The sequence below is a fragment of the Terrapene carolina genome, unplaced genomic scaffold (genome assembly GCF_002925995.2).
Source record: "Terrapene carolina triunguis isolate 2854851 unplaced genomic scaffold, T_m_triunguis-2.0 Scaffold131, whole genome shotgun sequence".
NCBI lineage: Eukaryota > Metazoa > Chordata > Testudines > Emydidae > Terrapene > Terrapene triunguis.
In genome coordinates this window covers 34,366,066-34,438,154 of record NW_020664482.1, presented here as the reverse complement: position 1 = coordinate 34,438,154, position 72,089 = coordinate 34,366,066, and positions in this window count along the sequence as shown.

The window sequence follows — 72,089 nt, the reverse complement described above, 5'->3', positions numbered from 1 at the left end:
GTGTAGTGGGGGCCCAAAACTGGATGCAATACTCCAGATGTGGCCTCACCAGTGCCAAATAGAGGGGAATAATCACTTCCCTCAATCTGCTGGCAATGCTCCTACTAATGCAGCTCAATATGCAGTTCTTTTTTTGGCAACAAGGGCACACTGTTGACTCATATCCAGCTTCTCATCCACTGTAATCCCCAGGTCTTTTTCTGCAGAACTGCCGCTTAGCTAGTCAGTCCCTAGCCTGTAGCAGTGCATGGGATTCTTCTGTCCTAAGTGCAAGACTCTGCACTTGTCCTTGTTGAACCTCATCAGATTTCTTTTGGCCCAATCCTCCAATTTGTCTAGGTTACTGTGGACCCTATCCCTACGCTCCAGCATACCTACCTCTCCTCGCATTTTAGTGTCATCCGTGAACTTGCTGAGGGTGCAATCCATCCCATCATCCAGATCATTAATGAAGATGTTGAACAAAACCAGCCCCAGGACTGACCGACCCCTGGGGTACTCTGCTTGATACCGGCTGCCAACTAGACATCAAGCTGTTGATCACTACCTGTTAAGCCCAACGATCTAGCAAGCTTTCTATCCACTTTATAGTCCATTCATCCATTCTATACTTTTTTAACATGGTGGCAAGAATACTGTGGAAGACTGTATCAAAAACTTTGCTAACGTCAAGTATTATAACATTGTAAATCTGTCCCTAGTAACTGAACTTTTTTGCGTCCACTTCAAGTGAATATTTTATCACCATTACAAATGGTCAAAATCTGTTTTGGTTGTGTTTTGAATTTACAACCTATAGGAATATGCTGTATTTCAGTGATTAGTGTAGAAAAGGATTGTTTGCTTTGTTCTCAAGCAAGGGAAACTAAATATTGCCTCTATTTTACTACAATTCTTTAAACAAGGTTATGATTATTTTTAAGAGAAAACATATTGCTTTTGAACTGTCAGTGAAATATAAAAATGCCTTCCCTTGCTCACTTGTGGCTCATTTCTCCAAATCACAATAATTTTATCTCTCTGTGCTTTTACCTTAAATCACAATTCCAGTGAATCTCTGTTTCAAACTGAATTCTCCTCCAGTTGTGACACCAAAAAGGAAATTCAATTATAAAATACTCATATAACAAATTCAGCTTTGTTGGCTCTTCAAAATAGTAAGAGAAAAAGACTAAATGAAAAGGATGTGCTATAGCTACATGCTAGGGTTCCTTTTGGGGATAGGTGGTGTCCGTGGCCTAGTTATATCTCTGGCACTTGCTGGACATACCATCTGAGTTACCATGAGCAGCAGAAGCAGAACCTCCTAGCTCTTACATATGTCTTCTCCATAGCTCTTGATGTCAGCTACCTGACCAGGTATCAGTTTGCCATGATCACGGAGAAAGCAGTAACCTACTTTCGTCCCAATCCTGAAATTTTTGGCAGATATTCCTTTAGGATTGCGGCAATAGTGTCAGTGCATTGGAGGGTTTTGACTCCTGGAATGTCCAGATAATTGGGTGCTGGAAATCTGATTGCTATAGGATCTTTGTTCACCCTACCAATGGGTCACTGTGGCACACCCTGGAGGAGGGTTGATGTCTAGATCCTCAGGCACTGTATTGCACAGTGGGCCCATAAGCGGGCAGCCAGGTCAGAAGGTGGATCACAACAGAAGGTGGATTTCACGCCTGAAGCCATTGGCCTTTGAAGGAATCTATCTGTATAAATTATGAATTCTGTGTGTGATTATGAACTCTGTATATATTTTTATCAAGTTGCAGCTCTTTCCCTTCTCAGTTGTCCTTTTACCTCCATGTTGGGCTGAAATTCCAAGGGATAATGGTCCAGGTCTATCAATAGAGGATCACTATATCTCGATGGTCCCCTATTAAAAACACCTTGAGGCAATAAGCTGGCTCCTACCCAAGATAATTGGTATCATCAGGGAAGAAGTCATATGGCAAAAAAGTCACCTGGTAGGGGTCTGTGAGCACCTGAGAAGGCTGATCAGAGCGTCACCTGACAGGAGACTGGGAGGTAATAAAGGGAAAGGAACTGCTATACTCTGGGTCTTTAGCCATTTTTCACCAGCTCAGGGTGAGAAGAGCTGCTGCAGGAACCTGTGAGGAGAAGGTATTGCCATCTACCTCAACACAGATGTCTCGGGACTCCCAAGGGAAGGGTGAGCTAGAGTGAGGGGCACTGGGTTCAGAATGCTTGATGTTTTCTAAATAATCTGTGCGCTCTTGTGCTTTATCTCTTTACTAAAAAATAATGGTGTTTAGAGTTGTGTGCAAGATCTATGCATCTGGCTTTCACTGTCACATACCCCTCTAGAGGTAAACTGTAAACCACTGCAAGAAGTCGTAAACCTTTGGTTGGATTCTGAGGAATAAGCAAGAGCTCCCGGAGAGGTTCAGGGGAGATGGCATGAGTTTCAGAGCCTGGACAATTGGCTTTGCCAGGGGGCTCCCCATTGCCAAGAGGAGTGTCAGGTATGAGCTCTGCCCCTGGAGTGGGTGCTTAGAGGCCTAATGCCAGGGACAGTACCTAAACTCTGTCCAGCCCCAAGCAAGCAAAGAGCATGTGGGATTCCTCATTGGGATCCTGTCACAACACTCTGTTGAGGTTCTGTCAAAAGGAACTCAACTAGATTTGTGGTATAGCAGAAGGGGCATGTTGTGGGATCAGCTTATGCCTCTTCTATATTCACGCATGACTGAACTACAGTGATCTGATGTCCTGCTTATTCCACTTGGTTAAAATGATGCTGGGGCTTGCACCAGAGTAAATTTGAGAAATAAACTTGAGAGGAACATAGAGTTGATTGGGGGTTATGGCCACGCACAAGATGGTTTGGTCCAAGATGCTCACAAGTTGAGTTTGGTGGGAAGCTGTTGGGTCAACCTGTCTGGACAGGACCTGGAAGAATGTGAACTGTGAGGGGACAACGTTGCTGGGACAATTTTGAAAGTAGGTGACTCAGTGATCACACAAAGGGACATCCGATGCACTGGGCCTGATCTTAAAAAGGGTGATTGACTCCATCTGTCAGATGGAGGGCCTGACATTTTGCTTGGTGGCCTTAATGGCTAGATCAACCAGGAAATAGCACATTGTGATCTCTCACCACTGGTGATTGGTGTCCATTGAGGATAAAGGCTAACAGGATCAGCTTCCAGAGGTAAATGAGAGCCAGGATTTCACTGGTGGACCTTGTGTCTGTAGCACAGGGGGAGATCTGAAGTCTTTGTGGACCAAGGTCTCTATTGGGAGCCTCTAATCCCCCTGCCTTCACCCCGTGTAGGGGAAGGGTGAAAGGATTCCAAAGAGTAGTATTTTAGGGATATGCTCAGGAGGGGTCCACCCTGAGTTATTGGATATGTGTTTGGGAGCCTTGTAACTGGACCCAGTTAAATGCCTGGTATGTGAGAACAGGGGTGGGTGGTATAAAGTGCCCCTCCACATTGTTAAATCAATAAAGCTGTGGCCTGCTACTTAAAATCTATCCCTTGCATCTCTTGTTCATTCACCAGCATGCCCTGATCAGTTTATCTTCCCCTGCTTTGAACTTGTCCTTGTTCCTGTGAGTGACTGTCAATTTCAAACTGAATTGTTTTCTAGTTGTGACACTCAGAAAGAAAATTGAATTGTACAGTACTCTTAGAACAAATACACGAGTTGGCTCTTCAAATATTAAGGAGAAAAGACTAAATAACTAACTAAATAAATAACTTACAAGGATTGGAACAAGCTCTATTACAGTGATGTGCAAGCCTACCTTTGGGGGTTGGGTGGTGATGTTTTCCCTGGCCTAGCTACAGTTCTGGAACTTGCTAGCCATCACACTATGGTTGTAATGCAGCCATTCAGGAGCAGCAGAAGCACGATCCCCTTCTCTTTACATATGTCTTTTTCCATGGATGTTGGTGTCCTCAGCAAGGCAAGCTTAGCTGAGCTTTGGGAAGGCAGATAGATAAGTAGAGAGTCAAGTTTGGTTACAGCCGGTTCAGTGGTATAAGCCTGAACTGCCAGAAACACTCGTTTTATTTGCTGCTTTCTATCCCTTGTGTAAATTAGAAACTGGCACAATTTCATGCAGCTCCCCTCAGATTCCTGGCCTTTGTTTTCTATGGATTAAAAGGGAAAGATGATCAATTCCCAGGAGGGCTCAGACATCAGCAATGCTTTACTTTGTTTCTTTCCTTTACCTGTATTACAGGAGCAGTGCTGTAAGTGTGAGAGTATGGGGGTGGGAAGCAAACGTGAATCTATTTAGCTCATGAAAGGGCTGATGTGATCAGTCTCTAAATACCTGCCTGGAGAACAGAAATTTGATGATAGGGGGCTATTCAATCCAGTTGACAAATGTAGAACAAGATCCAATAGTAGGATTCTGAAGATAGTCAAATCCAGACTTGAAATAAAGTGTACATTTTTAAGAGGAAGGAGTAATTAAATGTTGGAACTCCATCCCTTCACATTTTTAAATCAAGAATGTATGATTTCTAAAATGTTCTAGTTAACCAGGAATTAACTGAAGGAAGTCCTTTGGCCTGTCCTGTGTAGGAAATCAACTCGGGGATCCCAAAGATCCATTCTGGCATTATACTCTGATTAACATCAAGTTTTTACTTAAACACATGCTTAACTTAAATGTGTGAGGTCCCACATCTTGAACCCAGACCTGAAAGTCCTCAGCCAGTTGCTACATCCTGGCCTCTACCCGACGTCTGTAGAAACCTGGTGGGCTGAGAAGCTAGTAGGACAATAGCCTCAGCCAAGGCTCCAAAAACGGGAGCCCTGACTGGAGGATTGCCTGGCTCCACCCATTTGTCCAACTATGCTACTTAAGCCAAAAGCAGGCACAAGAAGTTTGTCTGAGCAACAAGGTAATTTCCTGTTGTGGCTGCATTGGACCCCGCTTGTGCCTGTCTCCTGCACCTAGTCCTGTTCCTGATTCTTGCTCTGCTCTTGGCTCCTGACTCACCCCGTCTTCTCTCCTGTTCCCACCATGTTCTTGCTCTGTGCTTGATCCTTACCTCTCCTTCTGTTCCTGCCTTTATGCCTTGTCTCCATTACTAGTCCTGGCTCTGACTCCAGCCTCTGACTTTGGCTTGATCCTTGGGTCTAGCATTTGGAATTTGATCTCAGCTTTGACTCATGGTTCTGACTCTGGTTTGAGCCCAGGCTCTGGTAATTGGAAGTTGACTCTGGTGCTAACCTTTGGCTTTGTTCTCCAGTTTGGATGCCTGCTCTGCCCCCTAGATCTGACTACTAGACCAGACTGCCTACATCTCAGTCCATAAGATGGAGGATTCATTAGACTTAGGTTCAGTTTCTCCTCTCGTAATACAGAAGTGAGGAAAACTTTTCTCACCAGCATACATTCCCACTATCACCAAATACTAGCACACGCTAGAGTGTACTAACAGTAAAATCTTCCATAATATAAATTGTGTTGATTTCCCCTTTGCCACACATATCTTCTTTAGGAATTGCAGCTCCACCCCATGATATAATGGGCATTTCTACTCTAACACATTATACATCTGGTCTGAGACTTAGTGAAAAAAGCACTGAGAGACTATATAACTGGCATGCTATGGAAAAGCAGGATGGATGGGGTATTTATTTCCAAGACTTGCGCTATACAGTGTTTCTTTGAATGCAAGGGTAGCCGGGTTAGTCTGTATCCACAAAAACAACGAGGAGTCCGGTGGCACCTTAAAGACTAACAGACTCCTTGTTGTCTTTGAATACAGGCTTTTCTTAAAGTACAGTCCCTCTGTATTATTGTGAGTAATGTTTCCTGAGCTTTAATTTGACTACCAAATTCAGAAGCACTCTATTTATTATGCCACTACTTCTAATAAATTTTCTATTATGTTTTTATGCAAGCAGGAGATATATTGCATTAGTTGTTACAAGTTTAGTGCTTCGACTGCATATGTAAATAGTGTTTAAAAATAAGCCCAACACTGCCTTTACAAAATAATTTTTTTCTATGAGGTCTAAATAGCCATAGAGATAGTGGTCTTATAAAATTTACATCATCAGAAGAGAAGGTATATCATATGAAATGTTAGGAATCATTAAGAGAAATGATTTATGTATAGACGATGCCAATGGAAGAAACGCATCTTTTATAAATAACTCATCAGAAATTGAGTAAATCTCACTGCTAGCTCACTGCTAGCTCTCCAAGTTTAAATTGGCAATAACAGATTCCACTAATATGTAGTGTGCAAAGTACAGTATTTCTGCCTAGATACCAGAGGAAAGCAAACTTTTTGAAATGACAGATTCTATTGAATTTTAGATCTCTTTTTGTGTCATAGCATCCGTTTGAAAATTGGATACAGCTATTCATGCATCAGGAAAAGAAGTAGTGTGTGATTATATTTACATTGTATGTGGTGTGGACTCAAGCCAGTAAATTTAAGGAGGCATTGCAATCATGAAACTATAATGACAGCAAGTGAATTTTGGTCATTTTTTCCAATCTCCCTCTACAATTATCAGAATAAGTAACAATTCCTAGTTCTTGCATAGCACTTTACTTTTTCACAGCAATGCACCAGCATCCTCAAACAATTCTACATACTATAGGTGAGTAGTATTCTCTCTGGTTTACAGGTGGGGAATGTTTTTAACTTGTCCATGGGCCCAATCCTATAAAGACTTATGTATGTGATTAATTCAATGAGGCTGCTTATGTAATCAAGTTAAACACATTCTTCACATAAGTAGCATCACTGAATTAATGACATGCGTAAGTCTTTACAGGAACAGGTCCAAACTTAGTGGCAGAGCTGGAAATGAAATGCAGACACTCTTGGTTTCTGTTCTCTTGCTTAGTATAGGGAGCCATGTTGCCTATTTTGTAGTTTGTTGGTTGTTTAAATTTTTACATATTATACCAAAGCTACTAGAAAACTTCTTTGTAATAACTGGAATCCCCTACAAGTTCATTTGGAAGGTTGAATTCCTGCCTCCAGTGGGAATATCCCACCACTCCTCACAGCAGTCATGTTTCTGCCCCTGGAAGAAAGAATATAAGATTCTTGAGAGGGTTCACATATTGTACAGCTGTGTGAATATCCTCCATCAGTGTTGGCATAAAATGAAACCTGAAATGCAGAATGAGGTTATGGGTTTAATATCATAGTTAATGTTCTTAAAGTTTATAAAAACATTCAAACATCAAAGTGTTTTTAAATGTTGTGAGATAGAGATGGCAGAGTTGTCATTGCCAGACATGAAGGGCCCTTATCCAGCTCTGATCCTATATTACTATAGTAAATGTAATACAAGGAATCACCTTTGTTAGAAACCTCTGTCTAAAGGGATCATCCCAAAGTGTTCCCAAACTTATCATGTACAATTCTGCTCCACATTTATTAGAACAATCGCTTCCGTTAAGCTACCTGAGTTCTCTTGATCCCTTGTTCTGTCTCTAAAGACAGGTTTCACTGTATGTAACTGAGTGAGTTTGTGACTTAGTGTAAATCCTTTGTGCACCTCTACAACTAATTCTTGATTTGATATATTTCATTTTAAAAATGTGTGCTAAGGCTGCACACCTCTGATTTAAAATAGATAGTCAGTATCCAAAGCACTTCAGAATACAGAATATCTTGGTGGATCAAAAGCACCAGAATGAAATATTATATTGAAAATGCCTCAACATTGTGAAATTTGTATATATGTTTAAAAGTTCTTCCATAACTGATCCTACAGGCTGTGGCCAATGTCATCCCAAGTCAGAGAGCCAAAGGAAATGCTGATCCAAGTTCTTGGACTCTCCAGGACTCCTTCAGCTGCCTCTGAGCCCTTCCCGCCCACAACAATAATTCATTGCCAGCTCACTTTCTAATTGGATGTGTCCATTCTTGCCCCTTGTGACAGAAGGTCCTTAAAGCTGTGGATGGGTAAATAGTTCTGGCATGACTATAATTACTCACCACTGAAATTTGCAACATGCTTGTGGCCCTTTCCCCATGGGATCATGCTGTACAATGGGACTGTTCCAAGGTTCTGCTCCTACCATGCCTCATCATGTGTCTCTGGTGTTTTGGGGCTGCATGCATTGCAGCCACTATTCACCACTGTATAAGCTCACCGTCTCCTTTGTCCCAGTACTTGCACCTTTTGCCCACCTGTGCACTGTTTGGCGTTAGACGAATGTGGTTAGTTTACAGTGATAGATTTAAGACCAGAGCTGGAAAAAAAAATTGACAAATCATTTTTTTTTCAATGGAAAATGCTAGTTGATTGCAACTGGAACTTTTTTCAGACATGTATTGGTTTAATGAGACTTCTGTTGTGGAAGTTTCTAAGGGCATGATGGAATTTTTGGTCAAAATGAGAGAGAATTCCCCACCCCTTAACCCAAAATAGCCAATAATCCAGTGTTAGGCCACCCACCTGAGATGTGGGAGATCTAGGCTCAAGTCCCTCCTCCCAGTTAGGCAAAGCAAGGACTTGAACCTGCCACATCCTAGGTGACTGCCCTAACCAACTGAATATTTTAGATGAATATAGTTAGTTTAGAGTGATAGACTTAAGACCAGAGCTGGAAATATTTTAGGGGGGGTGTGACTCTCTCTATTGTTTTTAATGAATATTTGTGAAAGGTCTCAGTTTTGTCCCCGCAGGGAATGAAACCAAATGTTGAAAACTGAACATTTTTCTTGAAACAGAATTTTGTTTTCTCACCAGTCCTACCATTGACAAATAATACAGTACCCTCCACTGGTGCTGAAGGTTAATACACTAGGATGTCATGTGACAGAAATTATTTTTGCCCCAACTATGATAACCTTAAGGGAGGCTGTTTGGAAGGACAAGTAGTATTTCAAGAATTTGCAAATATATTTTATGCCTATATAATTCATTATATTAGATACATAGATGACATTATAGTTATGAAAGGCTAGCAAAAAGCAAAATGACTTTTTTAAAAAAGTCTGCTTACTGACTTAAGTTTGAGTTTCACTTTATGGAAAAGTCAAGTTAATATTGAATATTTAGATTTATTGATAGCTAACAGTCATAACAAATTTTGAAACTAATATACTGCATGAAGAAACCCAACAGGCAGAAATATCAATTTACATGGTTATAGTTTTCATCCAAAATATATTATAAATAATATCCCTCAAAGACAGCTTGTGAGATTAATTCAGAATGGTTCTACAACAGAAGAACTTGCACAGTCTAATTTGTCATCTAGTGGAATTGCAGAATGAGGTAGTATGCATTGTATATGAAAATCAGTTACCAAAATATAGAGATTATACAAAGCATGCACTCTTTCTGGTAAGAATTCCTTGTATGGAATTTTTTGAGCTTTTGTGCCAGCTAAAAGATAGAGGCCTATGTTTTCAAAAGTGACTTGTGACAACAGAGAACTGATCTAGCTCATGTCTGAAGTGTATATATACTGCTGACTGATTTTAGAAATTGAAGTGTTTTGCTTGAAATTTTTTTATTCAAGTACCACTAATGCGATACGTGGGTCATATAATCTTTTTAGTTATATGTTAAAATATTTACTCTCCAGAAGGAAAATATAGTATTACAGGAGCCTTTTGCCATGAAAACTGGTATTATAATTTATTGATCCAATAAAAAGTATTGCATTATCTACTTCAGTCTTATTACTGAAGATAGTTTCACTTTTTGATGGATACAATTTGAAACATTTCAGACCTTTAAGTTAACCAAGCCCTTTAAAGTTCCAATGCTTCAAAGGATTTTACAAAACATTCCACACACTCTTTTTTTTTAATCCCCCTCTATGCTTTTTGTTTTGTCATCAGGAGACAAAGGAATCAGTTACTGTGTGGCTCCAGTGTTTCAGATACAATGCCTTCATCAGACCTTAAAGATTTTATTATTCTACCCAATTTATATTTTTTGAACTTCTGGATTTGACGCATGGATTGAGCTTGCTTCCCTGCTGTGCCAGCTGTCAGCATTTACTATTCTTGGATTTTACAGTAACCATATTTTTCACGTTTCCTTAATTTTTTTTAAAAAATTGAATTTTGATAAACATACATAAAATACAGAAAGTGATATATATATATATAATCTATACATAAGATGAGATGATGCAAATATATCATAAAACAAATCTAAATGTATGTAATAAATGCATTTTATCTCATACACATGAGCCTGCATCCTTTGGAATTGATAGCATACAAATAAGCAATAAAGTAAAGGTAAAATCTTGTTTATGCTGATGTTCAAGCTTTTTATAAAAGAGTTTTTCCTTTTTTCTTGTGCGTTTTGACATGAAGTTAGAAGTTTTAACAAGTATACATCATGCACTGTTTTAGTCGAAAGTATGAATAGATGATGCTTTGTCTGTGGATTTAAGAAGCTTTCTGAGAATGCCATGAAGTACCTTTCTGAGCCTTTTCTTTCAGTTTACTACCAGTTTTTACATGTACCTGAAATTTACATGAAATTTACAAAAATTACCAGGAAATTTACATGTACCTGAAATGGCTGCAACACTGCTTAATTTGATGATGTGTTATAAAATAGAAAATGTCAGGAGGTTTCAAAGAATTGTTCTCATGACAATGATTCACATTGATTTCTGTTCAGCTACTGCCTTCTGTTATGAATGGGAATAAAAGTATCCAGTACCACAAAGTTATATTGCTAGTTATAAGTCTCCCTTTCTGAAAAATAAAAAGAACAAAAAAGGGTAAATTAATCTCGTAAGATTTGGAAATGTCCATTTTTATCAGTTTCTGTTACAAAACTGAAAATCTGCTGCTGATCTCTTCCCTGGAGAATTTCATTTTATTTTTTATTTAAAAGTTTATTTGCTTTCATCGAGCCAACAGTCAGTCTGATATCAGATTTGAAAGGAGATGCACAGAGAATAGCTTTGAACCCTTTTGCCCATGACTACGCTGACATCTATAAATGCCAAATGGAGACTGGTAACCTTTCAATATAACATATATTGATGCTCTGTTTTATTGGGAAGCGAGCATGATGTAGTGGTTAGGGCACTGATCTGAGACTTATGAGATCTGAGTTCTGATCCTGCCACTTACCTGCTGTCTGATCTTGGATGAGTCAACTCACCTTGTTGTGCCTCTCCTATCCTTTATCTGTTTTTTTTTTCTATTTAGATTGTAAGCTCTTTAGGGACTGTCTCTCCCTATATGTTTGTACTGTGCCTACCACAATGGTGTCCTGATCTCAGTTAGGGCCTGTTAGAGGGCATTCCCTTCACCCTCTCCCCTGGTTCTTGTCATGCAGACAGAAAGCAGAAGACCAGAAGTCCGAGGTGCAAGCAATGCGATGTTTATTGAGGTTAGTTTCCAGCAAGCATGTCCATAACTCTGATGCTGCAGATCCTTGTTTCCCAGTGTCCAATTCTCCCCCCTCCTTAGGAGGAATAACTATACCTGAAATGTATAGTCATGCATCCAACGAAGTGGGCATTGACCCACGAAAGCTTATGCTCCAATACATCTGTTAGTCTTAAAGGTGCCACAGGACTCTCTGTTGCTTTTTACAGATCCAGACTAACATGGATACCCCTCTGATACTATACCTGAAATGCACGCCCTTGGTCCCATCCCTTACAATTTATGGTCTTGTTCCGTTTTCGGGCGTCGTGAGTCTGGGGTCTTCATCCCACCTCTTTTGAGTCCCATGGGAGTGTGAGGAGTGAGGTTGTGCTACAGTCAGGGACAGGCATTTCTTTGGCCTTTTAGTGTTTTATACCTTCCCCCAATCCCCCTTTGCCCCTCCCGAGTGGTTGCTTGACTTTGCCTTGAGATAGGAGTTGAGGCACTCTTAAAGTGTTCGCTCGAATATTATACTCCCACCATGTCCAGTAACACTATGACTGTTTTTATCTGTTCCCATTATACTAACAAACCTATCTGGCTAGGCAGAAGCAACATGCACAGTGTCTTTGTCCTTTGTTTATATATTGTGACAGGGTCAGGCCAGATGGCTACAAGAGAGTGGGCGAAGGTAGATACATTAGTTCCAGGTTAAGCAGGTCCCTTTTCCCTGGGTAAGATAACAGGGACTATTCCAGAACACTCAGGAACTTTCTAGAACAAATTAAAGCAGGCAGGCTAATTAGGACACCTGTAGCCAATTGGGAAGCTGCTAGAATTAATTAAGGCTAACCAGGACACCTAGTTTAAAAAGGCTTTCACTCCAGTTAGTGAGGTGTGCGTAAGGAGCTAGGAGTGAGAGGGTGTGCTGCTGGAGGACTGAGGAGTACAAGCATTAACAGACACCAGGAGGAAGGTCCTGTGGTGAGGACAAAGAAGGTGTTGGGAGGAGGCCATGGGGAAGTAGTCCAGGGAATTGTAGCTGTCGCGCAGCTGTTCCAGAAGGCACTCTAGACAGCTGCAGTCCACAGGGCCCTGGGATGGAACCCGGGGTAGAGGGTGGGCCCGGGTTCCCCTCAAACCTCCCAACTCCTGATCCAACACAGGAGGTTCCACCAGAGAGGAAAGTCTCTGGGCTGTTCCCCGACCCACATGGTGGATCAGCAGAAACTGCGGGGATTGTTCTTACTTTTTTTTTCCCATACTGGCCAGTGATGAGGTTATCTGAGTGAACTGCAGATTTGAGCCCCGAAAGTGGCCAAACTGAGAGCTACTGTGAATCTCTGAGGCAAGCAAAATCCGCCAATAAGCGCAGGACCCACCAAGGTAGAGGAGGACCTTTATCACAATATATTATTAAGAATATAAATGTATCAAGAATTAAACAGACAACCAAGACCTAAAATTCTATCTCAGGTGACAATACAGGCCTGAATCCTACATTATCACTAGCACTCCTAACAGGACCTATCAGTGCTACTGTGTAATGATGATCATAATATCTGTAGTGCATGTCTTTCCCAGTCTAATTTATTTTATACTATGTTTGTTATAGCAGGTGGTATAGAAGTGTGTGATTGTCATGTCTACCAGTTTGTTGGTCAAATTATCCCCTCCCAGTTAAAATCAGAAGACCTGTTACTCAAAAATAGTTTCCTACTTATGCCTTCCTTGGGTTGGAGATGGGCTGTTTTGCGTTCCCTGCAGAAAAGTCTGATATATTTCAAGGGATACATGTGGAGGTCCTTTACCACTGTGCAATGCTGACCCCTGCTTTTCTGAAATATCAGTGACTCCCCCTAGTTACAATACCTCTCAGGTTACCACGAGGAAAGAGAGAGGTGAAAAAGTTACTACAGACATGGGCTGTGCAGATGATAACCTCCACAGAGAGTCCTCTGTAGCATAGATGGGTGAGAGGCATGGAGAAAATGCTATAGAGTCACTCAAGCTCCCCTTATTCACATAGTGGGCACCTCCACATGCAGATTTCAGGGGAGATAATTTGACCATACCAATGGCTGAGCAACACGCTGAGGTAATACAAAATACTGTATATCTTTAGCCTGTCCCCACAGAGCAAATGGTGTGGTCCATAATGGGAGATGTAGTCTGTCTAGGTAGCACAGCCAGTTGAAGAGAATTGGGTCATAAGGTACCCTCATTACAACTCCCATGAGGCCATGCAGCCTCACAGGGAAATGAAGTTTGATGTTGAAATGATTCAAAATGAAATGTTTTGGATCAGTTCAGCAAACCAAAATGAAACAGTTCAAATTGGGAATATTGAAATATTTGTTTCAATTGAAAATTCCTAAACAAAGCATTTTACCATTTCCTCATTTTGGGGGATCTTTCATATAATAAAAAAATGATATTTCAACTGGAGGAAGACCAATGTTGATATATTAAAATTTTTCACAAGATGGAAATTACAATTTTCACTCACTTCTTCCAAGAACACTTTGTGCGTGGCTCCTGCTTAGCTCTACAAGGAGGACATCCCTACTTGTATCCCTTCTCTCTTCCTTACATGTGGATTTGGCACAATGTGGCCCCACATATGGAAGTAACATCAAAAGGAGTTTTGCATGTGTGGCACCATCTACATAAAATAGGGATCCAAACTTGTGTCTTGACACAATTCATATCCCCAAATGCCTTCTATAGGTAAATCATGCAGTTAGTAAAATAATAGAAGCTGAGGGAGATAGAAAACAAGTCCAGGAATTAGGACTGTCAATTAATCACAGTTAATGCATTCGATTAATGCAAAACAAATAAACTAGATTAAAAAACCGTGATTAATCACAATGTTAAACAATAATATAATTCCAATTTAAATGTATTATACATATTTTTCGATGTCTTTCTACATTTTCAAACATATTGATTTCAATTACAACACAGAATACAAAGTGTACAATGCTCAGTTTATATTTTTGTTTATAAATATTTGCACTGTAAAATGATAAACAAAAGAAATAGTATTTTTCAATTCACCACATACAAGCAATCTCTTTATTGTGAAAGTGCAACTTACAAATGTAGAATTATTATTAGGGCTGTCGATTAATTGCAGCTAACTCCTGCGATTAACTCAAAAAATTAATCATGATTAAAAAACTTTATCGCAATTAATCACAGCTTTAATCACACTGTTAAACAATAGAATACCAATTGAAATTTATTAAATATTTTTGGATGTTTTTCTACATTTTCAAATATATTGTTTTCAATTACAATACAGAATACGAAGTGTACAGTGCTCACTTTATATTATTATTTTAATTACAAATATTTGCACTATGAAATAAGAAACAAATAAATAATAATTTTCTATCCACCTCATAGAAGTACTATAGATCAATCTCTAAATTGTGAAAGTGCAACTTACAAATGTAGTTTTTTGCTACATAAGTGCACTCAACAACAGAACAATGTAAAACTTTAGCATCTACAAGTCCACTCAGTCCTACTTCAGCCAATCACTAAGACAAACATGTTTGTTTACATTTAGAGGAGATAATACTGCCCGCTTCTTATTTACAATGTCACTTGAAAGTGAGAACAGGTGTTTGCATGGGACTTGTAGCAGGCATTGCACGGTATTTATGTGCCAGATATGCTAAACATTCGTGTGCCCCTTCATGCTTCGGCCACCATTCTACAAGACATGCTTTCATGCTGACGACACTCATTAAAAATGTGTCAATTGAATTTGTGATTCAACTCCTTGGGGGAGACTTGAATGGACACTGCTCTGTTTTACCCACAATCTGCCATATATTTCATGTTATAAAAGTCTTGGATGATGACCCAACACATGCTGTTCGTTTTAAGAACACTTTCACTGCAGATTTGGCGAAATGCAAAGAAGGTACCAATGTGAGATTTCTAAAGATAGCTACAGCACTTGACCCAAGGTTTAAGAAGATGTAGTTCCTTCCAAAACTCAGAAGGATGAGGTGTGGAGCATGCTTTCAGAAGTCTCAAAAGATCATGTCAAGGTGTCACCCCCACTCTGAACTTTAGGGTACAGATGGGGGGACCTGCATGAGATAACCCCTAAGCTTATTTACCAGCTTAGATCTAGTAGCTGCCACCACCAAATAGTTTAAACAAACATTTATGGGAGAGTCATTTGGAAACTCTGTCTTCCCTCCAAATATTTCCCCAGTCTTTCTCCCCCTTTTCCTGGCAGGATTGAGACTGATTCACCTCCCATCAATTCCTGGTGAGCCCAGATCCAAAAAACCCTTGGATCTTAAAACAAGGAAAAATCAATCAGGTCCTTAAAAGAAGACTTTTAATTAAAGAAAAAGGGTGAAAGGAATACCTCTGTGAGTTTAGCATGCAAGCTACTCTCACAGACAACAGATTCAAAACACAGAGGATGTCCTTCTGGGCAAAATCTTAAAGTTACACAAAAGAAACCCAATTTGATTCTCTCTCTTATGCAAAAGAAGGTCACAAAAGAAACTAATCACAATCTCATACATTCCTTCCCTAAACACTTACTACTTTTAAGAAATGTTAGATGGCTGATTCCTGGATCCTTCACTCTGGCACAAACTTACTGAACAGACAAAGGACTTTTTTCCCTCCTCCCTCTTTGAAAAAACCTTGTCCCCCCATTGGTTCCTCTGGTCAGGTGTCAGCTAGGCTATGTGAACTTCTTAACCCCTTACAGGTAAAAGAGGAATTAACCCTTAACTGTATGTTTATGACAAAGCAACACTCCAGTGTGGAAACTACAGAACCCAAACCACCAAAAAAGAAAATCAACCTTCTGCTGATGGCATCTGACTCAGATGATGAAAATGAATATGTGTCAGTCTGCACTGCTTTGGGTTGTTATCGAGCAGAACCCATCATCTGCATGGACACATGTCCTCTGGAATGGTGGTTGAAGCATGAAGGGACATATGAATCTTCAGCGCATCTAACACGTAAATATCTTGTGACGCTGGCTACAAAGTGCCATGCAAATACCTGTTCTCACTTTCAGGTGGCATTATAAACAAGCAGCAGGCAGCATTATCTCCTGCAAATGTAAACAAACTTGTCTGTCTGAGCGATTGTCTGTCTGTCTGAACAAGAAGTAGGACTGAGTGGACTTGTATGCTCTAAAGTTTTACATTGTTTTATTTTTGAATGCAGTTATTTTTTGTACACAATTCTACATTTGTAAGTTCAACTTTCATGATAAAAAGATTGCACTACAGTACTTGTATAAGGTGATTAAAATACCATTTCTTTTGTTTATCTTTTTACAATGCAAATATTTGCAATAAAAATATGAAGTGAGCAATGTACACTTTGTATTTTGTGTTGTAATTGAAATCAATATATTTGAAAAAGTAGAAAACTATCCAAAATATTTATAATACATTTAAATTGGTATTCTATTTTAACAGTGAGATTAAAACTGCAATTAATTGTGACTATTTTTTAAATATTTATTTTTTAAATCTTGTGATTAATTGTGATTATTATTTTTCCTTCTCTGAAAGAGAATTAATGTGGATTATTTTGAAAAGCAGGATTATTTGCCGTGTATGGGTTTGCCTTTGGTGTCTCATTTCAGAAGAACAAATTGTTATAGTAGGGGGGAATGTGCATGAGAAGTAAACCTAGTGAAGTTTACTTCCAATTGCATAAAATTAGAATAAAACAAAAGTACCTAATTTACACAAGGGCGACTGATAAGTAAAATCTTAAGTGGAAGTTGATTCTTGCTTCTCATATTTGAAGTGAGGGGAGAGAGCTAAAAACCAAAGGTTAAAGTTTCTCTGGCAAGTATGTTCCGTATGTAAGTGTGCGTGGGAATCAATTTTATGAATTTGCTGAGATGCAAGTTAGATTTTAAAGCTGCAATCTAACAAACTAGGTTTGCCAATTTGATAAGTGTTTGTAGCCAATATTAGAACTGAGCCTAATTAGAATAAACATTTTGTTGTTGACAGTATTTCTCAAATCATGACACTTAGTGCTCTTAATCAATAGTTTATTAATTCCCCCAGAACCACATAAGTTTACAATCAACACTTCATCAATCAAGTGTAAACACAACCAATGTTCTAGGCATATACTGAGCACAAAAATACAGATTGCAAGCGATTGTCATGTCAGACTAGGGCTGAGGCTCAGTTATACCATATAACAATAAAAATCACACACTCTCTTATTACATTTACTTATGATCATCAATTATTTAGTATATCTAACACACTTATTACACTTCCAGTATTTTTCCAAGGAGTAAGGATTCACTTGTCTTAAATGTACTTTTAAGAATGTGGTCCCTGCTATTTGAATGGTTTGGTATGAGAGGGACAAGTTTAAAATATCAAAAGCAATTGTGTAAGCTTATTGTTTTAAATCTCTTAGACCGGTTTGCTTGGGTTTACAAAGGAGAGCACGCATAGTCAGTAAAAATCAAAAATATGGTTCCTTAAGGTCTCACTAGAAAGAATGTAGACTCAGCAGAACTTTCAGTTATTTATAGAACAGAGGGAGAAATACAATATTTGGAATGAGATCTCACCAGTTGGTCTTAGTTCTGTTAATCCTGGAATAGGAGAGAATCCTTTCCACAGTGTGATGTTGGTAGCACTTCTGGATTCTGCAGCTTCTAAAGATAGCTCTTCTAAACAAAATCCTCATATGTTCTGTAGGGCACTGGGCAACTGAGTGCTAAGATTTCAGCTGTCTCAATTTCTCTGTTGCTTCAGTCAGTATCCAGTAGAGGGCACTGATGTATAACAAATTTCTTCAGTCCTTTTATTAGCAGTTCCTTATATTTGATTCATTTCAAGGATAGAATTTCAGTATTAGGTCAGACTGTCAATTCGATTCCCTCCCCTCCTCTCCTCACATGCTTTTTAAGCAATTTTTTATAATAATTCAAAGTTATAGCCTGGTTAGGTGCTTATATCTTTCAGTATTCTTTTTTGCCTTCTTGTGTCATTTGACTCACACCACTTTTACAGTGCAAAAATCATTTAGAAAGAAAACTAACAAAATTCATTTATAGTCTTCTAAATCTAGTGGACATAGTCCTTACATTCTTTGATTGGATATAAGTATTTCACAGCCTTTAGGGCTTACAACAGAACAAGAGACATTATCCACATATAAAGAGACAGTTTATCTGATTCACACTACTAACAAATATGTAGCTTCTGATTTGGGAGGAACCACTATTGAAGGAACTAAACACACAATGTGTGGTACATTTGTTTAATAAGGCAATCAATTATACAGTTTAAAATATAGGGTCAAAGCATGTAAACTGGACCTCTTGAGGTTTCTGTTTAGTTAGGTTAGTATGGAGAGAGGGGTTTTATCTATATGTAAATTGTGACAGGTGATTAAAAATAGTTTTACTTAGCCATCTTTATTTCTATTTTTGGGGAGTGGAACTGCTAAGCTTAGCTGACTTGTGGGCCCTTAGATAAAGTGTCATCACACAATGTAAATCCTTTTCTTATTCTTTGTACATCCTAGAGTGAGTACAGTACTATTTTGGGGTAAACAGAGGATAGCTTTTTTGATTCAAGGGGCAGAAAGAATTAATTGGTATTAACCAATCCAGGGATATTCTCCTATATCTCTCAAAGTAAGACTTAATCATATTAGTTGTGCTCATGAAGCACAATTAATGAGGTAGTAATATAGGGCCTTTCATTTAAATTTCTCAAATAACTTTATTAGCACTAATTCAATATTACCATGTCCCTATGAGATAAGTATTAGTACACCCATTTTACAGATGGCTGATTTAAGGCCACTCACTTTATCGGTGTCAGATCTAGTAAAAGAACCAAGAAATCTTGCCTCAAATTTCCTTGTAACATGTAGTCTGAACTCTCTATGGTTAATATTGGAGGAGAGTAACACTACATTGTTTCCATAAAAGTTGGTATCTTCTTCACTGTAGAATGTCTATAACATATAAGACTGGATCTATATTTATCAGACTTAGCTTTTTTTGTTTATCAGTGTAAGTTCAACAAGAATACCATAAGATGGCAATATTGCCCTTTAGGAAACAATATCACAGTGAAGTTTGTGAACAAGAAACAAACTTTAGGTGGCTCACAATACTTTTGAATTTAATCTTAAAGTGTTGTATTGCCTAACTAAAATTATACTCCCTTTGTAGCTCTTCAGTTTAATTTCAGAGTAGTCAATTAGTAATATATTTAGTAGCAAAGTAAATATTTTTTTTTCTGTTATGTTGGTGGATTTTGAATCACAACATACGAGATTATGTATGTCTTTTGTGGAAAACAATTTCTTGGCTTATTCACACTAATACATGCACCCAACAATTTCCTGATGATGTTGTAGTAACAGTACTATATTCTATTCTAAAAACAGCATTTTGTGAGAGATTGTGGACTGGCACTTCAGTGCATCAGCACCCCCCTTTGGTGAGATAGGGTTTTGTACAAAATCTGCGCAGAATGGCAGGGTGGCCAGTCCACCGTCATTGTCTGAATCTCTATTGTCCTATTCTGGGGACAAGAATGTTAATGTCTGTCTGTTCTGCTGGGGTCTATGGACTTCCCCTTATGTTTGGTGTGGGTTATCTGATCCTTGTCTTCAAGGGGCCTGGAACCCCCTTAGGTTCTTAATTCTCTTCTAAGGGATAGGTAGGGGAACTCAGGCCCACCCACTGCACTGGGTTATTGCTCAGGTCCCTTAACCCAGGCACGCAGAATCAGTCCACAACAATTGTCCTGATGTGCCCTGAACTCCTTCCTACCTTCTTTAGTTCCATAGACTTCTGCAGCCTGTAGTTCTGGTCGTCCCTTCTCTGGATCATTGTCACTCTGGGGTGGCTTCTCACAATCTTGCCATAAGAACCTTCTTTCTCTAGCCTTTGTGTTTCTCTGGCAGCCAACCCACTCTGCTGCTTCTCAGCAATTTAATTCTTCCAACTGTTGTGAGACTGCCAATCAGCGCTGGATGGCAGTTCCTGCATTAACTCTTGGTTGCCAGGCCCACGTGGGGTCTATAGAACCCATGACAGAGATAAAGAATAAGAAGTGGAAGTTAAATCATGAAAAACTACAACAAAGTGAAGATGATTTGACAGTTGAGGATACAGTGAACTCCTTTGGAAAGTTATTTGGGCCACATTTTCAGAATTTGCACTGACTTGGGATGTCTCAATACCCATGTGTGCGACTTCAAGCACTTCAGGTCTAACTTGCAGAAGTGTTAGGCACCCAAAACTCCGTTTAAAGTCAGTGCTTAGCTGTGGGTGCTCAGACCCCAGGAAGTGAGATCCAAGGTGTCACAAGTTGAGCTGCCCAAAACCAGAGGCCACTGTTAAAAATGTTGGCCAAAATCAATTCTGAAGTCAAAAAAGGTGACAGAATGATAATCTGATAGGAAATGAAGTCCACAGTTCACTCATGAAACATGTGCAGCAACAGTGGTAACTGGTTCTTTAATGTCTCTATCCTGACATGGAGGGACAGTGATTCTAAATGGATGACAGTGTTGAAAAGCATTCATATTACCAATCTCCAGTTCCTAATGTAGAGACTTACCAACAGTTTAAAAGTAATAAAATGTAAATTGAGATTTATCCCCATCACCAATGCAGACAGTCCCAGTAAAACTCCCACGCAACATTCCCAGGTCAATCCGCCCCACTTCCTATTCTGTCACAACATGATATTGGCAGAAATATATAGGAAGAATTTACTATTTTGGATTTTTCTGCATCTCACAACATTACTTACTCATAAATATGAGTTTCTAAGAAGCAGCACCCTTAATTTATGAATTAATAAACAGAGGGCAAACGGTGTTCCTGAGGCCACAAAAGGAGTCTGTTTCAGAGCTCAAATTAGTAATAACAACAATACTTAGTAAGTATATAGCACTTTTCATCCACATGTCTCAAAGTGCTTTATAAAAGTGGGTAAACCTCAGTACTCCCTTTTTGTTGCTTTTATAGATGAAGAAACTATACACAAAGAGAGCTATTTCCTAAATACAAATTCTAAAATATCAAAAAAATGCAATTATAGATCAAATTTGGATATATTTTGTGAATAATCAAGATTTTTTCCCTCCAATATGCATATATATGCCTATTGCAAGTTACGGCAATGGCTATATTTGTAAACTTTTTTTAAGGTGGTTCAGAACAGTAGGAGGATAGTACATGAGTGCACATGATGATACGGGGAAACTATGTATGGTGTAGAACTAATGTTCACTTGAAGATGTTCTTGATGTCATAGGAAACTGGCAGTAAGTATCTGCTGTAGGTGATTCATAGACTCATAGACTTTAAGGTCAGAAGGGACCAATATGGTCATCTAGTCTGACCCCCCGCATGATGCAGGCCACAAAGGCTGACCCCCCCACTTTCCCTTAACTCTGCTGTTGAAGTCTCCAGATCGTGATCTAAAGACTTCAAGTCGCAGAGAATTTTCCAGCTTGCGACCCCTGCCCTATGCTGCGGAGGAAGGCGAAAAACCTCCAGGGCCACTGCCAATCTACCCTGGAGGAAAATTCCTTCCCAACCCCAAATATGGCGATCAGCAGAACCCCGAGCATACAGGCAAGATTCTCTAGCCAGACCCTCATTTTACCAGCGATGGCCGTTATTGCCTAATTGATTAGAATCCCGTAATCCCATCAAACCATTCCCTCCATAAACTTATCTAGCCTAATCTTGAAGCCAGAGAGGTCTTTCGCCCCCACCGTTTCCCTCGGAAGGCTGTTCCAAAATTTCACCCCTCTGACGGTTAGAAACCTTCGTCTAATTTCAAGCCTAAATTTCCCCACGGCCAGTTTGCATCCAGTTCTCCCAAAATTGTTTAAGATAACTAGTTGCAGCAGCTTGTTTGATGTTGCTAATATTACTTGCTATTTTTTGAAATGCAGAAAAGCAAGAGTGCTAGGTATTTTGGGGTCTTTCGTCTACACCACCCCTGAAGGGATTAAAATAGCTCAGAAGGGGCTGCTTGACCCTGTATGTGGCTGTATGTGGGTGAGGTGTAGGCTGGATATACAGCCCTAATAGAACCTGAAGACCAACTGGGCTTGTAAAAAGTGAGAGAGAAGAGGGCTGCTAGGGGAGAGAGTCAGCAGTCACTGTCAGGATTGCGAGAAAGGAGTTGGAAGAAACCTAGGGAAAACAGCAGCAAGGGTGAGACCTCATGGACATTTGCTGATGAATGTAGGATCCCTAGGCTAGATTCCAGTCTAGGGAGTGGGCCTGGGTTCCCCTAACAGCCACTGGCAGAGTGGCATGGACAGGATAGTGGAATTTGAAGACTGCCTGAGGTTGTTCGTCTAGAAAGACTTAGATATCTCAAAAGGAGGAAAACTATGTGACCTGGCCAGAGGGCCCAACCATGAAGAGGAAGCACTGCAGCTAGTGGAGGATATGGTGATGGGTGTACCATTCCCTTTGTAGGCTCCCTGTTGGAGGTCTCATGGTCCTACCACACCCTGCTCCAGAAGAGGACAAGTGAAAGTGGGTCCTCCAGGCCTTCCTAGAAAGGTGCAGGGAAGCAACTAATTAGAGTGAAGCAGGCCCTTTAAAAGGAGCTACAGGGCCTAAGTAGGTTAGTTCCTGATGGGGACCAGAAGGGATAAGACAGAGTTACTCTCCAGGCAAGGAGGTCTGGGGGAGACCCTGTACAGGCAGGGGACAGACAGTGTACCCTGAGGTAAGGGTGAAGCAGAAGGGGATATGAGGGAAGTGGTTCAGGGAATAGCAGTAGTGATTATTGAAGGATTCAGCATGTAGCTGCTATTTATAGGGTCCCTTGGTTGGGACCTGGAGAAGTAGATGGGCCTGTGTCCTCCCCCACCAGCCACTGGCAGGGTGGCCAAAGCCCCAAGAAGGGGACAAGTTTCATTTAGAAGCCCAAGCATAGGGCTGGAATTTAAAGGGCTATATGATGGTGCTGAAGTCCCTGTAGAGGGCCAATCATTTGATGAGTTTTGTTACCACGGAAAGGGTACTGAACTTGAAGGAATAACCTGCCTAGAGAGCTGGGGTGAGAAGTATTGATAAGGCAAAAAGTCTCTGGGGAGAAAGCCCTGAGGACACTGCTCCATACCAGGGCAAGAAAGGACTTAAAGCTAGCACAGAAGGGTCTGAGAACTGAGCCCAGAGACAGGGCTGCAGATACGAACCAGGGCACAGTGATAGCCCCCTGTTGGACTTACCCTGGAAGGGGTTTGTTTGTTCAGATATTCATAGAATCATAGAAGATTAGGTTTGGAAGAAACCTCAGGAGGTCATCTAGTCTGACCCCCTGCTCAAAGCAGGATCAACCCCAACTAAATCATCCCAGCCAGGGCTTTGTCAAGCCAGGCCTTAAAAAACTCTAAGGATAAATATTTCACCACCTCCCTAGGTAACCCATTCCAGTGCTTCACCACCCTCCTAGTGAAATAGTTTTTTCTAATATCCAACCTAGACCTCCCCCACTGCAACTAGAGAGACCATTGCTCCTTGTTCTGTCATCTGCCACAACTGAGAACAGCCTAGCTCTATCCTCTTTGGAGGCCCCCATCAGGTAGTTGAAGGCTGCTATAAAATCCTCCCCTCATAAGTCCCCTCCAGCCCCCTAATCATTTTTGTTGCCCTCTGCTGGACTCTCTCCAGTTTCTCCACATCCTTTCTGTAGTGGGGGGCCCAAAACTGGATGCAATACTCCAGGTGTGGCCTCACCAGTGCCGAATAGAGGGGAATAATCACTTCCCTCGATCTCCTGGCAATGCACCTACTAATGCAGCCCAATATGCTGCTAGCCTTCTTGGCAACAAGGGCACACTGTTGACTCATATCGAACTTCTCATCCACTGTAATCCCCAAGTCCTTTTCTGCAGAACTGCCTCTTAGCCAGTCAGTCCCCAGCCTGTAGCAGTGCATGGGATTCTTCCGGGCTAAGTGCAGGACTCTGCACTTGTCCTTGTTGAACCTCATCTGATTTCTTTTGGCCCAATCCTCCAATTTGTCTAGGTCACTCTGGACCCTATCCCTACTCTCCAGCATATCTACCTCTCCCCGCATTTTTGTGTCATCCACGAACTTGCTGAGGGTGCAATCCATCCCATCATCCAGATCATTAATGAAGATGTTGAACAAAACTGGCCCCAGGACAGACCCCTCGGGAACACCGCTTCATACTGATATTGACTGTGTGTGACCTGCCTGGAGAGCTGGGCCACTGAAGACCCTCCTGATGAGGGCAACAACAAACAGGGGGATCCAAGAAAAAGAAAGAGTGCAGGATCGCATCTGACTGACAGAAAGAGCTCACAAGAAGTGAGTGCACATTGTCACAAACATATAGACATTTATCCGCTTAAGCTCATTCACCTTTATTATCTGTCATTCTACTATGTCCTTCAGAACAGATGTCAATATTGATAGCAGATAGCCCTTCTCTTACCTAAGATGCCATCCCATACTGCTTTTGATGGTGATGAGCCACGACAGTGTGGTCTGGAACTGAAAATTGCACATATATGGTGGGGTGCATCTCCTGAAGCAAGATTCAGGTGTTCAAGATTGTAACTAGGTGGAGGTGGGGACAGATCCCTTTGCCACCAATTTCCCCTGGATATTGAAATGCAGCATCTTGAAAACCAGCCACAGCACGAGAATTTCTGGCGCTGGCCCTGTAAGCGGCCCCTTTAGAGGGCAGTTCTTTCAGCCTGCATCTTGCTTAGAACACAAGCCTGTGTTCTGCATTTTGTTTACTTTCATTTAGTTTTTTTGCTACTTATAGGGTATGCCATGAGAAGGGAGTAGAAATGTTCCCCAGCTACTTAGATGAAATGAGATGTCATGTTGTCAGACAAGAGAGAGGCAACTAATCCCCAAAGCATGTAAATCTTCATAGAGTAGCAGTGCCTTAAATTGAACTTGGAAACAAATAGGAAGAGGGTGGAGAGCACAGAGGACAGTTGTAATGTATACATGAAATAACACCGCATTCTAGACCAGCTGAAGTTTACAAGTCATCTTTTGGTGCAGCACCAGATTCAGTACATAACAATAATACAGTTTCAAGGTAACAAAGGGATGGACCATTGTTGTAAGGTTTCATGGAACTGTGTGGGTTTTTTGGAGGTTTTCCTTGCAAGTATTGACTAGGTGCAAGCTTACTTAATGCATGAGATCAGAACAAATCAACCCATAGTAGAGTTTGCTTAATTAACACACTGACAAACAGAAAATGCTTTAATTGGGATAATTGCCATGGAACAGCTCTAATGTTAATATCTTTCAGTAACTGGACAATGTATAATTGGAGTATGGCTGGGAAGCTTAATTGACAGGTGCAATATATTGGACTTCATGCTATTTGACAAATAAACTAACAAGATGAAGATTATATATATTTTTCCTTGAGGAATAAAAGATGTCAAGCCAGCCTGGTTGGATCTGTTGCTTGGAATGGAAGCAAAGCCCCAGGTTTGTCTGGCAAATGGACTACAGAACAAAAGTAATTGTAAGGTTTAGAAAAGGAAAAGCCAGTTCAGTTTCAGGTTTGATTTTTGGAGTTATCAAGGGGTAATATGCACAGTATCTCAAGATCAGTTTTTTGGATAACATCACTTAATAAGATTGTATTGAATTAGAGGCCGAGTTAATAACCATTGATATTAACAGGAGTCTGATTGCTTTTGACAGGCATCAGATTGTGCCCTTGTTGTTTATATTTCTACCTCATTTCAGTTTGAAATTCCTTTATATGTTCAAGAGTTAATTATCTAAAGAACCTTTTTGTTGCTTTTTTTCTTTGAAATCTTGTTTAATACATTTTCTCTGTTTTTGTTTGTATGTATCCTATTATTTGTGTTAAACTCCATAAATATTAATGTTCTGTGCCCCCTACCATGAGGATGATAGCCTATTTAAAATGCAGCACAAAGAGATAATCATTAGGTAAATTTAAACACTACTTACATAAGTTATTAATTTATGTTTTTGTTACCAAAATTGCACTGGGCAGCTGAATGTTTGGGTAAGGACTGGACTGTGATGACAATGGTTGTGCATATAGATTCTCTGAAGCCACATTCTGATTGGCCACTGCTTATTTTAAGCAGTCACAGAAAGTTATGTAAATGTTACAGATTAACCAAATGACTCTTTGAGCACAGTCTGTGATACAACAGCATTTTTCAATGCAAATGTGTTTTGTCCAAATCATTATTGTTGGCCAGAAAACATATGAATTGCTAGGAAACCAAATTCAATTTTTTTCATTACGAAACATAATCCCTTTGCCAGTGTGCCATTTATGACCCTGTGACCATTTATTATGGGCTTCTTTTTCGGTGTTTTTCTTCAATGCAGCTGTCAATATTTTCAGCCAAGAATGCTCTTCACTACAAATATTGACCAAGTTACTGCCCTCAGTATGAAGTCTTTGATCTCAGCAAGAAATAATTCACTCTCCAATTGTAATAATGAAAGTTTCCCAAATAATTGAGACCAGCTTATGAGATTGACCTAAGATACATTCTGATAGCTTTTCTCCCCCCTCATCAAAGACCCCTGAGTCCATGTGAATGGCTATATACACTTTTCAATGATTCTATCCATAAGTCTAGCAGTGTATGCTGAAAACATCACGTACCAACAAGGTAGGTTATCCTTCGAGGTCAAACACAACACTTTTATGCTATCTTTAAGCTAGTTATTAATTTGACAAGCCTAAATTCAGATGGAAGTTTGAATACACATACCAAAGATTGGATTAATATGTGCACTGTGCAAAAGCATTACACTGTCCAATAATACTATGCTTCTGCTAAAACATGTGATTAGCAGCTGCCAGTTGGCATCAAAGGCCTAAACAACAGAAATTTGTTGTGTAACTGGCAAATGAATGATGGTTGACTGTCAGCATGATTTTTTTTAGCAAGAACCTTTAGATGAAAATCTTCAAGATCATTTGTTAAAAAACTACTTTTCTATTTCCGTTGCAAGAATATCTATTGTTTTTAAGTGATTTAGGTGCTGCTAAAATCTTTATTATTCAGTATTCATCATTGAGGGCTTCTGTGTATATTATCAAGTATTAAGCACTTCTTTATAGTCTATATACTGTTGTTTAGATTTAGAAAACTCCAGGTCAGAAATAAGGTCACACTTTCATTGTAATTATTAAATTAATAAAAAGTCTAGATACAAGAGAAGACATTCTGAAAACTGCCCCAAGAAACCAGCTTTCTCAGCCAAGTTACAAATTGTTCATTTAAATAGTTTACAACCACAAAAGTGCTATGAGCAATTCCTAGATCCAGTCTAAATCCACTTATTCCATATATAAACATATCTTTATTGTTACTTTCCAGTGCATGAGCAAAAATACACATACATGCAAAGTGAAATGTTTATTGGAAATAACAGTATATTAGCAAAACTTGGCCTAGCCATTAATGAATAGGTTGGAATGTGACTTTAAGACCCAAGTGCTTGTGGGGCAGACTGATGACCATGATGGCCACCTGTCGTCTGCCCTCATGGAGGAAGATGATGACAGCTCATCAGAGTCACCATTGGACAAGATGAACAGAGAAGTTGTTGCTACCGCAAAAAAAAACTATAAAAAGAGGTTGCCAAGGATGGTGTGTAATGGGGTAGGCACCGACCTGGGGTTGGGTAAATCTAAACACTTGGGACTTAAAGCTGTTTATTTTCTGAAAATCTCTCAACAGCTTGATGATGCCTTTCTAGAGGCCTTTGAGCACCTACACATAGATTTACCACCACAGGTTACTGATCATGTATCAGCTGTTTTTGCTCATGCTGGAAAGACAGATCTCAAGAGGAGACCTCAGATAAAAACAAAATGGAAGAATGAACCAGCTCGCACCCCTGTAGTGGCTCAGATCACAGCATCCATTTTCCACAGGCAGCTGTAAAATGGTATGTTAAATCATAGTGATTAATAAAACCTGTTTTTATTTAGATTTGTTGTTGTGAAGATGTCCCCTCCATACTCGTGTTAGTAAAATTGCAACTAACAGTCATGTCTATACAGATGACTCTGTTAAAGAAAATATTACACTCCTAAGGAAGTTTTGAGCTTCGGAGGAGTGAACCCTCTTTTTCAAGAAGCCAAAAAAGCATAATAAAACTTTGAATAGAAGACAAGTAACATCCTGGTCTGAAACACAATCTGCTTACACTTTACACAAACCAGATTGAATAAGTTTTAAAAGAAACAAGACCGTTTGCTTCAGATGTGGATGCACAATGGCATGTAGATTTGATGGATATGCAGGAGTGGTCCAAACACAACAGTGGTTTTAAGTACATCTTAACAGTGCTAGGACCCTTAGGTCTAGAAGACCAGATGGGTGGTGAAGTTTTCAAAGCCTTTACTAGTATTTTCAGTGAAGTTTATATGATCCCAAAAAATTACAAACTGATCAGGAAAAATAATTTTTAACAAACCTTTAAGCAAATTTTTAGAGAGACATGATGTTCACCATTTTGTTACTAATAATGAAGTCAAGCTGGAGTTGTAGAGCAATTTAACAGAAGTTTAAAATGTAAGATGTGGAGATATTTTACAGTGCACAAAACATTCTGCTATGTCAATGTAAGTAGGGTCTGAATGAACTCTCCCCTGACAGCTAGATCGGGAGGGGGAGAGACTTCAGGAGCAAACTGTATTTACATGAACACACCTACTCTGCATGGGTATCTAGCAGACAGGAATTATGTAGCTCCAAGTGATCAGCATTGGTTGGTGTTGGGTTACAAAACACTTTAGTATTGCAGGGATAGTGAAATGTTATCTTCATTGTATGACTAAATGGGAGCAGAACTGTGCTGAGCTTGTCCCGATTGAGGGGTCACCCCCAACTGAAAGGAACTTGCTAAGCCAGGGGCTTGAATGCCAGACCCCTGTGAAAGTAACGGGGGTTGGACAGGTGTCCCAGCCAGGAGGTGTGGACTCTCCCTAAGGGTCCCCGGTCTGGTTTAACTCTGTTCCTCCCCACTGTTCAAAGACAGAGCTAAATAGGCTTCATGAGGAGCCTTTTGTTATGATAAAGTGCTCAAATGAAAGCTGAAACTACTTGTGGTGGGGCAGCCATTTCTGTGTTTATTGTTGAATAGGAACCCATAGATATTGAACCCAGCCCTGGTTGCTGCCGGCTCCCCCTGGCAGAAGAGTTACATCAACATGTCACCTGCATTTATAAAGAATTACAACCACCGCTGTCACAGAACTATAAGTACCAGAACAATTGATGTTAACCCCTCAAACTCTTTGAAGATATGGAAAATGGCCTATGGAGACAGTTTTAAAATAAAACCGGTTATTGCCTCTTTTAGAAAAGGTGACCATGTGAGGCTATCTAAAACCAAAACAGCTTTTGAAAAAGGTTATGAACTAACATTTACCAAAGAGATAGTCATAGTGGGTGAAGCATTAACAAAGGGCTAGAGGCCTGTATACTGATTAAAAGATTATGGGGGTGAGACAGTTACTGGATCTTCTTACTCTGAAGAATTACAAAAAAGGTCACCTCAAAGAGGACACGATTTACAGGATCGAAAAAATTCTAGCTGAGAAAGGAAGGGGGAGAAAAAAGTATTACTAGTGAAATGGTAAGGTTGGGCCAAGACATTTAACATCTGGGAGGAAGCTTCTCACTGTGTAACATTTAGATTGCAGGGGCGGTGGGGAACAATTATTCTTGCAAAGAGAGCGAGAGAGAATGAGCAACAGGAGCTTTTATATCACTTTGCTCAGGAACACAATCTCTTGTTTTTCTCCCCAAAACACCAACTAAAACTTTGCAATACAGCTAGTTACGCCCTTGAATCTCCCAGGGTCCTGGGTGGTGAGGTTAGTGGAAATACAATACCTGCACAGCTGGTACAGTATCAACCTTCTGAAATCACCTTTGGAGTTAAGAAATGCAGTTTTACAAAATGATGAGGCTATTACTTGTCCATACCTGAATTATTGGATCATATGAACAGTACTGTGGCTAGTCAGCTGAGCCCACCTGAGGTGGTCATGAACTATGAACTTGTGGGTAGAAAACTTAGACTTAAATCGCTCCAATGTTGCTTATGCAATCTCTGCTGGTGGGGAGCTAGCTAATGTTTGGATTTGGGCCCCAATCACAGTGTCAAAAAATCAATTTCTCAGCAGAAATTACTGGAGGTTTCAACTCCTTGAATCTATACATGGACATCATAGAACATCAGTTTGTAGGGTACTTTTCTGTTGCGCTGCATTGCCATCTGAGGAATGAACAATGAGTTTGTCACCATCATGTATGAAAAACTGTCATCCCTGTCAGTAAACAACATGTCGACTCCATCCCCATTAGAATAAAGACAAACCAGAACAGACACATCTCATTTCAGTTCAGGAAGGTGATCATCGAGCTCAACCTGCTCTCCCAGGGACAGGGGTTTTTAAAAAGCAAAAGGCTATGGTGACCCTAAAAAATTACAGGGACCCTACCATCTAGAGAAACTACTTCAAAGCCCAGGCTGGATACACCCTTCCTGGATATCATGAGGCAGGTGTGTGTGGAATATTCCTTAGCCTCTTTTGAAAAGCTGTAGTGCTCTTGAAGGGGGAGTTAGAAATGATTAAACTGCACATAAAAGAGCCACTCAAAACAGTCAGCTGTTCTGGAGAAGGTGGTAATCCAGCTGCATAGGAGGGATTGGGACTGATGTCTACTAAGAAGAGGAAGCTTAAGAAAAAAAGAAATGCATCATATCAGAATCCTGGAAAACCCTTTAAAAGAAGGCCTTTGACATACAGGGCCAGCCACAAGTGAAGGACCAAGAGGAAGCCTCCACCTGATAAGAGATATTTTAATCAACATGGCTTCTGTTCACTGCAGGTCTGAAGAGTGTACCAAATCTGAACTAGACTTGTTCCAAATAGTCCCTACGCAGATAAGGATCGAGAAAAGCATGTACATCAGAGGCCTCTATTGGCCATCTTTTCTATAGCAGGGAATGGCATAGATTATATGGATTTAAACAATACACTACTATATCTTTGTTACTGGATTGTAAAAGAAGAAAGAACTTCCCTCAAGGTGGGAGGAAGGCAGAAGGGGAGGGGCCTGGGGAATTACCCCATGCCCTCTATTTTCAGTCAGTTGTCTGTCATGTTGGGAACCCCTCTCCCCATAAACCAAAGCAACTATTGTTACCCTTACAGGGCCTTTATTGAATTGGTACTCAAATACAGCAATGACACCCTCACTATATGATTTTCCACTGGCCGGTTTTACATGCAGTATACAGAGCTGGGTAGTGAGAATCAAGGGTTTGTGAGCCAGGCAAAATTGATGACCCAGAGCAGGATCATCATTGGGTCATCTATATAGCGACCTGTTTTTCAAGAAAAACTTTTGTTGAGCAGTGTGGATGTGAAAATTAAACTGACTCACAATAAAGGCATCTTCTGCGATGCAACCAAAGGCTTTAAACAATGGGTTATATCAGCATGATATGAAGAAAGTATGGGTGGCTCCAGGCATCTGTCTGGGACATGCAGAGGCCCTGCTTACCATTTTAAAACTACTTTTTTAAAGCATAAAAAACTTTATACACTGAGCCATTCAAGTCCTTTAGCCAATTTTTGCTTTCTAGGAGGCAAAAAGGAGATGGTTGTTTTATTTCTTGATCAACCCTAGTGTCTATTTTGGAGACCGTCAGGAGTTACAAAAGTTCTCTGTTGGCTGCTCTGCCTAAGATGGAAGATGGTATGTTCATGCTCCGCCATGGTGTTAATAACCACATCCCAACCTTTAGGTGTGTGTCTGCTAGGAATGAAATGTGTGTGGGTGGCAACTCTGACTAAGTTGAGCTCGTTAGAACCGTTAATTGAGCATTTGTACACAAAAGTACCTTTATCATTCCATGAAGAAATGTTTTTTTTCCTGTCCCAGATTATTTAGCAACCGGGGCCAATCAGAGGAGGGACCAGGAGGGCCATTTGGGCCTCAAGCTCAAAGGGGGCCTCAAATTGAGACACTTGTTAATTTTTTGGCATTTGATAAGTTTCATAACTTGTTTTTATGCGCATCCCTATTGGACCAGAAAAGCATTTGTTAAATAAAAAAATATTCAAATTATGTCTCACTCTTTTTTTGGTGCCTTATTTTGTTTTCATGGTTCATCATTTTTTATTTTTATTATAGCTAGGGGCCTCAAAAGCTGGAAGTGGCCCAGGCCTCTCTGGACCTCTGAGTGCCTGAGCAATACTACTGCATTTTTCTTATCACTCTTATTTACGTTATCCAACACCTTCTGAGTAGCAGAGTCAGAGCGTTTTCGTATTACTGGGGGGTTGATAGTCATGCTCAATTCCTGTTCAGGTAGAAAGATTTATTGTCCCTTTATCCACATTGCCCTGTTTCACGTACGTTAGTTATGTTTGGAGCACGGCGCTGTAAAGTTAAGCCTTTTCACATTTAGTGAAATCAGTCCTTTGGAGAATAGCCTTCATTTTAACATCCAAAAAGTGAGTCACTGTGGTTCTGATATATTCCTCTGCTGGAGGGGGGGGACACTTAATTGCTCAAACTGGTGGCTAGGCACTAGGTACATTTTTTTTCCTGCATACTCCATTATTGATTTGTCAAAAGCTCCATTATCAGAGGGATAGCAAAACTTAATAGAGGTCAGATAAACTCCCCGAATGGCTTCACCGGATGCTTCTTTTTTTTAAGTGAGACTCTTTTATTGCACAGAATTTTTGTGAATTTGCATCTTTTTCAGTGTGCACACACTTGATTTTGTGTCAAAGGAACTTTTCCTTTTAAGGTATTGAGTACTAGTTCCCAGATAGCCGCTACTAAATCATCAGAGGCTGAACAGACTATAGCCTTTCTTTGCTGCAGGGGGTGATTTGCGAAGTAATTTTAAAAGAGCCAGGTTTCTCTTCACACAGCTAGACGTATTTTCAGTCAGCAGCCTTGGCTGTTAAAAAAGGCCTGCTGATAATTCATCTCTTTTTATACCCTGCTGTTGTTCTTTTCAAAATATAAACCACTTGCCTGTCTGGAGGGAAAAGCCTGGTTCTTAATCTATAAGCCTCTACTGTAGCAGCATTTAAATCCAACACCAAGTACCCATAAGTTCTTTTTGGCAACATCCTCTAAAGCTTTTAGAAATAATTGTGCCTTGCAAGGTATATTTGCTGAGCCAAGTGTAACACTTTGTAATTTATCCCCAGAGCATTTTAAATAGAACCAGGTACTTAATGTTTAGGTTAATTGTGCAACTCTTTTTTCCCTGACAAAATATGTTCTGAACTATATATAATGCTCAGGTTCCTGTGATGCACATACTTGGTACAGGCTCTCTCAATTTCATCACTTGTACAAGCAAAGTCCATGAAATTGTCCACAATAATCATATTTACTTTATTGGTAAGAAACAGGTCATCGTTAAAAAGCATCAGACAACACCTGCACAAAATTGATAAAATGGTATTTACAAATGGTATTACAGTTCTTTATACAGAGGTTGCCAGCAACTGTAACACACACAATATTCTTAGGCATAACAGGCAACATAAACTCAGCATTATCCAACACATATTTTATATAGTTACTTTTCCCTGCTAGGCCCTGCGAGAATTACAGAAAAAGGGTGTTTCAAAAGCTGTAGGGTAGGGTTTTGTGATGACCTTCTTGTTGTAAATGACTTTTTGCATTTTCTTAAGAGTGTTTGTCTTTTTGCCGCTGTTTTGTTGTTGTTGTTCCTTACAATAGAGGGCTGCTGCACCTCTGTCTCTTTTGGGGTGCTCTCTTCTGGTTCTATGCTATAGTCTAGGAATGGATCTTTCAAACTGTGAAAGTTGATCTTTTCACAATTTAAGGTAATCCCTTTGATTTTCATACAGACCTTTCCTCCTGACAGCTTGTACGTAAGTTATTTGATCTGCTAACACAAACTCAGTAACATGTTGATCTGGTGGAACCTCACTTGTGAGGTCCCCTAAATAATCTCCCAAAGGGGGTTCCAGTCACCCACTCTGTCCATAGATATCATCAAGTCTATGTTATAGTACAGGCACTGCTCCTGCAACCTGTCTAGCAGGTTGTATAGTTCTAAGTGTGCATAAGCGGTGGAGAAACAAGTTATGAAGATGTTTGTACTACCAGCATTTGTACTTTGTAGCATTCTTCTGCATGCTTCCAAGACACACAAGCTGTTTGATCATCGAACAACATGCAGGGTTAAGCCTTATAATTGGGGAGAAAATAGGTACTGAAAGAGTTTGTCAGGGTCTCTCAAGATGCTAGTATTGCGTAGGTTTGTCCTTTGGCCTAATTTACTTCATAGAGAATTTAAAAGCAGTTTAGCGATTTGATGCTTTGAGGGATTCAACATGTACTCATATTGGTGTAAATACAACCACCTTCTTTCTGGTAGAAAATTATTAACATACTTTGTTTTTTCTTTGTCCTTGCATCATTTGGGATACCCTGAAGCCTCTTGTTTCTGATGGATGTGTAATTTTATGTAGTTGGAAAAGAATTTCAGATTTTTCTTCAAAATGCCAGATTTCGTAGATATTCACCACCACATACCCCTTTGCTATGGCCGCATTCAATTCCAGTGTGCACCAAGTCACCAGGATGGCCCTTTCCTCATCAGAAACAGTGAATGTTTCCTTCTGCTTCGTATCTGCACAGATCTGACAGTGAGAACATACATTTCTCACCCATTCTGACAGGTAACAGTGGGGGGGAAAAAAGATCTTGTGGGGGTTTGCTTTAACTTTGACGATTAAATTTGTGATACATGCAAATAACATTATTCATCCCTCCCAAAAAGAGCAGCCTTAGGCACCAGAGGTTGAGGCTATTGGACTTGGCTTAAGAAATCTGCAAGCTCCCCATCTGTTTCTATCATCACCTAATACTCATGTTCTCAGAGGGTTCTGACTATATACTCTTGATTTTTCAGACAGTGAATCTTGAGCTGTGTCTGGTAATAAAGAAACCCAAATGTTGTCTCTATATTAGGATTCTGCACTTTCACAATAACAGGTGACACAGCCATGGAAAAAAACACTCATACATTTTAAAGACCATGTGTTTCTCGTCAATGATGGCATAATCGTCTAGAAAGTAGAGTCCTAATTGTAATTGTAATTCCCCACCCTGTAATGCATGCCATATCTGTATATTTTCTTTGTGAGCGGTATATAGCGGCTCTGTGATATAGTTGTCCGGAGGGAGAAATGCTGCGGTGTTGAATTGTAAAAATAAACCTGTATGTAGCCATGCAGACAGATGCCAGCATTATGTACTGGAAAGGATCCATACACAATTTTACCTCTATAAATTTATCAGGACCTTGGTGTCCTGCTGACAACAATACACTCTTTCTGCAAGTCAAATGTCTTGTCTAATCTCAGTAGTCCTGTTACCAGTCTAGAAATTCTGCTTTCTCCCCAGGCATCATGCTGTCAACATTGTCATGTTCCACCCCTTCCACCCGGTCTCCTGCATGCATTCAAAAAATACACTTTTCTGATCATTCAGGCTTTTTAAATTTGTCCATAAAACATAGATGACTACAGCACCAGAGATCAAACCCTGACACTGTTTACTATGACTCCCTTTCCATTTGTGCCCCTTGTCCACATAAGACTGACACTTATCACAAAGTTTTAGACAGACGTTTGACTTGTTTTTTGATGCCAAGTCTATGTGTCTGCCTAAACAATCTTTAGACCTGCAATACAGTCTACAGCTAGAGCATCTCAGCTGCACACCCATGCTGTCTGCACCTGTGTTCTCAAGAAGAGGCAGCACCAATACCTACAAGTATAGTTGTGACTGTACAGCGGGTGGCAAAATTCACAGTTTCTCACACCAAACAACTTCTCACTTCCAAAAACCCATAGTAATGTTCATTGTTCAGCAGGTTAAAATAAGTCCTGGGATAACCAGGTCCCCCATTAAAAAACAAAAAAAACAAAAAAACATCCTCTGCATAAATCACCATCTGTATATTGACTTGTAAATGGTGTTCAAACACTGCTACATTGCTGAGCATAATCTTTTTTTAAAATCTGACAACCCCAGTTTCTCATGCAGCTTTCTTGCTCATACACACATCTGCATCTTTAAGTTTACTGTTGGACATAACCAAGGGGCCACCTACAAAACACAGACTAGTACCAGTGTATTTCAGGTCTACTAAATACTATTTCTTTTTATGGACAACCAGACCACTGAAGATAGAACTTTATGGCCACCCCGGCCAAGTCTTTTACAATTATCACAATGCGGCATAATGTCCCATCAACGTGTGTATCTCTATTACTCTGTAGCAGTTTGGTGGCCTGATGTAAGAAATCGTTAGCGGACAGATCATCCCTAGTTCTTCTTACTGAAAACAAATTATGGCTCTCTAAACCTAACTAAACAAAATCATCTGGGGCGAACCTACCGTTAACTTAATCAAGAACTATCTGAGTATGGCTTCTACAATCTGCCATCTTGAATTTATTTGCTCAAGATTGACAAAATGAATATTCCTCACAATACACTGCATCCCTAAATCTATATAATTCATGTTGACAGTTTCTCACTCGCTCTATATATCCACAAATCTGTTTTGGGTCTGCATCTGCATTTTCAAGGGCATTTGGGGGTTTCTCTACAGAAGCACTAGGTGTCTTCTACATCAGATGCTATTTGAAAGTCACCATTGCCCCTGAGGAGACATAGGTTAGATGCAGCCTCCTCACTCTTGGCTATGACAGTTTGAGAGGTTCCATTAGGAGGCATCTTTGGTTTTTCTCCTCATGTCCTCTTTTAAAAATGTTTACAATGACCCTGACCCATAACTTTTTAGCAACTGGTTGTCCCCTGACCCTGCAGATACAAATGCTGACCCCCAGTTTGTTTACATTTCAGCTGATGTTTATGCTTCAGGATGCCGCTTTTACCCTATCCCTCTACATGACTAGTCATGCCTGCTCAGAACCAAAACCACCCTCTGGAAAACTGAAGTATTTTTCAAAGTCATCCACAAGAGCTTTTGCATTTTTGATGTAGTTTCCAGTCACCCTTCTTTTAGAATCTCTGAGGATACACAGTCCATCAGTTTTCTGAAGATATCATCCTTTTAGTATAGTGATGCGCTGTGCCTAGCTTATTGGGGCAAGAGAACAGTTCATAACAATTCTCAGATACTTCAAAAAGAGATACCCCTGAATCACATGAGCTTTCCATTCTTGGTTTTTTATTTACAACCCCAAATAAAGCATAAGCTTTGGGTTTGTGAATCTTTTTGTTTTCACTCACAGATTTCTCAAGGCTTGATGTGATGTTGACCACTGAGGAATTGGAGGTGCATTTGCATTGTTATTTTTTACTAGAGTCTTTTTGTTTTGTCCTTTGGCTTATCGTATCCAAGCTTTGACCTGTCCTGGTACTTTATCTGTGTTCTGCTGCTGTTTTGTGCTAGCGTTGTTAAAGGTCTCAGAGCAGATTTCCAGTTCTTTGTTGGTTCTCTTGGTGGTGTCTCTGTAGTTCTGAATATGGCATCATCAGGAGAGTAGCACAGGCCTGTTAGGAAAACAGATGTTCTAATTTAGCATCAAATAAACATTTTACAAAATTCACAACCCCCCCCCCCCAACAAAGAAACAAAAAAACCCAAAACCCTCAACTTTGCAATCTTTCTCACCAAACCCCACCCACATCTATGTATTTGCTTAAAAACAAAACCAGTTAAATGACCAAACAAGCAAAGTACATTTACTAAGATTCAACTATCTGTCAGTTGCGGACACTGGAGAAATTTTCCTTTTCAGATGTTTTTCTTTTCTCTTTTAATCTTGTTTACACTCTGTTCTAGGAGTCTCTCTTATTTTGACCGTACTGTGGGGGACAACTTTATTACAAAAACACATGAAACCATCTTGTAAAATTTACAAATAAAATACCAGTTATGGTGTTTGTCTTCTATTTAAAAGTCATATAAAAGTTATTGCTTTACAAAATACATTTCAGGCTGTAAAATAAATACCCACAGATTACACCACACCACTGTTTTTGGTTTATTTCTACCATTAGTGTTTCTCCAAAACAGACACACATTTTTAATACAATCAGGTTTCCTCCATGAACCCCAAACCAGTTTGCAACAAAATACTTAAAAAAAAAAAACCCACACCTATCTTTCATATGCCCCAAAGTCACAAATAATTTTAACATTTGAACCAACTTTTTAACCATTTTAACACACACACAAAACACATTTTACACAGAGTAAAAAACCAACAATAGTATTTTAAGCATCCAAAACCCAAACAATTTGCAACAAAATATTTTTAAAAAACAATTACACACCATCTACCCCTCTTTCCTGAGGTCACACATACCTTTTCCCATAGACAAAAAAAGGCACATTGTATGTGTCCCTAAAACACAAACAACAATATAAGATCAAAACTAACATAAACCCTTTAAAATACACATTTAAAAGCAAGTTTCAGAAATTTACTTTCCCCCACAGGGTAAACGGATGCTGGTACATGTTTTTTTCTGTTTTCCTACACATGTAGGTGGGCCTTTTGGTTAAAGAACAAGCTAAATTTTATGCAGTGTTGTTGTAGCCATTTGGTTCCATGTTGGTTAGAGAGCCAAGGTGGGTGAGGGAATGTCTTTCATTGGACCAACTTCTAAAGTTGATAATAAAAGACATTTCTTCACTCAGCTTGACTTTCTAAGCTAAATTTTAGTGAGTATTATTCCCCAAATGCACAACCTGCCCTACAGAGCCTGTTTAATAGTGTGTGTGGGGGAGGGAGGGGAACAGTATTAAACACAATTATAGTTAAAATTGGAGTTTACTTCATCCTGGTGAAAAACAGCTTGAAATTGCTGCAACCATACTAAACAGTTCACTCTGCAATAAAGCCATGCATCATTATTAGTAAGGACAGCGTGTACAAAGAGTAAGAATATACAATATATTATCCGAGTTATAAAACAAGCAACATAACTCATCTTGCAGTCCAGCAGCAGCTATTCTGTTCAAGATGGTTTCTGCTGTAAAAAAGAGTCTCCAGAGAAGCTCAGGTTTTTGTACTAACCTACCTCTTTGATTCAAACAAACTTCAGTGTCTGCCATTAGCCGATTGATTTGATCACTACAACTTTATAGATTGTAGTGATCAGAGACAGACAGAGAAAGAGAAAAGAAAGAATGAATTTATGCACCTTCTCAGACAATGAATTTATGCACCTTCCTTTTGTGATCTGTGGGTGAAAATTAAATTATCAATACAACAGGGCTGCTTTTGGCTAACTTTAGTTAAAATATATATTTTTTTCTGTTTCAATAAAAACAGAACACTACAGTAAATTACTTTATACAACAATCCTTAATATTACTGTATCCTCTCCTGACTGAGGGCCTTGCATAGTCAATGAATGTCTTAGGGTAGGTCTCCACTACGGTGTTAAGTCCATCTAACTTACGCAACTCCAGCTAAGTGAATAGTGTAGCTGAAGTCGACGTAGCTTAGATTGACTTATTGTGGTGTCTACACCACATTGGGTCAACGGGAGAAACTCTCCCATTGACTTACCTTATGCTTCTCGTTCTGGTGGAGTACCGGAGTAGAGGGGAGAGCGATCTGCGGTCGATTTAGCAAGTCTTCACTAGACCCACGATAAGTATAGACATGCCCTTAGTGTCTTTTCATTTTATACAATTCTTTTATGCTTAAAGTTCCAATTTGTTTTTCAATAAAAATGGACATAGCACAACCATATATTCCACAAATATACATAGCTTGTTTGATTGTTCTTACAGCATATTCATAATTTATATGTATATGGGGGAGTTTTGTGAACGCTTATAACATTTCAGTTTTGTGTTAGACCAGTATTTATTCTTGAAAATATATTATTTTAAAACTTTGAATGACTTTGAGTTGTTAGACTGACCCATTGTGTTCTATGAGCTCCTGAGTTTTTATTTAAACTGACCAATAACGTTTTCCAAATTCTTGAGGTTTTATTTAGAATCATGGGATTAGAAGGGACCGCATGGATCAACTAGTCTACCCCCTGCGAAGAGGCAGGATTTGTTGTGTTTAAACCATCCAAGACAGATGGCTATCCAGCCTCATTTTGAAAACCTCCAGTAAAGGAGCTTCAACAACTTCCCTTGGCAGTCTATACTGTTGTCCTACTGTTCATATCATTAGGAATTTTTTTCCTGAGATTTAATCTTAATCTGCTGTGCAGTGGTTTGAACCCATTGCTTCTTGTCTTGCCCTCTGGGGCAAGAGAGAACAACTTTCCTCTTTTTTCATCTTTTTATGGCAGCTTTTCAAATATGAAGATTGCTATAATGTCCCCTTTTAATCTCCTCTTTTCCAGACTAAACCTACCTAGTTCCTTCAGCCTTTGTTCACATGGCTTCCATTCCATCCTTTTATCACTCGTCTCTGGATTCTTTCCAGTTTCCCTACATCTTTTCTATTCACTGGTGACCAAAATTGGACACAGTATTCCAGCTCAGACCTAACCAGCACTGATAGAGTGATACTATCACCTCCCACGACTTTCATGCTATGTCTCTGTTAGTGCAACCTAAAATTGCATTTGCTTTTTTTTGCAACAGCATTACATTGCTGACTCATGTTGAAGTTGTGATTCACAGATCCCTCTCAGCAGTGCTATCAAGCCAGTTTTCCCCAATTCTGTATTTGTGCATTTTTTCTCTTCTCTAAGTATAGCACCTTATATTTGTCTTAGTTGAATTTCATTTTGTTATCTATAGACCAGTCCTCCAATTTATCAAGATCCCACTGAATTTTAGCTCTATCCTCCAAAGTGGTTGCAATCCCCCCTAGCTTTGTGTCATTAGCAAATTTGATCAGTATGCTTTCTATTCCTGCATCCAGGCCATTAACATCTTCATTAAACAATACTAGACCCAGAACAGAGCCCCGTGGAACCCCACTTGAGAACTCCTGCCAATCTGACATCATTCCATTAATAGTTACTCTTTATTAGTGGTTGTTTAACTAGTTATGTATCCACTTAATGGTATTTCTGCTAAACCCACATTTCTCCACCTTACCTATCAGAATGTCATGTAGGACTATGTCTCAAAAGCCTTGCTGAAGTCCAGGTATATTATGTCTAACACATTTAATTTAATATTAATCAGAGCTCACTACCTCCCTTTCTGTGAGTGAACCCTCATCAAATCTAATTACTGATAATTTGTCCAACCTACAGCAGAGCCTAATATCTTTAATCCTGATGGACATTAAGGAAACCTGGATGGGTGATCACATGTGAAGTCAATAGTTTCACATAACCCCATTTTTATAATGGTTGTGGTTAAACCAGTATAGTTCAATAGGGTTGAGTCAGCTCTACTCTACTCAAGCACGTGTCTCCATGTTTTACACAAAATATAGGGGCGTTCTGCTTTTAGTTATGTCACCTGGATTCTACTACATGCGTGTCAGCTTTTAGCTGTAATTAGGTCTCTTTCCTTAAAGATACAATAATTGGGTTCTTACAAACTATAGAATTTCTCACGAACTATTTTACATACAGCCCTTGAAAGGAAACCAAGATGCCTCATCAGAACTTCCATCTTCTTTATGGACACCCAAACCTTGTAACAGAGAAACAGATAGCCACAAAGACCTGTTCAACAGATATTTTTATTTACACGTACCAAGTTGTATATCATGTGTTTGTTTACAACATTGTTAGGGTTGTGATCACTTTGCACAGCATTGACCTTGCTTGGGTTAAGCACACACATTGCATTGCATAACCTAAGGTAATAACCACACTGAATAAGTTTTCCAAACACAGGTCAGCACACCAGGTCCGGAGTTTGCAGTTTATATCCTCTGAAGTCCATTTCACACAGTCATGATGCCATTGGCCTGGTGCATCTATAAGACAGCACTCACAAATTTCAAAAACCTTTTCCCTAAGACAGTGATTAAGGACAGCATAAACATAAATTCATACTATAGACCACAACTCTTTTATGCTCATAATGTGGCACTGGCTCAGTTAGTTCTATGCCAAAGGCTTTCCTTAAATACATATAGTCATTATTCTCTTCACACTGTGTCCTCTTGAGCAATTTGTCTTGGTTTTGAGCAAAAACAAGTTGAGCCTGATTCATTGTCACTCTCTAATGCAACAATGTTCAGGACCTATGAGTCCTCTAGAAAGGCATCATTGAGCTGTTGAGAAATTTTCAGAAAAGAAACAGCTGTAAGTCCCCTGTTTTTAGATCTACACAACCACAGCTCAGTTCCTACCCCATTACACCCCATCCTTGACTATCACTTCTTATAGTTAATTTATCTGAGCAATGTCTTCTCCGCTGACCTTGTCCAACAGACAATGGACAGTCATTCTGCCTCACGAGCGTTTAGGTCTTGGGGTCAGGTTCAGATGTATCTATAAACAGCTGGGCCAAAGGGATCCCCTTGGCAGCTCCCTCCTCTTTCTCAGGAATGTCACTGATATAGCATTTTCTTTGCAGGTGACTGAGCACCCTTGGAGTGAAAATGAATTCCATAGTTCTCCTGGGATGGGGAAGGAGGCCATGTTTTTTTCTGTTTCCATGATTTCTGAAAACACATTCTTGAAACAAGACAGCCTCTTCCACACAGTGATGGGGCTTCCAGGGATGGTGGTGCCATCTGGCCACCCGCTGAGTTTCAGAGATCGGTGTTCTGACCTAGACCCTTGTGCTTCCAGTCACATGTTAATCTTGGCCCCCCCCAGGGGGAGGGACTTAAGGTGACAGATGGGTGAGGCCTTAGAGGTCGGGGACAGAATCAACATTTGATGGTGTACCCATAGACCATTTAAGCTCTTCTTTGGGGTGAGGCCTCTATAGGTGCTCCAGTTGGTACTTTGTTGAATGACATGGGCCTCAGGGTGGCCTTGGGAAGTAAATGATGCTGAAAAATGTGGCTGCTGGCTGAAAAAGTAATCCTGAAGATGAAGGAAAATCTCCGTACTTGGCAAATAAAGTCTCCATGCTAGACCCATGGAGCGGATTCTCTAGAGCCCCAGGGATGGTGGAATAACATGTAACCACTGTTCCCCATGCCCTTCTGAATCCAGATCCAGATCTTACTGAAGATCTCTCTAATTGTGAAAGCAAGGAGGATACCTGGGCCCTAAACTTAGTTTGTTGTTGACCTGATATTAGCAAAAAATTCTCCCTAATTTCTTCTACATTCTGATGCACACATTTCCCACTCGCTGACTTGATGCTTGTGCCATTGTGATTAGAAAGATTCTTGATGCTTGTGACTCTTGAGAGTTGCTGAGGTGGGGCTGAGGTTTACTGTTACTGCTCTTTGTTATACAAAGTGAAATTCAGTCTTCAGATTTATGGCAAATCGTGCATAAAATACACCTATAGAGATCATGAGACTAACATGTAATAGAAATAAGTACTTATTGCATACTATGAAAAGCCAGATTTTAAAAAAGTGTCATAGAATCATTGAAATGTAGGACTGAAAGGGACCTTGAGAGGTCATCTAGTCCAACCCACTGCACTGAGGCAGGACCTAGACCATCCCTGACAGGCATTTGTCCATCCTGTTCTTAAAAACCTCCAATGATAAAGATTCCATCACCTCCCAGGGACACCTATTTGATAGCTTAACTACCCTTATAGTTATCCAACCTAAATCTCCCCTGCTGCAGATTAAGCCTGTTACTTTTTGTCCTACCTTCAGTGGACATGGAGGACAACTGATCACAGTGCTCTTTAAATCGGTCCTTAACATGTTTGAAAACTGTTATCAGCTCCCCACTCAGTCTTCTTTTCTCAAGACTAAACATGCCCACCTTTTAAATCTTTCCTCAGAGGTCAAGTTTTCTAAACCTTTTATCATTTTTGTTATGTGCATGTGTTTATTATATCAAATTTAGCAGCTGCTACTATTTCTTTACCCTCAATAGATTTAAAATGTAGCCATACTCTTGTTTTACTGCATTGCGAGCTTGAACTAATTAGCAAAATCTATAACCGTATGACTCAGGAACAGGTTTATTTTAATCTGTAAAATTAAAGACAAATTTTATCTTCTGAAAGGGTTTAATTTAGATTAAATTAGCTCTTTAGCTCTTTCAAGAGTTTACAATCCATTGATTCTGAGGCTTGGCTTAAATCTTTGTTTATGAGTTGCCTCCTAAACGCTAAGAAGTTATGTAAAGGCAGCAGCTGAAGGAAATTCAATACTGCAAGGTTTACTTTTGTGAACAAAACCACTCCTCTTTGTGTCACAGTTTATAAGAAGGTGAGGCCTGAGACGTAGACTAAGAAGGTGGCCAGGATTGTGAGAGGATGTCAAACTAGTACTCAGGCTTCTGTGGTTGCTTGCCAAAAGGTCTGTCCTAAAGAGCTGCTATCCTGCTGCAGAGTCTGTCCATCTGATCGTCCCTAAAGGATATCCCTATTTCTGCACATTTGTCTGCAGGAAGCATCTTTTGGGTCTTAAAGAAGCTGCAGATTATGATATATTGCGTGTTATTGTTTGTCTTGTTCAGTTACTGTAAAGGATTGTTGTGATGGATTGGGGGAACTAGAGAGGAAACTTTTGGAGAAGAAAAGGTCAGAGTGGGATCCAAGGTGGAAGGAAAGAAACAATAAGCAAGCAAAATTCTTGCCTAGGACACGAGTCCTGATCATGTCAAATTAATCAACTGTTCATATAGAGAGAATAGCAGAAGAGTTTCTAGGATGCTTTTGTTTTGGGCACAGCTGTCTGGGCACTTCAATTTGGAAGGTTTGAACATTGTTAGAGGAGCAAAGTAATTGTGGTTTGACAACCACAATCCCAGACTTTTGTTGACAATTCGTGATGTGGCTGTGGCATTTTGTAATTAAAGCTCCAGTACAGTAAGGTACTTAAATGCATTCAGAATGTTTACGAGCTTTGTTGAATCAGCGCCTGTAACAAAGCTCTCCTGTTTGACCTCCACTAGGGGACCCCTGACGCCAACAAATCAGCTAGAGACATCCTCTGGGTGCAATCACCAGTGCCTTTTATTTACAGTGTCAGCTCCCACCGCCTTCTATTTACAGACTGCTCCAAACTAGCAACCTGGGGGACAGCTAGCTTCTCCAGCAAGCAGGGATGCATAGCCCTTGGCACCTCCCTTTTCTTTCTCCCCCTTCCTCCTAGCCCTATATAGCCCCTTGGCTAATGAGACCTGCAGGTGCTTCCCTTCTATCAATTAAGCATGGCATACGCAGCCAGCCCCAATTACTGCTTCTTAATTTGAGCCGGGTTAACAGAGGGCTGGCTCAGGACCTCCTGGCCAGCACCCTGTTACACACCTTCCCCCTTATGAACCGTCAGGTCCGGCCAACTTCGGCCCCTCTGCCCTGTGCCCGGGGGGCTCCTCCAAGGAAGTTCCCTGCACTTGGCCAGGCGATCCCCGGCATCCTCCGCTGGGTTATTTTCCATCCCCCACCCACAAAATGTACATTGCTCGTGGGGTGGCTGCCCCCATAGTTCCGCCTCTGCCCACAGGTCATCACACCAGACGCACCCCTGAAGGACTCCCATCCTCTGTATCACCTTTACTTTTGATAGGGGGTCAGGATCCATCCCACCGTCCTGTGAGACCCTCCGTGCCTCAGTTTCCCCCGCACCACCCAGCGGGTTCGGGGTCCCCTCCCTGGGGAGCAGTGTTTTGGGGTGCTCCAATTGCCTCCTCTCCCCTTCCAAGGGGCTCAGGCTGGCCGGCTCCCCCATACACGCTTCCCGCAGGTCTTCTTGTTCTGGGCTCTGTTGTCTAGTGTTCTCTTCTTTGCTATTTCTGGGACTTTGCTCATCTCCCCCACTTGGGATCCTCGGTCTAGGGATATCTGCCCCCTCCTTTGGGGCACCTCTCCTCTTCTTCCTAGGTGGTGGGCCCCAGTCCCTACCGAACACCACCGGGTATGGTAGCCCCTCTAGCACCCCAATCCGCTTCCATTTGAAGCGGTCCCTCACTTTGAGGGGCACCTGGGCCACCGGGAAGGACCTCTTGTCCCCATGGATACACTTGAGGGCCATCCTTGCCCCCTGCAATCAGCCAGTGCGACTTCACCAGCCCTCTCTGTACAAGCGAACAGGCTGACATGGTATGGATCAGGCCTGTTTCGGGGTTCCTCCCAATCCTCACCAGGACGGTGGACAGTTCCCCCCCCCCCCAACCTGAGTCCAGCCACAAAACTCAGCCCATCCATGCTCCATATCAGGGCAATAACGTTTTGTGTGTCCAGGTCTCCCACACTGCCAGCAAACAAGCATGGAGGGCCTCTCAGGCGCTCCTTGGGGCTCCCCCTTTTTCTCCAGGCCTTTCCCGGAAAAAGGTTCCGCCTCTTTCTTCCCCGATTCCTTGTCTTTACGGGGTCAATCCTCCCTCCAGGGACCCTCTGCCTTGATATATGCCTCAGTCAACAGGACTGCTGCCTCGATGGTGACAGGCTGGTGATGCCTCACCCAGATGCGGATGTTCTCAGGGAGGCTCTGCAGCCATTGTTCTAGGACCAACATGTTCATCATTTGCCCACCGTGCACATCTCCGGCTTCAGCCAGTGTGTGGCTCAGTCCATTAGTCTCTGGGCATACGCCCGGGGCCATACCACCACCATCAATTGGGCCAACCAAAACTTTTAGTGGTACCGCTCCATAAACAGGCCCACCCGGTCGAGAATGTTCACCCTCACTACCTCATAGTTCTGGGCTTGCTCGTCACTCAAGGCCATATAGGCTACTTGAGCCTCTCTCGTCAGGTAAGGAGCCAGTTGGAGGGCCCAAGTTGCCCTCTCCCACCCGGCACCCATGGCTACTCACTCAAAGGTTCCAAGGAAGGCATCCGGATCATCCGTCGGGCTCATCTTACAGAGTCCCCAGCCTGGCGGCCGGGTGCCATCCCCTCCCACAGGACTCACCACTCTTTGCAGGAGCTGCTGTTGCACACTGGTCTGCTCCCGTATGAACTCTCACAGACTTTGCTGTTGCTCTGCTTGCCAGGTCAGTAAGGCCTGTCTTTCGGGCTGGTGGGACTGCTGAAAACTTTGCAGTGCCTGCTGCATCTGCTCCTACTGTTTGACCAGCCATTACAGGGTCTCCTCCATATCAAGGCCACTAACCACGCTTGCTGGCTCTTGGATCCCGGATGAGCCCCCACATGTAAAAAGGCTCTCCTGTTCGCCCTCACACTATGGGACACCTGGCACCCACAAATCAGCCAGAGACCTCCTCTGGGTGCAATCACCAGTGCCTTTTATTTACAGTGTCAGCTCCCACCGCCTTCTATTTGCAGACCACTCCAAACTAGCAACCTTGGGGACAGCTAGCTACTCCAGCACGCAGGGCTCAGGACCTCCTGGCCAGCACCCTGTTACAGCGCCTAAAAAGATTATGTTAATCTGATTACCTTTTGATGAGAGATTTATCCATGAAGTCTAGATCTGAAAGAAACCAGAATTCAAAGGGGGTAGGGTTGTCAGATCACATAATTTTATCTGGGCCCATCTTTTCCATGGACCAAAGATATGTGGCATTTTTAAAAAACTGTTACAAGATAGAAAATTTCTGGGATGCAGCAAGGAGAGAAAGCAAGTATTATAAAGAAAAGAAAAGTATTGCCTTGGTTAATTTTTTTCTTCCTCTTATAGAAAAGTCCTATAGAACTACATAGAGAACAATCATCGTTTTGTAGGTATGTTGAAGTAAACTATAGAATTTTATTGAAGTTTAGATCTGTGATATTTAGAATTCCACAGGGTATTTAAAAACAAAAACAAGTATAGGACGGTTATATTTCTCTATTAAGGTCTATATTTTTAGAGTAATTTCTGTTGACTCCCATTGGGTCTATAGGATTTTTTTTTTCTCACAATAGGAAGCAATCCTTAGGACTCAAATGGAAATTTGGGGTGCCTAGTAAATGCAGGAGCAGGACCAGAAGTCCGTATTGCAGAATGGAGATATGAGTGCTATAATATGCACATGTAAACTTGACCATTTATTTTGCTCTATATACATACAGCAAAATAGTTGCATTCATTTTTCAATAAGATTCAATCTTGAACAACATTTAATAGGCATGAGAAATATTAGGCTTTTGACCCTATATGTCTTAGCATTCACTTTGGTGTTTAATTAAACATTTTAATGTATTTTATTACATGATTAATGCTGATGTCATTGACGAATGTGAGGATTATTATTTGCCTTTTATCACTTAGTAATTGAGTTCTGTGTATAATTTACTACTCTGACTTTTATTGTAAAATGCATCAAGGAAAGTTTCCATTAATCTTGTTCTTTTGGCTACAGTCTACTTTTAACAATGTGAATAGCTATCAATAGAAGTAGTGTATTAAAGAGAACAATGACAAAGAAAGAATTTAATTTGGTCATTAGCCTGGTTGCAAAATGTGTTTGGAATGGTGAAGAGATCACTTCCCCATTACAGCTTTGTTACATTTAAAAATGTCTTTTAATTTGTCAGATGTCTAATCACAATATAACTGATAATACCATAGACTCTTTCAACTGTATAGTTTATTCACTGCTTTTATATGCCTCCTTGCACAGGAATTGCTTGAGCCTTGTTCACTAAATAAATAAACCTCTGATGGGATCATATTTTAAGAATAAGTCGTTACACCTATTATTTGTACAGACGACTGTTAAAGAATTAGACTGATTATTTGGAATCCAAATGATAGAACTAATGTAGTTTCTTAATGGTGAGATGGGGCAAAAAAGAAGAATAGCAAGTCATTATTAGTGACAACAGCATGTTTACTACTTACATAGACTAATTTCTGCATGCATACATAATTATCTTGAGGAGGTTTTGGATCAAAGGTTTTGCAATAGAGGAGGTTTTGGAATAACTAATAAATTAAACATTAATAAGTCACCAGGACCAAATGGTATTCACACAGAGTTCTGAAAGAACTCAAATATGGAATTGCAGACCTACTACATGTGGTATATAACCAGCCTCTGTATGAGATGACTGGAGGATAGCTAATGTAACTCTTAAAAAAGGATCTAGAGGCAATCCTGGAAATTGCAGGCCAGTAAGCCTAACTTCAGTACCAGGCAAATTGGGTGAAAATGTAGTAAAGAACAGAATTACCAGACACATAAATGAACACGATATGTTAGGGAAGAGTCAACACGGCTTTTGGGAAAGGAAAGTGTGCCTCACCAGTCTATTAGAATTCTTTGAGGGGGTCAACAACCTATAAACAAGGGTGATCCAGTGGATAGAGTGTATTTGGACTTTCAGAAAACCTTTGACAAGGTCCCTCACAGAAGGCTCTTAAGCAAAGTAGGCAATCATTGGATCAGAGGGAAAGGGCCAGTTAAAGATAGGGTCCCAATCTATGTCATTGGAAATTTTTAAGAGCAGGTTAGAGAAACACCTGTCAGGCATGGGTCTAGATAATACTTAGTCCTGCCTTGAGTGCAGGGGACTGAACTAGAAGACCTCTCCAGGTCCCTTCCAGTCCAGTCCAGTCCAGAGTAGCTTTCCCAGTGGAGAGCAATAAATATTGGGGACCCCTGGGGGTCTGTCCTGAGACGTGTGCTTTTCATCATATTAATAAATAATCTGGAAAAAGGGATAAACAGTGAGGTGGAAAAGTTTGCAGATGATACAAAATTACTCATGATAGTTAAGTCCAAAACTGACTGCGAAGAGTTAGAAAGGGATGTCAGAAAACTGGGATGAAAGAAAATGGCAGATGAAATTCAATGTTAATAAATGCAAAGTAATGCACATTGGAAATCATAATCCCAACTATACATACAAAACGATGGGGTAAAAATTGGCTGTTAGCACTCAAGAAAGAGATCTTGGAGGCATTGTGGATAGTTCTCTGAAAACATCTGCTCAGTGTGCAGCGGCAGTCAAACAAAGCTAACAGAATGTTAGGAGCCATTAAGAAAGGGATAGATAATGAGATAGAATATTTTATAATGCCACTACATAAATCGATGGTAAGTTCATGCGTTGAATACTGCACACTGCTCTGGTCAGCTCACCTCAAAAAAGGTATATTGGAATTGGGAAAAGCACAGAGCAGGGCAACAAAAATGATTGGGAGTATGGAACAGCTTCCATATGAGGAAAGATTAAAAAGACTGGGACTGTTCATCTTAGAAAAGAGATGACTAAGATGGGATATGATAGGGGTTTATAAAATCATGAATGATGTGGAGAAAGTGAATAGGGAAGTGTTATTTACCCCTTCACATAACACATGAACCACAGGTTACCCAATGAAATTATGAGGCAGTATGTTTAAAATAAACATAAGGAAGTATTTCTTCTCACAACGCACAATCAAACTCATTGCCAGGGGATGTTGTGAAGGCCAAAAACATAACCGAGTTTAAAAAAGAATTAGATAAGTTCATGGAGGATAGGTCCATTAATGGCTATTAGACATGGTGGTGAAGGATGCTACCCCATGCTCTGGGTGACCCTAAACCTCTGATTGCCAGAAGCTGGAACTGGATGGCAGAGGATGGATCACTTGACAAATTTCCCTGTTCTGTTCACTCCCTCTAAAGCCTCCAGCACCAGCTGCTGTTAGAAGACAAGGTACTGGACTAGATAGATCATTGGTCTGTCCCACTATTGCGGTTCTTAAGTTGATATATTATGGAGTCTAGTTAGTCTCTTCATAATTAACATTAAGTCTAGTATCTCACCATAATATTTAGGTGTGTCATTTGGACTAGCTATAATTTTACTTAAAAAAAACTTCTAATGCAGTATCAGTAGGCTGATGTAACAGCCATATAATACCAATATCATAGATTCATAGGTGCATAGATTCCAAGACAAGATGGTACCATTGTGATTATCTAGTCTGACCTCCTGTATAACAGGCCGTTCCAATGGTAAATTACCCTCAGTGTTAAAAATGTATGCCTTATTTCCAGTCTGAATTGTCTAGCTTCAACTTCCACCTATTGGATTGTGTTATATTTTTCTCTGCTAGATTGAAAAGCCTAGTAGTAAATATTTGTTCCTTATGTAGATACTTACAGCCTGTAATCAAGTCACCCTTAACCTTCTCTTTGTTAAGCTAAATGAATTGTGTTCTTTGAGTCCATCAGTATAATGCATGTTTTCTAATCCTTTAATCATTCTCATGGCACTTCTCTTAACACTCTGCAATTCACCAAAATCCTTCTTGAATTGTGCGCACTAGAATGGGACTCAGTATTCCAGCAGCAGTCATGAGTTATTATCTATGTTTACATCCTGGATGTCTGTGCTGAGACCATATACATGGTATAAACTTTACAGAGCCTTTAAGCACTCCTCCCCCTAGACCCTACCTAATTTTCAAGTTTTTATAGTTGCTGAGAAAACCTTCTACACAGGAAACGAGTGTATACCAATGTGTGATGTCTGCTTGAGTCTGCACACAGCAAATATACTGAAAACAAGACCTTTGTGAGGTGTGGGCCATCATTCTGATTAGGATGCCATCTAATGATGCAGATTTCATTGTTAACATTAACTATTTCATTTGCTGATCATTTAAATATCCAATTAATAAACTGACCTCACAAATACAAACCTCCTTCCTCACCTGCTTCAAAAAAAAAAAAAAAAAAAAAAAAAAGTTGTCCTTTACACAAATGCCAGAACCTCCAGCTGTTCCCCAATAACTCCTATGATACAGCTAGGAAATTTTAAGTTCAGAATTCTACAGCAAACTGCAAATTAAAAAAACTTTGAAGTACGTAATGTTGAATTTAATATCAAATTAATAATACTGGCATTTTGTAAGGTACTATTTGTTTTCATATTTCTTAACATTTAAAAAATATATTTTTCTTGATTTGAAACTGCCACTGAATCTCCTGTCTAATGCACTAGAGTACAAGAATCTTACTGCAGAATTTAGGACAAGCTTGCTGTATATTTGCTCAAACTTTCGGTAGAAATGACTTTTAACAATTAAAATTACAATTACAGCAAGTTGACAGAAAACAAGTCAAAGGCTCAATCCTTACTAAGGGCGATGGATTAAAGCAAATTCAGAGTTTCTAGGACAAGTTGTTTTGGCAATAAATACTAGTGTGATCATCATATGTTCTGTACACAACATCTTTCAAACAAGAGTGGCTGGCCTCACATTATCCAGAAAAAAATTACCTTTTCATAATCTAACATTTGTGAAATTTCAGGTGGATTGGTTTAAGTTTAGTGAAGTTCATCTGGGAGTCAGACTGTGGATCAAAAGTTGAGCTGGTTATTCTATTCAATGCTAATTTATCTAGGGTCTTGCACTGATCATCACCTAAGAAATGTAGCACTGGATTCCACTCTAACTACGTAGAGATGACAATAGCTGCCTTCAGCCTTAAATGTGGATGCTAGAGTATATTTCTCGAATGCAACCATAGTAGTTTTTGATTACACAAAAAAGCAATTAAGAAATGGTGTTTTATTAAATATTTATAAATCGTTTTCTGTATCACAAATTGTCTCATTCCTATATATTAGAAAATGGAAAAGTAAACAGGACATAATTCAGGTCATCTTATTCCCTCCTTCTCACTTCTCCCTAGGTGTATGAACCGTAAATGAGGGAACATATTAGTCTTAATTGTTGTCTTCAGCCTGACAGTTTTAAATGACTAACTCCTTTTGAACTTAGTGGTCCTTTGCCAGAGTGAAATGTTTTGGAGCTGAGTGTCACATTGCTTACTGCAATTTTCAGCGAATATTTGCTAAATGGTACATATCTGAGTGATTTTTGTTAGTGATTGGACAAATCTAACCACAGGTTAGTAGGAATAAAGCCATTTCATTAATGTAAGGTTATAGTCTGAAAACAATGCTGTGCAGGAGCCACTGCTATGCCTGGAAAAAGAAAATGATTGTCTTAAATATTTAATACAACACAGCATCTCTCAAGTGCTGTTTTTCGTGTGATGAGGTACTGACTTGTCATACCCAGGGAGCATGCTAAGAAAGGGATATTTTTAATAGGCTCCAATACAGCTGGAATTACTGTACTTAGATATAATAATTCAGGGTGGGTAAGAGATGTGTTTTTCCCCAAAGGGAAGCTCATGTTGCTCAATTATTAGTTCTAGCCATCTTTTCAGATGTTTTAATTTTGTAAGAAAGCTGTTTTTTTCACAAAGAATAAATCGAGCTGTAAAAATTAAAATAAAATTTCTCTTCACAAAAGTACGCAGTTTTTAAAAGAGGATGTAGTTGGATCTAGTGTGTAACCAGAGAATGTTCAAGTGCCTCCATAGCTGGTGGAAATCAAGTTACTCCATCTATGGTGTGGGTAACTCTCCTGTCCAGATCTGCTTGTTTCTGATGAAATAATACAACTTTGATGATTCTATCTGCCTTGCACCAAATTGCACCTGCCTTCCTCCCTCTTTCAATACAAATATTGAAGATATAGAGAACAACCCTATTTGAAACATCCCTCTGGAATCTATTATTGCATATGCAATATACATATTTTCCCCTAAAGCTCTTCAATAAAGCTACATTTTTGGGATGTACCGTGTATATCCGATGGGGTCCTATTGCTCTACGTGTAACAGCTAGATTGGTAATCAATTCCATTTACTTAATAAAATCAAATTAAACATGTATCTGGTCATTAACTTGCTTCTAAATCAATACACAGTTCTGACTAACTTCATTAAGAACTAATTGAGGACTTGGGCTTCCAAAAAGGGACTTAACATTTGTGAAGAACCTTGAAGAAGAGACATCCTGAACTCAAACAAAATATTTACCTGGACACTTTAATCCTGATATATGAATGCTTTGTGCAGTCTGCACTGAGCAGTATGCTGGCTGGCTGCTGTGTATTGCAGTGGAGGACTATTAGAAAATCAAGGCACCTGAGCTCAGTATGGATGAACAGAAGGTTTGTGAGAGGATAGAAAATGAAAGTATGCGATGAACCCAACTACAAAAAAATAAATTGATCTATTTTAGGTTGGAAGCAAATGTGTTTTACTTGTGGAAATGAGTGAAGATATTTAAAGACCTTAAAGAAAGCCTACGTCTATTCTGGATAACAAGTTTTTATAGCATAAAGGCTGGAATGGTCAGATCTGATACAAACCTAACACCTGTGGAAAATCAGTGATCCTATATGAACGTCCAACTTTGAACTAAACAGGGAATCACTTTCTTGCTTTGACCACTGCTTTATTGTCTAAAACTGTCTGAACCTTTAAGCTCCACCACTGATTTTCCCCTAAAGGAAATAATTAATCTTTTTCAGTGTGTTTGATGAAAATAAGTTAGCATCCCACTGTTTAAATTCACACAGGGTTTATTAGCTGTAGGAAGAAAATGCTCATTGTAGGCACTGGGTTACAAAAAGTTAACTTGTAATATTTAATGTTAGCTGACAAAAAGGGCTGTGCAGAGAATGTGATAATCACATCAGGAGAAGCAGAGGACACTAGAGATATGGTGGTGAATTAGATGAAGGTACACGCAGTACAGTATGTGAAATAATAACTTTACACAGACAGCAGTCAGTGGTGGGAAAATATTCATTGGCTCATACAGAGAATCATCTAAAAGTTCAGTACATTCAAAATTGGAATGTAATAGATTTCTGGGCTCTGCCCCTCTGGTGTGCCAGTGTTCTGCTTTGCACCCTTGGGGTAAGAAGATGAGTCAAGGTAGCTTTTAAGCCTCAGGGTTGCTCTAATATTTTGCTTTGTAATATATCCTTAGGGCCAGGTTTTGGTCTTGTCTCCTACAATTCGGGAGAGGGCTGGGAGAGGACAGCATAGGGAAATGGTGGCAGAAGGGGTGTGACATAGCCAGCTGATACCTGCTGCGGGTTCTTCCTCTTTTCCAGGCCAATCCATAACTTAGGGCAATGGTTCTCAACCTTTCCAGACTGCAGTACCCCTTTCAAGAGTCTGATTTGTCTTGCATACCCCAAGTTTCACCTCACGTAAGAACTACTTGCTTACAAAAACAGACATCAAAATACAAAAGTGTCACAGCACACTACTATTGAAAAATTGCGTACTGTCTCATTTTTACCATATAATTATAAAATAAATCAATTGGAATATAAATGTTGTACTTACATTTCAGTGTATAATATATAGAGCAGTATAAGCAAGTCATTATCAGTATGAAATTATAGTTTGTACTGACTTTGCTAGTGCTTTTTATGTAGCCTGTTGTAAAACTAGGCAAATATCTAGATGAATTGATGTACCACCTGGAGGACCTCTGAGTACCCCCAGGAGTAGACATACCCCTCATCGAGAACCACTGATTTAGGAGATTGAAAGAATGAGTTGGCTAGAGTTGTGGAGAGTACTAAATGACCCAATAGGTCTTTTCCATCTCTAATTTCTTCAAATGTACAGGGAAGGGGGCAGTGTAATATCCCCAGAGAAATTTCAGATTGTAATCTGATCTGTGAGCCCATCTCCATGTAGAAATGGTTTAAGGAATTCTCAATTTACATTTCACTGAATCTAAATGTTCAGGGCATTCTTTTTTCCTCCAGTGTTTGCTTTTTCACTTGTCTACAACATTAATTGCTGATATATAATCCTTTTTCAGTCTAACCATCCAGGCTGGGATTTTTAAACGCAACTAACTGACCAAGGAGCACAAGTCCTTTGATTTTTCTCTGAGGGATTCCAGATTATCAAGATTGATGAGAAAGTAACAGCAGAGAAGATGACAGATGACAAGACATGAAATTATCATTCTTGAGATTATCAGATGAATCTTCAGATTCTTTTGATAATCTCAAGAATGATCAAGTGAGTTGATTCACTGTCTCGATTAGAATGTTAAAGCGGTGCACCACATATTACATGTTACTGAATTTAGTCACTGAGGATTTTAAGAGACTTTTTAAGCATAGTAGCCGCAAAAGCTAAAATCTTGGGAACCGAGAGGTTTTTCTGAAGGCTGCTGTCAAAGGAGCAGTAGAGTCAGCTACATTCAAAAAGTAGATAATCTGAATGACCTATCCTAAGCATGCTCCAGATCCTGCAAATAGACACATGCTTCATTTTATGTGCATAACAGTTCTATTGAAGTCAATGAGACAACCCAAGCTCCGGATCTTAAATGCTCTGAGATCTATGGATGAAGAGAGCTATATACAAGGTAGGGATTATTATAAGGATGTGTTTAAATCCCACTGAAGTCAATGGGAGTTAAGCATGTGCTTTTCTGATTAGGGGAACAAGTATATGAAGTTAATGCATAACTGTTTGGAGGATCAGGGCCTGTAAGGACCTGCATTAAACTAACAAAAAAGGCAATAAATCTTGCTATCTACTGCAGAGCTAGTGTGTTAAATATTAACACACACACACACACACACATAGGATTTTTGTAACATTTTACTGTTATATTGTATATATATTGTTATATATTGTATATCTACCTGCCTTGTAGTTGAGATACATTGAAGTGCTATGCCAGAAAATACAGTATTGTTCACTTTGCCATTACAGTGAAAAAGTATAGAAAGGGAGGTTTGAACTGTCTTACCCTTAGCACGAAATATGAGGATGACAGTATTTTGAACATCAAATTGTGGATTAAAGATGCTTGCTTGGTGTTTAAAAACTTTATTTTCCACTTTAAATACAGTGTTTTTGGTCTTCAAGATTTTCCTTTATTGGGATCTTGTGCACTCAGGCATTTGTGAGTTTTCTCCAAGACCATTATTTGTGCTTTTTGAACTTTTTTCTCAGAACGGATGATTTTTTATCAGACATAAGGAATAACATTGGACATGGTATTCAGTGGATGTTTTCTTTGTCACTTTGCTATCATTATTTGTGAACACTTATTGAACAGCAGTGAAGTGGGAGGAAGAAACATTTTTCTCTTAATGGACTATATTGTTTCATTGGTAAATTACACAAACATTTCTAAAAGGGCTTTTTATTCTGAAATATTAGCATCACATAATTTTTCACTTCAGTTTTGCTTTGCTTTCCTATTTTGCTGTAATTGTATTGGGCAATTGGTTCCCTTCCAAAATAACCTGAATCTCCCAGATGTAGCTTGTTAAAATCTCTAGTTTTTGAAAATAAACTTTAATAGTATGGTAGGTGCCAAATCCTGTTGTCCAGGAACTCACGTGTGGTAAGGCGCTTGATTGCAGTGGGAACAATATTAAGACCTAAACATGAGAAAATTTCAACCTCAATATAGTGTCATTATGGTTTGCTTTTTAAAAATCTTTTATTTTCACAGTGAAAACAAACCAAACCAAACCTTTGGAACTGGGAGGGAATACCTCTCCTTTTAACGCACATTGGGGCATGTTAGAGGCTCTTAACGGCTTGGGTGGTACTTAGCTAAGAGTGCCTCTCTCTGCGCCATACTGGTGGGGCTGCCAGGAAATCGGAGCTGGAGAGCCATTCTTATGAGAGAGAGGAAGCATCTGGCAGGATGTTATTTGCACTGAACCACTTGCCTTTGGAACTTGCTCCCCCAACCCTTTTCCAAATTCATTTTCCTTCTGCACATACAGCAATACCTGTTTGTTGGGGAAGGCAGGGGAAGAGATGTTGTTTGTCTGTTTGCTTGTTTTGTTTCTCTAGGGAACGGAAAGGATATGATGATACATCTTGATGATTTAAATTTAAATTTCATTTCTTAAATTGCTGGGTGTGATAGGTATGCTGTTTAATAATTAAAAGGGGGGTACTAAGCATGGTCTTTTTCCTGCTGGTTGTGTAAAGACTGCCTACAGGAAGGGGAAAACTCTCTATTTTGTAAGTTGTGTGCTTAGACCTAAAGAAGTAATAAATAAAATGTTATTACAAAATGCACAAGAGCCTTTCCTATATATTATTAATTTGTCATGCAGTAGCACCTACGGACCCCTATTATAGACCAGGCCCCATTGTGCTAAACACTGTATAAATCCTTAACCAAAAGATAGTTCCTGCCCCTAGGAGTTTATAGTCTAAGGGTATGTTTACATAGCCCATGGAAGTGAGCCTCCCAGCCTGGATCAACAGACTTGGGTTAGTAGGGCTTGTGCTAGCACTGTAAAAATAGCTATTTAGACAAATCTTTGAAGTTGTTGCTGGAGCTGATGCTCAGGCTCTGAAGCCTAGGGAGGGGGGCTTCCAAGCTCTAGCCACAGCTATAACTTCAAAGTGCTGTCTACACAGCTGTTTTTATAGTGCTAACGGGAGCCCCCCTAGCCCAAGTCTCTTGACCCAGTCTGGGAAGGTCTCTTCTGTGGGCCATATAGACATACCCCCATGTGATCCTAAATAGTCCTCACTCCCCTCTTCCACTAAGCCCTTGCCTCAAGCTCTACTATTTTCTCTGTACAGCTTCCTGTAATTTAGCTAGCCATGTACGTGAAGTGAATCTTTCCTTCATTGTACACTTAGAGCCTGATGCAAAGCCCACTGAAGTCAAGGGGAATCATTCTATAGACATGAATGGGCTTTAGACCAGGCTCTTTAGGATTTAGCCAAAAGAACTACTTTGCATATTCACAGACTAATAAAGCTAATAAATTGATACCTCTTTTTCTTCGAAACAAGGAATGGTGGATGGGTGGGATTGTGGTTGTTTTTTATCCATTATGTTCTCTCTGAATTAATTTTTTTTGAAACCTAAAAGTGAGTGAATAAAAATGCACTTTTTTGGCAGAGATTAAATCAGAAAGATGTCAGCCCAATTAGTGAATGTTCCTGATATTAACGAATGACTGAAAATGTGGAAGTTGAATGGAAATTGTAATTTATTCTTCACTATATTAGTTGCTGTCACTCCTGCTATAATGCTGATTTTAAGATTTGTATGGGAGTATACTAACAGAAGAAGAAACCTTCCCCTACTAGTGCTTTGTGTAATCATTGCAGCCTGTGTTGTCGTTGTACTGTTGATGTACAATATGATAATAATAACCACATTAGTATCTGAAGCTTTCTCCAATGCATGAAGTCTCAACAGGATATATTTTTAAAAGATTATTTTGAAAAGAGAAATGTGACAGATACACCAGAATGTTTTAATGCAGTTGCTCTGCTGCAGCTAATATCCATCATCCCCACATCTGTACAAGGGAGAATGGCGAAGCTATCGCTATAATGATCGTTTTTAAAATACACTTTTTATGGAAGCTAAAGCTCATAACTAAAGCTGGTCAGGAACTTTTTGATTAAATGTTTTTTCATCCAATAATGCCATTTCATGGAAACTGAAATGTTTCACAAAGACATATCTATTTCAACAAAACTTTTGTCAGGTTGGTTTTCAGGTTCAGGGTAGCCTTTATGGACACAAGCAAGAGACTGGGATGAAAAAGCGAACCATTTCAATACAATTCCATTTTGCCAAAAGCTTTAAAAGGTTTTGGTTTTGTTCCATATTGGAACAAATTGTTCCAAATTGTTCCATATTGGAACAAAACCAAATTCTGATACCATGAAAGTTGTCACAATTCTTGTTCTTTGGCCAGCTCTACTGATGCCCCAGTTACAACCATCTGTAATACAGGGGTGCTTAGTTGGGAAAAGCAGACAGGAAGCACCCTTCCTCCAGGGCACAGCCACAATTTGGGTGCATGTATTTTGCGAGTGAAGTGAGGAGGGTAGAAGCAGACAGTGCCTGTTCCACCCATACACCTACCAGCAGTTATATTCATAGTCATACCAATCAGTAGAGGGTTACACTGTCTCATTTTGCAGAAAAAAATGAGGCAACCTTTTCAAAGCAATTCAGGCATCAATTAATTAAACCTAGCAATGCTTGTTAATCAACAATAAATCAACCTAGTCTGTTAATCAAAAAGGCAAAGTTCATTGTGGGATAAGTGTCACCTTCCAGTCACACACACACACCCTGCCCAAGTATTGCATATACTGATCCAGTACCTGTATTGGGCAAAGGAGAACCTCAGGATGGATTGTGCTCATCTGATTTCTGGAGAACCCCTTTGCAATATTTAATGTTACAGCCTGTCCAGCAGAAGCTGACAAACCTACTGAGGCTTCACCATGGATTTTGTTATGTTCAAGCCCAGTTGTGAATGAGGGGCAGGAAAACAGGCATATAGTACAATAGAGAGAAGCATTGTATAAAAGTCTAGACATATAGCACTGTCATAGGCCTGGTCTACACTAGGAGTTTATGTCGAATTTAGCGCCGTTACATCGAATTAACTCTGCACCCGTCCACACCACGAAGCTATTTAGTTTGACATAGAGGTCTCTTAAATTCGACTTCTGTACTCCTCCCCGACAACGGGAGTAGCGCTAAATTCGACATGGCCATGTCGAATTAGGCTAGGTGTGGATGGAAATCGACGCTAATAGCTCCGGGAGCTATCCCACAGTGCACCACTCTGTTGACGCTCTGGACAGCAGTCCGAGCTCGGATGCTCTGACCAGCCACACAGGAAAAGCCCCGGGAAAATTTGGATTCCTTTTCCTGTCTGGGCAGTTTGAATCTCATTTCCTGTTTGGACATCGTGGCGAGCTCAGCAGCACTGGCAACGATGCAGAGCTCTCCAGCAGAGATGGCCGTGCAATCTCATACTAGAAAGAGGGCCCCAGCATGGACTGATCGGGAAGTCTTGGATCTGATCGCTGTGTGGGGCGATGAGTCCGTGCTTTCCGAGCTGCGCTCCAAAAGACGGAATGCAAAGATCTATGAGAAGATCTCTAAAGCCATGGCAGAGAGAGGATACAGCCGGGATGCAACACAGTGCCGCGTGAAAATCAAGGAGCTGAGACAAGGCTACCAGAAGACCAAAGAGGCAAACGGACGCTCCGGATCCCAGCCCCAGACATCCCGTTTCTACGAGGCACTGCATTCCATCCTAGGTGCGGCCGCCACCACTACCCCACCACTGACCGTGGACTCTGAGGATGGGATATTGTCGACGGCCGGTTCCTCAGACATGGTAGCGGACGGGGAAGATGAGGAAGGAGATGAGGAGGACAAGGCAGTCGACAGCGCTTACAACGCTGATTTCCCCGACAGCCAGGATCTCTTCATCACCCTTACAGAGATCCCCTACCAACCGTCCCCAGCCGTTAACCCGGACACAGAATCAGGGGAAGGATCAGCCAGTAAGTGTTTTAAACATCTAAACATTTATTTTTAACAGAACAGGAATATTAACAATAACAACAATGGGTTTCTCATGATTAGTTTGCCCTAGGCGCTTAACGTTTCAGTCCTGGGCAGTGCAACTATTCAAAAAAAAATCTAACAATGTCCAGTTTAGCATGATTGTTCTGCCCAAGCCGCTCTACTGTTTAGTCCCTGCCAGTGCAGCTACAGTAAAATGTGGTCTATATGTCCGGGGATAGAGCAGAAATCCTCCTGGGACATCTCGACGAAGCTCTCCTGGAGGTAATTGGAAAGCCTTTGCATCAGGTTCCTGGGGAGAGTGGCCTTATTGGGTCCTCCGTAGTAGGAAACATTTCCGCGCCAGGAGAGAAGCAAGTACTCCGGGATCATTGCCCTGCAGAGCATGGCGGCATACGGCCCTGGTCTTTGCAAGCTTTCCCGAAGCATCCTTTCTTTTTCCGTCTCAGAAATAATCATCAGAGTGATGTCGCTCATGATGACCTGCTTTGAATTAGGTAGGGGAATGTTAGTATTGGGACTGCTTGCCTGTTCCTTTACAGAACTGTAACCGGCGGTTTACAGCCACGCGGTGGAGGCGGGAGAGGGGCAGCATACAGGGATCTTTCCCTGGGACAGCCGCGAGGGGGTGGGACAGGGGCAGAGTTCATGCTTGCCGGATTGCTGGCAGCAGGGACTGGCATTGCTTTCAATGTGAAAGGAGGCCAGTGCAACTATCAAAGTTTAAAGCAGCCACAAGTCTACGGCTTACCATGTCGGCCTGCTACACAAATTCCGGTGTCCTGCCCCGCTTCTCTGATCTGCACTGCAAGACCCCAGGCACTGAATGCGAGGGCCGAAAATTCGACCTTGTCCTGAGTGCGCATGTGATAGGTGCTGTGCATGGTCTTGTTCACAGAGAAAGACTATGTTCTTTGTTCACAACGAAATTTATCTTTCTGAGGAATTCACTCCCTTTTTCCCATTCCCACAGCTGCGACTGTCTCACAACCTAGCCTGGCATCACACACCCAGAGGCTAGCGCAGATGAGGCGTAGGAAGAAGAGGACACGGGAGGACATGTTCTTGGAACTTATGGGCTGCTCCCGAGCCCAGGCAGCCCAGCAGACACAGTGGAGGGAGAACTTGTCCCAAATGCACAGATCACACATGGAACGGGAGATGAGGTGGCGGCAGGAAGACCAGCAGGCGACTCAAACGATTCTTGGACTAATGAGGGAGCAAACGGACACGCTCCGGCGCCTTGTGGATGTTCTGCAGGACCGGAGGCAGGAGGACAGAGCCCCGCTGCAGTCTATCTGTAACCGCCCTCCCCCGCCACCAAGTCCCATACCCCCCTCACCCAAAGTCCAAAGAAGGAGGGGCGGCAGAGTCCGTGAAAACTCTCACTCCACCCCTGCAGACTGCTCTACTACTAGAAGGCTCTCATTCCCCAAAATTTGACAAGTCCTTTCCTTCTCGCCTCACCGAAGCCCCCGTCCAAGTTTCACCCCCCAGTTTCATGTGTAGTTGCTAATAAAAAATACGTTTCTGTTCATTACTGTTTCCATCATGTTCTTTAGAGGAGAGTCTGTCTGAAGGGGGGGAAGGGGGTTGGTAATTGGACAGGACAGCAGCAGGGCACACACACATTGCAGTCACTAGTTACCCTGGTCAGTCTGGGAGGTGGTTTTAGTGTTCTGTGGGGGGTGCTCTGTGACTTTGTGGCGGGGGAGGGCAGTTAGAGATCTTATGCAGCGGTCCTTATCCTAGATCACAGAGCCACGCAGCAGGGGATCTGTAACCGTCCTCCCCCTGCCACAAAGTCACATAGCCCCCCCCCACACACACACAGTCCCGAACAGGAGGGGTGGCAGGCTCCGTTGAAACCACCAGTCCACCACTGCGGAGCCTGTCATTCCTGGAGTTTAGAAGCGTCATTTGCATCACTACACTACACCCGCTCCCCACCACAGTCTGCGTCCCAGGTTCAAAACTTTCCCGCGAAAACAGTAATAAAGAAAACGGTGTTCATTAACAAAATTCAAGTCATTTTATTTTTAAATGTGTTTTGGAAGGGAGGGAACGGGGTATGTAAATTGAGAGGATACTGAAGATTTAGTGGGTAAAGAAACGGGGGCAGGTTCAGCTTCTCTGTACACAAACTGAAAAGTCACAGGTTACCCTGCTCACTCAGGAACCTAGCTTTCAAAGCCTCCCGGATGCACAGCTCGTCCCGCTGGGCTCTTCTAATCGCCCGGCTGTCTGGCTGGGCGTAATCAGCAGCCAGGCTATTTGCCTCAACCTCCCACCCCACCATAAAGGTCTCCCCCTTGCTCTCACAGAGATTGTGGAGCACACAGCAAGCTGCAATAACAATGGGGATATTGGTTTCGCTGAGATCACAGCGAGTCAGTAAGCTTCTCCATCTCCCCTTGAGACGGCCAAAAGCACACTCCACCACCATTCTGCACTTGCTCAGCCGGTAGTTGAAGAGTACTTTTTCAGTGTCCAGGGCACCAGTATAGGGCTTCATGAGCCAGGGCATTAGCGGGTAGGCTGGGTCCCCGAGGATGACTGTAGGCATCTCCACATCCCCAAGAGTTATTTTGTGGTCCGGGAAGTAAATACCTTCCTGCAGCCGTCTAAACAGACCAGAGTTCCTGAAAACACGAGCGTCATGAACCTTGCCCGGCCATCCGACGTTGATGTTTGTAAAACGTCCCCTATGGTCCACCAGTGCTTGCAGCACCATTGAAAAGTAGTCCTTTCGGTTAATGTACTGGCTGGCCTGGTGGTCCGGTCCCAGGATAGGGATGTGAGTTCCATCTATAGCCCCACCGCAGTTTGGGAATCCCATCGCGGCGAAGCCATCTATGATGACCTGCGCGTTTCCCAGGGTCACTACCTTTGAGAGCAGTACCTCAACGATTGCGTTGGCTACTTGCATCACAACAACCCCCACGGTAGATTTGCCCACGCCAAAGTGGTTCGCGACTGACCGGTAGCTGTCTGGTGTTGCAAGCTTCCAGAGGGCTATGGCCACTCGCTTCTGGACAGTCAGGGCTGCTCGCATCCGGGTGTCATTGCGCTTCAGGGCAGGGGACAGCAACTCACAAAGTTCCATGAAAGTCCCCTTCTGCATGCGAAAGTTTCGCAGCCACTGTGATTCATCCAGACCTGCAGCACTATGCGGTCCCACCAGTCCGTGCTTGTTTCCCGGGCCCAGAATCGCCGTTCCACAACATCAACATGACCCATTGCCATCGTGATGTCCTCGGCGCTGGGTCCAGTGCTTTCTGACAGGTCTGTGCCACTCTCAGACTTCAGGCCCTCACCGCGCTGCCGTAGCCTCCTTGCCTGATTTCTCTGCATCTGCCTCTGGGAAAGGTGGATGATAAGCTGCGAGGTGTTGACAATGGCCACAACTGCAGCAATGGTCGCAGCGGGCTCCATGCTCGCAGTGCTGTGGCGTCCGCACTGTCACTGACCAGAAAAGTGCGCGAACTGATTTCCCGCCGGCGCTTTCAGGGAGGGAGGGCGGTAGTGACGGACGGATGACGACAGTTACCCAAAAACACCCTCGACACATTTTTTTACCCAGAAGGCATTGGCGGCTCGACCCAGAATTCCAATGGGCAGCGGGAACTGTGGGATAGCTGCCCACAGTGCACCGCTTCCAATGTCGACGCTTTCCCCGTTAGTGTGGACTCACAAAGTCGAATTACTGTCCTTAGTGTGGACACACACGTTTGACTTTGCAATATCGATTCCACATATTCGATTTAAGTAAAATCGAACTACTCTCGTAGTGTAGACATACCCATAGAGAGAAGAGACATTGCACTGTGCAATGTATACAAACTGATCTAAACTGAGACCGAAATTAAACTTAGCCATGGCCAGAATTCAGGTTTAGGTTATGGTGGGGGAAGATAAGATTTTGTTTCTTAAGCAAATTGTTCCACTCTATTTATTTATGTTTCTTAGATATCCTGCAAGTTGGGCCATGGATTCTCTGTGCGATTCAGAAATCAAACAGTTGGGGACACTCATACATAAGATAGGATTCTGTCACAACCCAAGCATGAGGGCAGCTGATGAATGCCTGCCTGTCCAGAGCAAAACATTAACAAGAAGTGAATAGACAATTTGCTGTGTTAGTTTCAGCTGGCGTCAGACAGCTTTATTATTTGAATTCATCTGGATGCTGTCCATTTTATATTCTGAAAGGAAAAGCAGTGACATTTTTTAGCTCTGGCAGTGATAAATACCATATTTGGTTGGCTATTGAACTGTTGAAAAGAATAAGATGTTTGACAATAATTGCACGTTGAACTTTTTGGAAGCCTACCCATAGAGAGAAAGTGTGTGTGGTCCAATGCTTAGGGCACTGGGCCATGACTCAGGTGACCTGGGGTCTGTTCCTGACTTGGCGTCTGACCTGTGATACATCATGCTGCTGTGCCTTTGTTTTCCCATTGTCTCACTACTTAGATTGTTCCTTTTTGGGTGCAGGAACTGTCTTACCATGTTTGCGCAATGCCTCACTCAGTGGGGGTACTGATCTCAGTGGGTACTGCTTTAACGCATGTGATCTATTTTGTTTTCTATGGACTCCCAAACAAGTTTTTCTACTTTATCATTTTCAATTTATAAAATGTCTTAACTGGGATTAACTACTTAATTGGAAAAAAATTCTATAATTTTACTATTCTTTCATGGAGTTTAAAGTAATTTTTCAACTCTGAAGCTTGTTTTCTTGTGTGATCCTCTAAATAATGTATGCAAGGTAGAAATTTCTTTTGTATGATTGTGTCCTGGGTGTTTCAAACCATTCTCTGAAATCTCTGGGGCAGTCCATGCATATCAGGCTACAGACAAGTTAAAAGGAAAGGAGAGTCTAGCATGGGACAGAGCTGACCATCTGTTCTTTTCTGCCCGAGTAATCAGGAATACCCTATTATTTCTCATCATGATTCTTGGGAGCATAGAGGAGCTGGCACTTGCTCTAAGTCATTAGTATGGCTATTGAAATGCAGCTTTCCTCCCCCCCCCCACCATATTCACTGAAAGAAAATGTAAAAGGCACATTCAAATATGTATTTCCATAAGAATCAAACCAGCAGCTACTGCCCTTCATGTAAATGGAAACTTACTTGCACTACAGGAGCTAGGTGCTAAATGGGCAAGGCAACACTTCAAACACCAAATACTTTTCTCTCTAGTTTTGTCCTCATGCTCTCTTTAAAGACAATAAGGGGAAAACAAAAACAAACAGCAACAGCAACAACACACGTTGAAATCAATGGGAGCAGGATGAAGACTAGAGTATGTCCAGACTAGGGTTACCAACGGTCTAATCACACAAACTCAAACACCCTTGCCCCGCCCCTGCCTCACCCCTTTCCCCCCCCATTTACTCCATCTGCCCTCCCTCCGTCGCTCGCTTTCCCCCACCCTCACTCACTTTCACTGGGCTGGGGCAGGGGGTTGGGGTGTGGGAGGGGATGCAGGCTCTGGGAGGGAGTTTGGGTGCAGGAGGGGGCTCTGGGCTGCGGCATGGGGTTGGAGTGCAGGAGGGGTCTCTGGGCTGGGGCAGGGGGTTGGGGTGCAGGAGGGAGTGAGGGGTATGGCTCTGGGAAGGAGCTCAGGGCTGGGGCAGCAGGTTGGGGTGTGGGAGATGGTTTGGGGTGCAGGCTCCGGCTGGGCAGCACTTACCTCAGGTGGCTCCCGGTCAGCAGTGCAGCGGGGCTAAGGCATTCTCCCTGCCTGCCCTGACCCAATGCCACTCCCAGAAGTGTCTGGCATGTCCCTGCGGGGTTGGGGTGCTCCGCACTCTGTCCCTGCCTGCAGGCACTGCCCCTATAGCTCCCATTGTCTGCAGTTCCCAGCCAATGGGAGCTGCGGAGTCAGCGCTTGGGGTGTGGTCAGCGTGCAGAGACATCCTGCTCTTCCCCCCCCCCCAGGGGCCACAGGGACATGCTGGCTGGTTCTGGGAGAAGCGCGGAGCTAGGGCAGGTAGGTAGCCTGCCTTAGCCCTGTCGGACTTTTACGGCCTAAAATCTCGTGGTTTACAGAGCCTGATTCCGGGAGACTCCTGGCAAAACCGGAAGGGTTGGCAACCTTAGACCAGACCCTTGTGAAACTTGCAAAAACTTAAATTTAGTCATGTATGTAGGAAGTATGAATAAACAAATGTTAGAAGAAGAAAAATATATAGCTCTACAAGCAAACGATGAGCTGTAGTCTTTAAAAAAGTTATTCATTGTGAAGTAATTGCTGAGCTTGGTAATTTTCTTTTACATTACATGTGTTTTCATTTTTTTCCCAATATACATTTTGGAATAATGTTATCTGCAAAAATAAAATAAAATAATAATAATAATTAATAATAAATTGGCCAGGAGAGGGAGTGACATGCTTTATGAGAGTATATGCTACTCTCATTTATTTCCTGAAAAACTGAGAGGCATGGAGAAGTCAGAGTTAAAATCCTGTTTTAAACTATCACAGCATGGAAGGGGAATGTGGTAATGGAGTGGGCAGTTATAATAAAGTACCCATCTCCATTTTGCCTCTACGGAATAGACCAAAATGGTGAACAGGAGGCCCCTGGTGAATTTCATGTGAATACACTCATATAGAGATGTGGGCCAAGCATGTTGGGGATAATCCTTCTTTCCTCCATTTACCCTTTGTCTTGTTGATTTTGGTTGTAAGCACTTTGAGGCAAGGGTCTGACTGCATCTGTGTAACACAATGGATCCACAATCTCAGCAGAGGTTTCTGGGAGCTATTGTAATACATGAATTATTGTGGAATTTATACTGTAAATGGAGTTCACTAGATGTAAAAATAAGATGTGTGTATGTCACAAAGTGGGCTGGGCCTCTCAGGGGAGTTGCACTCAGGCCCACCTGTGCCTAGTTATCTGCCTTCCAGGTAATGGGTTTGGGCCCATGGTTGGGTCAGGTGACCATATATCATGTGATGGTAGCCCTGGGTGGGGCTTTGTATAAGAGGAGGAAGCCACTGTGTGTAGTGAGAGGGAAACAATGGAAGACTGAGTGGGCGATCTTTTCAAAAATGCTCAGGGTATAAGCACTGAGCTTGGCAAAGTTCTTCTGTCCACAGAGTGCTGGGGTCCTGAGAGAGTGCTGGGTCTGATGCCCTGATGAAAGGGAAAAGGAGGAAGAGAGAGAGGATATGGGATCATGGAGATCCAGGGAATAAACTCGCTCTGCAAGCTAGCAGGTAAGGACTGGCTGGAACTACCTGCGGTGAAGGTCAAAAGCAAAATCTTTTTAGGGGGAGCTAGGAACCCCAGAGGAATTAAGTGGACTGCTAAGCATGAAGATGCCTGGGAATGTCTAACTTTGAGTTAAGCTGTTGTTTTATGTTAGCAATCCAATCCCCAGAATGGGATAGTAATTCAGTGCACCAATTAGTGTTTTGCATCCCTGTGGAAGGAGGAAAACTGAGGTGGCAGGGACATCCAATGCTGGCTGAGGTAAGATTCTGTTACAGCTGTAGTTGCCAAGGGTCTATAACTATGTTTGATAATGCTCCTTAAGCCCCTGATCCTGTGAGGTGCTGAGTTCCCCCTGATGAGCTGGGAGATCAGGCCCTAACTGAAGAAATAAAAACCACATAAATGTCTTCAGTCAATATGAAAAGGAAATAAAAGATTCAGATGATAATCTTCTTTCTATGCAGTTGAGGAAATGTAATATACAGCCAGCATTGTTATATTGCTGCTCAGCATTGACTTTACCACAGCGTTACTAATACAGTAAAGCAATTGTACTTTATAATGGCAATGCTTATATTTTAAACTAGAGGTGGGCCCAAACCATAGCCCTAGACTTGGATACCCCTGACCATTCCCTTGTTCAAAACACAGACCAGGATCTGAATTCTGTAGCTAAGCCCTCTGTTTTTAACTTTACCCACTGTATTTTCACTGCAAAGTACTTTGCCATCTATGCTTTAAGATCCTAGGTTGAGTTTGTAGGACTGGGAGCTAGAGAAAAAAATCTTTATTGGGCAATTTTGTTCTGAGTGTCACTAGAGGCAATGAACATGGAGGCAATGAACACAGTACCACTTCTCTGAATGTAGGTGAACTTTAAGAAAATCAGAATTATGCAATGGAGTAGATAGTATAATAGGTTTGTGGATTTCAAAAAATGTGGCTACAGAAAGAACATCCTAGAAACCCTAAGCAACACCTGAGAATTTTTTTTTTCTAAAAATGCATTTCTAGAATGAGAGGCTTCCAAAGAACATCTGGAAGGGTACAAGAATTTTCTCCTAGGCTTTCTTGTGAAAGAGTTATGAGTGAACTATTGTAAGTACACCTTGGAAATCTCCTATTGCGCTTATTGACTGGAAAAGTAAGAGTATATGGCTTACCTCTGCTACTCAAACTATACAGAATATTCTCCCTCAGCTGGACTTGTGGATCGGGCTTTAAAACAACACTTGCATCCCCCCAGATAGAAGTGCAACAATGTTCCAATGTGTGTGTTCAGTGAGGCCTTAATCAGATCATCTTTACATCACATATATATTAAACGTGAAATTTGCAAGTGGTTTGAGGTTCTAGCTCCCATAATAATAATATTAAAAATATCATTTAGTTCTTATAAAGAAGAACGCTACTTGGGTACAGTCAAGTGGTGTGAGGTAATCCTAAAGTCATTTAATATAGCAGGGGACTTGGAAGCCTCCCAGACCAACAGGAATGTTCGTTAAACCAAAACCCAAACATGTATCAAGCTATTCAAAGAAAGCTTCAAACCTTAATGGCTTTTGTCGAGTCAAGTTCCTGTCTGGTTAAGCATGAGCCCAAAAATAACCCATACCATCCTGATTTAAAAATAAAATATTTGAATATTTAAACATTATAGATCATTAAATCTTAAAAGGATTTTGGTGCTACTGTTCACCTGTGCCATAGTTTATATGAAAAGAGAGTTACAAGGAAAAAATGAGGCCATTAACCTTTAGATGGAGCTGTTTCTCCTCGGATAATATTATGCATGCAAAAATGTTGTGTATCCAATAAGGGAATAGGAATGGACTGACAAATACTGTAACCCAATAATGAATTTTTAAAAAACACATTCTTACCATAACCAAAAGAGTAAGTGTACCCAGTTCAAACCTGCTCACGTAACTCTTAACAGGACTAAATTATAAACAGAGCTAATTGTTATGTCTCGAATAACCCTTGCATTATGGGTAGCTTTCTGGAGTGATAAGCTTTTAAGAAATGCATATGTTAAGGTGTATGTTATCGATTTATGGATCTGTAAATATATATGATATGAATTGTACAATAGCAGTTGTTGCCAAAATGGCAGCTAATGTAAATGCATGGATTTTGGCTTCTATACATCTAAGGTTGGTCCAGTGGATGCAACTAATAACTGATGCACCAGTGAGCAGCAATGAGTTTGAGGGAGCGGTTGTGCAATTCCAAATGCAGGGGGAGACAGGGAGAAAACAGGTTGGGAGCACAGAAATATTTATTTACCATTCCAACGTGCTCTACAGCCACATTTCATGCAGTTATATGAACCACATAGGCATTAGTGATGTAGAATAACTGGAAGTTCCATGTATGGTAATCATACACAATATCATTAACTATAAAGTTTTACAGAAACAGAAGTACAGGCTTTGCCCCTAGCAACTTACAGTATAGACTGGATATAACACAGTGAGTGGTGGTGATTTGCTGATTGACACATACCAGCAAAGAATGTCTCATTCTCCCTGCTGGTACTTAATAAATAGACTGGCTTCTTAAGCAGATTTGACATTTGGGCAGACTCCCTGATTTGGAGCCATTTGAAATGTAAAGGAGAACCTTGCCTTTTATTTTCTTAAAATAAAGATGTTAACTTCGAAAATGTAAACCAGCACTAGGGTTGAAAGGAACAAGCAGCTGGACTCTGCCTCTGCTGTAGCTCATTTTTTTGGGGGGAGGGGGAAATCTTCCCATGCACACACTTTCAATGTGGAATAAGTCAATTATGTGAGGTGGAGGGATACATTTAAAATTAGTCATTTCTCCCTGTGTTCTTTAGGTTCCTGGATGTAGACAGGAAAATAGTCTAACATATTTCCACGAATGCTACGGAGTCAAACTCTGATCACAGTAGTCTATATCTCCTTAGAATGTACATTGCAAGTTTATTTTTCCAGCATGTGCCCCTCTGACAGAGCATAACAAATAATTGTGGCCAATTCCTAAAAAGGGTCCCAGACACTCAAAACCACACCAGTTACTTTATTTGCTGCTTCTAGCTCCTGCATATGCTAAGTATAGGTGGGCAATATGCTAATAGATGGGTCTATTATGTTGGCAAATGTACCAAAATTGATGAAATATTTTTTCAAGTAACAATATACCAGTAAAAGTGCTCCCAGAAAATGCTCCCACTGAAACATATTCAGGGCCAGCTCATCACTAAATGGATGCATGCCGACGAGTGC